The sequence below is a fragment of the Malania oleifera genome, chromosome 6 (genome assembly GCF_029873635.1).
Source record: "Malania oleifera isolate guangnan ecotype guangnan chromosome 6, ASM2987363v1, whole genome shotgun sequence".
Classification (NCBI taxonomy): domain Eukaryota; kingdom Viridiplantae; phylum Streptophyta; class Magnoliopsida; order Santalales; family Ximeniaceae; genus Malania; species Malania oleifera.
In genome coordinates, this window is record NC_080422.1 from 5,016,639 (window position 1) to 5,088,727 (window position 72,089).

Consider the following 72,089-nt stretch of genomic DNA (forward strand, 5'->3'; position numbering starts at 1 on the left):
AATCCCTAGAAACCCTAGCTGCGGACTCGTCCCTGACATTCCTCTCCTTCATCTTCGCATCTTCCCCCGAGTCCGAGCGCTCTCTATCGTAATCCTCCCTTGAACTGTGCTTGCTTTGCTTGTGAGATTTGTGCCTAGAACCCCTCGGCATGACGAAAATTTTTTGCCAAAAACATATATATCAAGAACGAAAGAAAAGCAGAAAATGTAAACTCGAAACCCTAGTTTCGAAGTTCCAAACCGATTAACACTCAGACAGATTCCATTCCCACCGTCAAAGGCAAATTACCACAAAGTTTCCCTTCGAGCGACCGTATAAATTCCGGCCGAACACCTGCCAGTCGGTCGCCGGAAATCTGAAGCCTAAGCTGCACGAAAACCGAAAAATCAGACCGCCGGATGGAGGCGAGATCTCGATCGGAGAAGGGATGGCGATGGCCGAACTGTAGAGAGAAGAAAATCCAGAGAGGCAGAGAAGAAAATATTGCGGAAATCTGAAATCCCTGTCGAGAGGAAGAGAGAGAGAGAGAGAGCGAAGAAACAAATGAAATGTGATTAGCATTGGGATATCGAGGATAATTAGTGTGGAAAGACGATAATGCCCTCGTATATTTTGAAGAATTACGACCCAGAACTGTAATGCTCGCAAGTTTTGTCTGTTCGGAGCAAGCATGGAATCCACTTTTGCTGTAATCCATTTACCATTAATTGCCGCAAAGCTATAAAGATCCGTTTACCTAACCCACCCGGTAAAACGGGTCTTCCCCACCCGGGCAAGTGTCTCTAAATTTTCTATTGTTTTTTCTTTCAACAATGTTGTTTAGATAAGGAAAAAAAATTATATTATCATAACCTAGCAGTGAAAAATGAGATATTAATGTTCCAAAGTAAATTTATGGGTTGGGTTCAGATGAATCGTAAATAGGTAGGGATTATTACAGCACAATGAACAATAGTTAGTTTTAGTTAGTTTTGTTAGTTGTTATTTTTATGTTTTCTGTTTCTTCTTTATTTTTATGCTTTTATTTCATCCTTCTTCCTCTATTATATATACAAAGGTTTTAGTTTGTAATGGTGTGTGGAATAAGAAAAGTATTCTTTTTCTTCCTCGAGTCTTCAACTATTGTTGCTATACTCTGTTTCATGGTATCAAAGCAAGAAAGCTAAGAAGGTCCATCGTCATGTCTACTTCATCTGTTTCAATAAATAATACGAATGAAAAAAATAATTCATACCACTTACAGAGTGGTGATTCACCAGGTACCATGTTGGTTTTGAATGTCCTCACTGGGAAAATTACCATACATGGAGTATGTGACGCCCTGATTTTCGTACAATTTTGTTTTCAATAATAAATAAATAATCACACGTCATCCATAACACCCACAAATCGGCCACGTCAACAACCCTACTATCATTCATACGACCCGACCCGTATTGGGTACCGGGTAAACAGTTATTTTATTATACAACTTATTAGTGGAAGACAATATATACATATCAGTCAGAATACAATATCAAGAGTATCAACATATATACAAATATTCACACTACCTTCCCATACTAAAAAAAATAACTCAACTCTAGGAGAATTACATCTCCCCTACTTCAAAAACTCACCCTGTGTATCAGGGTCTCAGCTCCCTTCTATCACGGAGCTCTATCACCCGGTCGGTCTCTGTTCCCTGAAAAATTTAGATAAATTGGGTGAGACATATCTCAATAAGAAGGAATAAATTATTTACAGTGTGTGGTCATATGAATTCAATTATAATACATTTTACTTTCCAAATCATCGTTTCATCTGAGAAAATATACTGATATACACATTCTCATAATCATATAGATATACAACACAAGATTTTATAAGCTTTAAAATCATTTCTCAAATTCAATAATTTTCAACACATATTTATCGCGAAGTTCCTGAGAATAGGGAAGATTACCCGCCCATACAGGTAGCTTCGTTCTGCCCTAACACGTTATGCAGCGGGGTATGGCCACATCTGATACCTATCAGGGCACTCACCTTACTTAGTTAGCCCTCAGGCGGAGAGTTTCACTTCATCTTAATTATTTATATTATTAACTCACACGGTTTCATTTCTCAATTTTATCATTCTTTATTTCTTAATTTCCATTCTTTCTTTCATTTCTCATTTTAACCAATTTTATAATTCTTTCACTTTCCATTTTCATTTTACTTTCCGGCACATAAGTATCCTTGATATCAAATACCAACATCGCGTCTGTAACTCATGGCCACCCTAAGGATCTTTCTATCCACGTCATGCTTCCCCCCATGATCAAAGTTGTGCAGCCCGAAGGTTGGATCTAACCGTGATTGGCTGACCCGATTAGATCAAATATCATATCACATATCGCGTTCGTAGTACGAATAGCCGGCCTATAACCCTGATCCGGACTCAGGGAGCCCAACAACCTTACACAATGGTACAGTCGACTGTCACGCCACACGCTCCAAGAGTCCGTGTGGTTGCACTAACACCACTAGCAACGGTACCGTGCTCGACATCATAACCATCCAATAGGGTTTACCACCACATACCCGCAATCATTATGCGGTATTGGCATTTTATCATTCATATTTCACGTATTTCCACATTTCTTATTTTCATATTGTAGGATTAACATAACAATATTTTCATTTCACATATTCACATTTTAATATCAGTATTCTCAACACATTTCATCATTTAAATGATATTTTTTCAGTTCATAATTCATCTCATCTCATAATATCATATACATATCTTATTTCACAATTACTCAATATTTCTCAAAACACATTTCTATATTTCACCTTTCTTCATTTTCTCAGAGAATACATTTCTTGCACATTTCACTTTCATCATTTTCCCACATTTCAATTCTCATATTAAAACACATTTCAGTATCACATATTTCACAGGGTAAAACATTTAACTCAGTTTAAACATTTCTCAATAAAAATCACATGTCACACAAATTTCATCTGATATTTATATCATAATAAATTTCAAGTGAAATAACATACACCATTTCCACATATTTCTCAACCCATAATTTTCATAAAAAGACTGTTATAATTTATTCTCCTTACCTAACTTACTGAGAGTCTCGCTAGAATCCCAAATCCTACGCCCTTTGTGCCCGAAATTCAATTCTTGCAATTTGCATTTTCCCTAGATTAATTAACCTATTCTCCCAAAATAATACCCATCTAACCTTCCCTAAACTCTATATACCTCAAATTAATATTTAAACTACCATTTAATAGCCCCACTTAATTTTCTAAATTTTGCTTGTGGGTCCCAAAACTACACTCGCGGTACTCACCCGAACCCTAAATTTTAGAAATCTTACTTCAACCCCAAATGCTCAATATTTTAGTATTTTTAAATTAATGCGAATTAATTAAAAATAAACCCCTTAATAACCCCCATACCCCAAATTTGGGGTTTTGGCCCAACACCCCCACAAGAATTTCGTCCCGCTAAACTTGTAGAGAATCATCCCTAGATTCTCGTGATGGTGTCCGTTCGTCAATTAGGCTTATAATTTGCAAGAAATTAAAGAAAAATGAAAAATTGACTTATCCTAGGAGATACGTCTACGCCGCTCCTACCACCGATCCGCTCCGGTAGAATTGACAGCAGCGGAGAATGGAGTCTGACGATATCTTTCGACTTTCGATCGGGCAAAAATTCGCCACGAAATCGAGGAGAGAGGGAGAGAGAGAGGACCTGCGCGCAAGAAAAAGAAGAAAAGAAGAAGAAGAAGAAGAAGAAGAAGAAGAAAAAGAAAGAAGAAACAAATTGAAATTGAATCTCCTGAAACTTCTAGCAAGCTTAAGGAGGATAATAATAATAATAATAATAATAGTATATTTAATTAATATTAATAATAATATATTTTATTAATAAAATAAAAATAAATTTTAATTAATTTTTTTTCTTTTTTTTAAAATCCAATTAATTAATAAATAAATTATTATTTTTAAAATTTTTTAAATTTTTTTATTTGATTAATTAATTAATTTTTTTTGGGAATCACTCTATTAATCTTCTATAACCCTTTTTGAAGTTATTACATTCTCCCCTCCTTATAAAAATTTTGTCTTCGAAATTTATCATTCTCCTATTTCCCTTCCTTAGCGAAAACACTTCATATTTTTATTAATTACCCTCACTTATGGCGAAAGAATATCGTGGTTACAACGAGAGCTCTAGGAGATTACAACCATTCAAAATTCTCCCAAAACCAATCACGTTTCAAAACTAAAAACCCTATTTATCCTATGTTACACTATACAAATAAAAACTACACAATATTATTCTTTTTACTCTGACTGGCTCAACTCTAAACTCCACTAAATAAGTGCGGATATCTCTAGCGTATCTGATCTTCTAGTTCCCAAGAAGCTTAATGGCATGGTTGTGCCACAAAATTTTTACCAGTGGAATCTTCTTTGTGCATAGCTCCTGTTCTTTCCAGTTAAGAATCTGCATTGACACTTCCTCATAAGTTAAAGTGTCTCTTAACTCCAGTGCTTTATAGCTGATCACATAGGAGGGGTCTAGGACGTATTTCCTCAGTATAGAAACGTGGAATACGTCATGGATCCAAGATAGGACCGGTGGTAATGTCAAACGATAGGCAACCGGACCCACTCTTTTAAGAATCTCGAATGGTCCAATATACCTAGGACTCAACTTACCCTTCCTCTCGAACCTCATAACTCCCTTCATCGGTGCCACCTTCAGGAACACGTGATCTCCTGCGTCAAACTTCAATTATCACTGACGAGTATCAGTATAACTCTTCTACCGGCTCTGTGCTGTCCTGATCTTGTATCTGATGAGTCTGACTTTATCCTGAGTCTACTGTATCAGCTTTGGCCCCAATACCTGTCTCTCTCCAACCTCATTCCAGTACAACGAGGATCGGCACCTCCTGCCATAAAGCGCCTCATACGATGCCATCCCAATGTTAGCCTAGTAACTGTTGTTATACGCACACTCAACCAGTGGCAAATACTGCATCCAACGGCCTCCAAAGTCCAACACACATGCTCGCAGCATATCCTCCAAAATCTGTATCGTCCTCTCCGTCTACCCATCTGTCTGAGGATGAAAAGTTGTGCTGAACGACAATTGAGAACCCATGGCCCCTTGCAAACTCTTCCAAAAACGAGATGTGAACCGTGGGTCTCTATCTGAAACTATAGACACTGGGATGCCGTGGAGCCTAACTATCTCCTGGATGTATAACTCAGCCAATCTGTCCATGGAGTAGCTAACTCTGATCGGCAAAAAGTGGGCAATCTTTGTCAGTTGATCCACCACTACCCAAATAGCGTCCTGTCCATGCAATGCCGGCGGCAATTTTGAGACAAAATCCATCGCTATATGCTCCCACCTCCACTCAGGAATGTGAAGTGGCTGCAATAATCCCATCGGTCTCTGATGCTCAGCCTTCACTTGCTGAAATGTCAAACACTGATCCACATACTGGGCTATCTCCCTGTTCATGTTACTCCACCAGAAGGACTCTCGAAGATCCCTGTACACTTTAGTGCTACATGGATGTACAGTATACAGGGACCGATGCGCTTCCTCCAGAATAACCCTCTTGATCTCAAGATCAGCAGGAACACATAACCTGGTATGGAACCTTAAGGTTCCATCATCTGAAATGCTAAACTCTAGTTCCTGACCATCCTATACCTTTCCCATTAGCTCTACTAGTTTTGCATCATTCCTCTGAGCTGCTTTAATCTTCTCCCGTAAAGTCGGCTACAAAACCAAGTTAGCAATGAACACCTGGTGATCGCCTTCTACCAACTCCACACCGAGCTTCTCCAAATCCATCTGAATTGGATGTTGAATCTCCATTGCAGATACAGATGAATCCACTGATTTTCGGCTCAAAGCATCAGCAACCACATTAGCCTTTCCTGGGTGGTAGCTAATAGTGCAATCGTAATCCTTTATTAGCTCCAGCCATCTCCTCTGCCTCATGTTCAATTCCTTCTGTGTGAAGAAATACTTTAAACTCTTATGGTCAGTAAATATCTCACACTTATCCCCATATAAATAGTGCCTAAAAATCTTTAGTGCGTAAACAACCGTTGCCAACTCCAGATCATGGGTAGGGTAGTTCTTCTCATATTCTTTCAACTGTCGGGAGGCATAGGCTATCACTCTCCCCTGCTGCATCAATACACATCCAAGCCCTTTATGGAACGCATCATTGTAAATTACGAACCCCTCTTCTCCTGAAGGAATCGTTAACACAGGCGCAGTGATGAGTCACTACTTCAATTCCTAGAAGCTCTGTTCGCATTCATCAGACCACTCAAACTTCACTCCTTTCCTGATCAATCTGGTCAATGGGCCTGACAATCTAGAGAAGCCATCAACAAACCTGCGGTAGTACGCAACCAATCCTAGGAAACTCCTGATCTCATGCACGTTCTTTGGTCGTACCCAGCCTACTACCGCCTCAATCTTACTCGGATCAACAGAAATACCACCCCTGGATATAACGTGTCTAAGGAAGGTAACCTGTTCCAGCCAGAACTCGCACTTATTGAGTTTCGCATAAAGCTTCTTCTCTCGCAATACCTGAAGCACTATACTCAGATGCTCCTTATGCTCCTCTAGGCTCTTCGAATACACCAGTATATCATCAATAAATACTACCACAAACTGATCCAAGTACCGGTGAAAGACCCTATTCATCAGATCCACAAACACTACAGGAGCATTAGTCAACCCAAACGGCATAACTAGAAATTCATAGTGACCATACCGTGTTCTGAATGCCGTCTTCAGAACATCTTTCGCCCTGACTTTCACCTGATGGTACCTGGAGCGTAAATCTATCTTTGAAAAGATCTGTGTCCTCTGTAACTAGTCAAACAAATCATCAATATGCGAGAGCAGGTATTTATTCTTGATAGTTATTTTGTTTATTTCTCGATAGTCGATGCACAACCTCATCGAGCCATCATTCTTCCTCACAAATAAAACCTGTGCTCCCCAAGGTGACACACTAGGCCGAATGAACCCCTTATCTAACAGTTCGTGTAACTGCTATTTCAATTCTTTCAGCTTTGTCGATGCCATTCTATATGGTGCCTTCGAAATCGGCATTGTCCCTGGAACCAGATCAATAACGAACTCTACCTCACGATTAGGAGGTAGTCCCGAAAAATCCTCGGGGAATACATCAGGAAAACCCTTCACCACTGGAATATCCTCCACCCTTAGTTCCCCTTCTGATACAGCCTTCACGCAGGCTAAATATCCCTAACAACCTTCTGATAGCAATCCACGTGCCTGAAAAGCGGATAGTAACTGAGGCGGGGTGCGCACACGTGATCCCACGAATCTGTACTCTTGTCCCTCTAGAGGTCTGAATATTACCACTCTCTGATGGCAATCAATGCTAGCATAGTGGGCAGCTAGCCAATCCATACCCAAGATTATCTCAAACCCATGCATGTCTAAAACCACCAGATTAGCTAACAAAGACCTCCCTTGAATATCCACTGGATAGTCCCTAAGTACCTTTCTACATACCCCTACAGCCCTAGTCGGTGTAGCAACAGACAAACTAATTTCTAACTTTTGAGGCTCAACCCACACAATTTAACATAATCTCGGGCGATAAACGAATGCATCGCCCCAGAATCAAACAAAACAGTAGCTTTAAATGACAGTAGTGAAACCGTACTTATCACCACATCTCTCGCCGCCTCAGCATCTCCCGGCATCAGTGCATAAACTTGCTCCAGCGCATTATTCCTATGCTGTCCACCTCAAGGTGCCTGATAGCCTCCTCTGTATGGCCAAGGAGCAGCCGCTACCACTGGTGATGCCTGGCAGTTTCTCGCGATATGCCTAGGCTGGTGGCACTGATAGCAGACAACCTCTCTCGCTCGGCACTCTCCTAGGTGCCTTCTCCAACATCTGGAACAAGGAGGGGGTGTCTGTCTGCCCTGTACTACTTGATCTCCTCCTCCCTGTTGTCTTTCCACCCTGGTATCATATCTCCTCCACGGTCCTTGACTGGGCTCTGCCTGAAAATCAGAAGGCGTGGGCCTCTTCCTCTGGCTTTGGGCTGCTGCACCTCTCTGTATGCTGCTCTCAATCACCGCAGCTTTGTCCACTATCTCCGAGAAGGTCTGAGCTCGGAAACCTACCACCTGCTCATATAGGTTCTGCCTCAAGCCCTCCTCAAACTTCCTTGCCTTCCTCTCCTCATTTGGCACCATATACGAGGCGAACCAGGACAGCTCAACAAACCTCGTTGCGTACTGTTGCACCGTCATAGACCCCTGTGTCAGATATAGAAACTCCGATGCCTTTGTGCTCTTGACCGTAGCAGGAAAGTACCGCTCGAAGAAAATCTCCCTAAAGCAACTCCATGTCATCGCTATAGGATCCGATCTCTGCTCCTCCAGTACTCTCACTAACCTCCACCAGCGCTTTGCCTCCCCGGCCAATTTAAATGTGGCAAATAACACCCTCTTCTCGTTTGTATATAAGAGGACTGCCAATATGTCCTCTATGTCCTGAATCCAGTTCTCGGCTACCAGTGGGTTCGCTCCTCCAACAAAAGACAGAGGTCGCATATGTGTGAACTGCTCGATCGTGCAGCTCTATTCCCCCGAGCTCCTAGCCATATCAGCCATCACCTGCTGAGTGACGCTACGCAGCACTGCGTCAGGGTCTACAGCACCCATACTGGAAGGTCCTACTTCATCACCTCCTGCACTCGTGTTACTATTCCCCGAATCCATCCCACAAAGGATACAACTAATCTCAGCATACAATTACTATCACACAACTCATACCGCTATACCCCATAAATTATTATTCTATCCACATCCTTAATCCCCATTTAGGATTCATCCCTACCACTCAGAAACAAGACCCAGCGGTAGTATCCATGGTTTTCCTGAAATCGTCACCCTAGAAAAAACACAGAAACAACCCTGGTACTCCTGTCTCTAGGTCGCAAGATAGAACCCTAAATTCTAACCTCATCCTCAAACAACCACTAACTCATATTTCAATTTACCCATCTCCTATTTTCCTCAAAATCCATTCCTATACTCTTGTATTGTATTCCGTTGTCTACTAAAGTCTACAGAACCTAGCAACCTAGGCTCTGATACCAAACTGTGACGCCCCGATTTTCGTACAATTTTTTTTTCAATAATAAATAAATAATCACACGTCATCCATAACACCCACAAATCGGCCACGTCAACAACCCTACTATCATTCATACGACCCAACCTGTATTGGGTACCGGGTAAAAAGTTATTTTATTATACAACCTAACAGCGGAAGACAATATATACATATCAGTCAGAATACAATACCCAGAGTATCAACATACATACAAATATTTACACTACCTTCCCATACTAAAAAAAACAACTCAACTCTAGGGGAATTACATCTCCCTTAGTCCAAAAACTCACATTGTGTATCAGGGTCTCAGCTCCCTACTATCACAGAGTTCTCTATACCCCATAAATTATTTACAATGTGTGGCCATATGAGTTCAATTATAATCATATAATATACAACACAAGCTTTTATAAGCTTTAAAATCATTTCTCAAATTCAATAATTTTCAACACATATTTACCGCGAAGTTCCTGAGAATAGGGAAGATTACCCACCCATACAGGTAGCTTCGCTCTGCCCTAACACGTTATGCAGCCGGGTATAGCCACATCTGATACCTATCAGGGCACTCAACTTACTCAGTAAGCCCTCAGGCGGAGAGTTTTACTTCGCCTTAATTATTTATATTATTAATTCACACGGTTCCATTTCTCAATTTTATCATTCTTTCACTTTCCATTTTCATTTTACTTTCTGGCTCATGAGTATCCTTGGTATCAAATACCAACATCGCATCTGTCACTCATGGCCACCCTGAAGATCTTTCTATCCACTCCATGCTTCCCCCCATGGTCAAGGTTGTGCAGCCCGAAGGTTAGATCTAACCGCGGTTGGCTGACCCGATTAGATCAAATATCATATCACATATTGCATTTGTAGTATGACTGGCCGGCCTATAACCCTGATCCGGACTCAGGGGGCCCAACAACCCTACACAATGGCACAGTCGACTGTCATGCCACACGCTCCAAGAGTCCATGTGGTTGCATTAACACCATTAGCAACGGTACCGTGCTGAACATCATAACCATCCAACAGGATTTACCATCACATACCCGCAATCATTATGCGGTATTGGCATTTTATCATTCATATTTCACGTATTTCCACATTTCTCATTTTCATATTGTAGAATTAACATTGCAATATTTTCATTTCACATATTCACATTTCAATATCAGTATTCTCAACACATTTCCATCATTTAAATGATATTTTTTCAGTTCATAATTCATCTCATCTCATAATATCATATACATATCTTATTTCACGATTACTCTATATTTCTAAAAATACATTTCCATATTTCACCTTTCTTCATTTTCTCAGAGAATACATTTCTTGCACATTTCACTTTCATCATTTTGCCACATTTCAATTCTCATATTAAAACACATTTCAATATCACATATTTCACAGGGTAAATCATCTAACTCGGTTTAAACATTTCTCAATATAAATCATATGCCACAAAAATTTCATCTGATATTTATATCATAATAAATTTCAAGTAAAATAACATACGCCATTTCCACATATTTCTCAACTCATAATTTTCATAAAAAGACTGTTATAATTTATTTCCCTTACCTAACTTATTGAGAGTCTCGCTAGAATCCCAAATCCTACGCTCATGGCGCCTGAAATTCAACTCCTGCCATTTGCATTTTCCCTAAATTAATTAACCTATTTTCTCAAAATAATACCCATCTAACCTTCCCTATGCTCTATATACCTCAAATTAATATTTAAACTAACATTTAACAGCCCCACTTAATTTTATAAATTTTGCTTGTAGGTCCCAAAATTATACCCGCGACGCTCACTCGGACTCTAAATTCCAGAAATCCTACTTCAGCCTCAAATGCTCAATATTTTAGCATTTTTAAATTACGTTGTAGTAGTCCCCAGTTTCTTGTTGGTATTTCATGTATATGTACTCAGTGTACGAGTTTGTGAATGAGAGATGACAAATTTCGAGGACAAAATTTTTGTAAGGAGGGGAGATTGTAAGAACCCAAACCATGAAAACTGGGTTTAAATAAATAAGAGAGGGGCAAATTGGGAAATTGGTAGATTTCGTCGACGAGGTCAGATTTCGTCGAAAAGGCCTTTGTTCTTCTCGTTGCCAAAATTCAGAGACTCATCGACGAGGAGAAGCCGAGGAGTCTCGAAAAAACCGGCTATCTCAGATTCGTCAACGAGGCCATCGATTCATCGATGAAGTCAGTGAAAGATTCGTCGACGAAGGCACCATTTCGTCAACGAATTCTCCCAGGTCAAAGGGCTATAAAAGGAAATTTTCATTACTTCTTCATTAAGTAACTTCAAAGATATATCTCTCTCTCTCTAAAACTCTCCCTACACTCCTTCTCTCTAGATTTCTTCGCCGATCGTTGATGGAATCAAAAATTTGAAGTTATCATGAGGATCGTGGAAGGATTCTCTACGATTTTTATGGATCAGAATCTCTTTTCGAAGATTTTTGGGTTTCGGCGAAAAATCGAGGTAAGGCTCGATTTTCAATTCTGATCTGGTAGTTTTGTAGGTAATGGTTTTGTGAACATATTTTGTAATGTGATTTGTAGGTTTTGGAACTCGGTTCGTTGTTTAGGGGCCTTAGAGTTCGGGATTTACCATTCGAGGAAAAGGTAAGGGGAAACTATGTTATATTGGTTATTTTTGAAATCGGACTCGATGAAATTGTGGTTCATGGCCTTGTGTGTGTTTTGGCTACTCATTTGGGGGGATCTAACAGGAAAAACTATGGGTTTTTCATTATTACAGTTTTGGGAAAAAGGGGGCGACAGGCTGCATCCCTGGTTTTGTTGAAAACTGTGGGTATATGTTGATTTATACTGTGATATTGAGATGGTCGTGCCTTGACTTGTTTAAACTGTATTTGTTTGGAAAACCATGATTTAGATTACCAAATGGGTGTGGTTTGTTTGGTTATATAAGCATGCATATGTTGTATTTTGGTGAAATAGGAACGGGTTCCGAATTGTTCCAAGTTTGAAAATACGGCCTTTGCCGAAGAGTACGCAATACCACTAGATTGGCCGGCTTTCGAGCCGAAGGGTGTACGAACATCAGATCTGCACCGGTTCAATGTTGATGCAATGCCAGGTTACCGGAGGCACCGACATTTGCCGAAGGGTGTGAAATACCACTAGACTGCTGGCATTGGCTGAAGGATGTGAAATACCACCAGATCACCAGTTTTTACCGAAGGGTATGAAATACCACTAGATAGTCCGGCTTCAAACCGAAGGGTGTGACAACACCAGATTGTATTGCTTGGTTTGTGAAAATACTGGAACTGTGTTGATTGTTTTGACTATTGATTCATGCATGTTAGTGTATCATGATAACACTCAAATGCCACACACCGATATAACATGTATTCTTCCTTACTGAGAGGTGTCTCACCCTTGCTGTACGTACATTTTTACAGGTCCTTTAGGTAACCGGAACTAGCGTCCTAGTGTTGGGAGCATAGTGGCCGGTGTACCGCATTTAGCGCTAGGTAAGTGCTAGGACTGTAGTTTTGGTGGGTTGCCGTTTTGGGATGTGTTGAGCACCTGTTGGTACTTTTTGATAGAGCGTTGTGTCTGCTCTTGTATATGGTACTGCATATGTATGTATGGTTTTTTTGCTGTGTATATGATTGTGTTTGGATGTGTTTAGGGTGCCTGGGAACCCCACGGGGTCGGACCCTCATCCTTTGTACTATATCTGTGATGATTTGTATGATACAGGGACAGGTTAGGTTACATTTTCACCCCTGGGTCCCATTTCGGGGTTCAGGGCATAACATATTGTCTACCTGATGATACAACCTACCTTGCAAGAAAGAATTAAAGCTACCCAGAGAAATGATGCAGAATTGTTTGAGTTGATAAAGAAAGTGCAGGACAGGAAAAGGGAGGAGTTCAGTATATTAGATGATGGAGCCTTATGGTTCATACCAGATTGTGTGTGCCTGCAAATGCTGAGATTAAAAGGGCTATCTTAGAGGAGGCACACAGAGCCCTACACACAGTTCATCCTGGCAGTACTAAGTTGTATCGAGATCTCCAAGAATCTTTCTGGTGGAGCGGTATGAAGAGAGAGATAGCGAAATTCGTGGAGTAGTGTTTGACATGCCAGTAGGTAAAGGTTGGGCACCAAAGGTCGGCACGACAGTTGCAGGCCCTCCACATCCCTGATTGGAAGTGGGACCATATAGCTATGGATTTTGTCACATGATTACCTCCGGCGTTGTATGGTCAAAACGCTATTTGGGTGGCTATAGACCAGCTGACAAAGACTGTCCGTTTTCTACCTATTAAAGTTAACTACCCTATGAACAAATTGGCAAAGTTATATATTCAGGAGATAGTTTGACCCCGTGGAGTGCTAGTATCTATAGTTTCAGACCGAGACCCTCATTTCACGTCCCGATTTTGGAGGAATTTGCAGGAAACTTTGGGGTCTCAATTATCATTCAGTACAGTTTTTCATCCTTAAATTGAGGGCCAGACAGAGAGGACGATTCAGATACTTGAGGATATGCTACGAGCTTGTGTGCTGGATTTGGGGGGTGGTTGGACCCAGTATATGCCGCTGGTTGAGTTTGCCTATAATAACAGCTATTAGGCCAGCATTGGGATGACACCTTATGAGGCGTTATATGGTAAGGGGTGCCGATCTTCATTGTACTGGGATGAAATGGGCGAGAGGTGAGTTTTGGGACCAAAATTAGTGTAGCAGGCGTATGATAAAGTCTCACTAATTAAAGACCGAATCAGTGCAGCTCAGAGTCGGCAGAAAAGCTACGCAGATACTTGTCGCCAAAAATTAGAATTTGATGTAGAAGATCAGGTGTTTTTGAAAGTAGTATCGCTGAAAGGAATTATAAGGTTTGGGGGGAAGGGTAAGTTGAGCCCTAGGTTTATTGGCTCATTTGAGATATTAGAGAGAGTGGGTACAGTGGCTTTCATGTTAGATTTACCGCTAGCTCTATTTATAATACATGATGTAATTTATATTTTCATGTTAAGGAAATACGTCCCAGATCTCTTCCACGTGATTAGCTACGAGGAGATAAAGCTAGATAGAGCTCAAAGACACACTAGCATATGAGGAGACACTAGTGCAGATCTTAGATAGAAAAGATCCGAAATTGCGTACTAAGAGAATTCCACTAATAAAAGTTTTGTGGAGAAATCAAACAGTGGAGGAGGCTTCATGGGAGCTAGAGGAGGAGATACAACAGAAGTACCCACAACTGTTTGGTGGGGATTAGTAGTAGTCAAGAGTGATAATTTGGAGAAAATCAGTATTACTTATTTCAGTGCAGAGTAATTAAAGTATGAATGTATATTAGATTATAGGATAGATAGTGTTTTGGTTTTAGGAGAATTTTCTTTTATGTATATATTTGTAATCTTCCAGAACCCTAAATGTAACCATGGTATTTCTTCGCCACAAGTGAGGGTAATTAATAAAATAAGTTGCCAATTTTTCCTTAGAGGATGGCATATAGCATAGATAGTAAATTTCGAGGAAGAAATTTTATAAGGAGGGGAGAATGTAACGACCCAAAAAATAAAATTATAAAAGAAAATGAGAAAAATATATTTTTGACCGAACCAGGAGAAAACTGGCAATGGTTTTCTGAAGGAGTTAGAAAATCGGCGACGGTTTTGGAAAGTTAAACGCGGCCTGGTAAAGGTAAAACGGTAAATTAAGGGGCTAGTTAATAGAAAACTGGCAATGGTTTTCTGGCCAGTGCTGAAAGTTATAAAGAATCGAAAGCTTCATTTTTAAAACAAAATCAAATTCTATCTCTTTCATCTCTCAAACTCACGAACCTCTCTCACTTCTCTCTACAATTTCTGCTCCGTTAAACCTCGTTTCAACGATCAGGAACCACCACTGGGTTCTTGGGAGGATTCTCTATAACGTAGGCGGAGCAGAATTTCAGTTTAGGGTTTTAGGGTACCATCCCAAAACTGAGGTAAGGGTGTTATTTGAGTATTTATGTAGTGACCTGAAGAATAATAACATTTTAATAATAAAAGGGAGAGAAAATAAATACAGAAGCAAAAGGAGGCCATAGAGTTCGTCGACGAACACAGGGTCTCGTCGACGAAGGTCTTCAGAATTTCGTCGACGAACACAGGGCTTTGTCGACGAGAAAATACCGAGAGGGGTTCTGAGGCAGCCTGAATTTCATCCACGAATACAGGGTCTCGTCGATGAAATTTGTGAAGAACTCTTTGACGAAGAACGGGCTCGTCGACGAAATCCCCTGGTTTATATATATACGGAATCTTGGAATTATTTCATTTTTAAGAAATCTCTCTCTCTCCTCTCTCTCTCTCTATGACTCTCTTTCCCTTCTCTCTTCGTTTCCGACCCCACCAATCACCGGATTGACGATCCGAAGCTACCACGACGCTCCTGATGGAATTCTCTACAAGTTTGCCGGAGCGGATCGTCAAGAAAATGAAGTTGGATTTCATCCCAAATTCAGGGTAAGGTCTTTTATCTAGTTTTTGGCCTTATGATAGTTATAAGAAATGACGTAGGCGATGAAATACTGATGTTTTGTTCTGGGGGATTGCTTTTTCAGGATGTTGGATTAGGAATCCTGCGGGTATAGAGCCAGATTTTTATAGGGGCTTTTCAAAGTTGAGGTAAAGGAAATATGCTATGCTAGGAATTTTTTTAAAGTTATTAGAGAATTTATAAACATATATTCATATCAGTTTATTATATAGTTTATACAGAATATGAGTTAAATGCTTGTGTGGACTGAGTAGATTTTCATGAGATAAAGAATTTATATAGTCTTGTGATGTTTCATACTATACTGAATACACAGTTATTGACAGTACATACAATTTACATAATTTTTGCAGTATATGGGTTTACACAGAATATATAAATATAGATTTATATTCACAGAGAAATGTACATGCTTATACAGCTTTTATATGAATGGTTTCATGAAACAGATATATACATATATCCATATACATGTATACAGATACTCATAATAGTATATATATATATATATATACAGTGTTATAGCATGCCACATTTTCCTATTACCATAACATACAGAACATACAGACAGAGTACATATTTAAAATACATAGATAGATATACAAAGGTAACATCAAGATGCTACAGACACAGTACACAGAAAGATAGAGTTATGGTAATTTTGGAAACATGATGAAAACGGTAACAGAGTATATATGTATATATGTATATGGTATCAGATCCCTGAGGAAAGATACACAGATAGATACAGATTATAGAGCATGGTACCGTTGCTAGATACAGATAGAGTGCAACCACATATCTCGAATAGTATGTGGGTGCCGTTAGCCGTGCTCGGAGAGTATGCAGCTCCCCAATACACTAGGTTGAGGGGGCCAATTTGACGAGGTAGTAGCCAGTCCCAAGCTTAGGAGAGGATGCAGTTTGGCCGGGCTAAGGTAGTGTAAAGTATGATGACTTATCTGGAGGGCCGACCAAATAGAGTCCCGCCTACGGGCTGCACAACCCTGTCATGAGGGGTCAAATCATGACGTACAGAGTCCCAGGGAATAAATACAGTTATATCTATATGTATACAGTTTTACAGTATATGATGAGTATAGTATGATATTATCAGTATGAAAAGTAGAAAATACGGACAATACAGTACATTTTAAATTGAGAAAGAAAGATATGTTTTATAAAATATTTATTGCATTTCAGATCAGTTGCTATTTTTAAGTATTCTTAACTTAGTTGTCACACACTAGCAATAGCATATTTCCACTTACTGAGCATTGACTCACCCCATTACTTTAACATTTTTCAGGTGAGCTAGTGAGGCGAGCAGATCAGGCTCGCGAGTAGAGTGTAGCTCAGATCACCCTGGTTATAGGGTGAGTTTTTGTCAGAGTTGTATATCTTTTTGAGTAGATGATACTGGAGGGGCATTTTGTATGGTCTGTATATTCTAAAATCTGGTATTGTACAGTTTATGTATAAATGGTTTTATGATTTGTGTTTCCGCTGCGTAGGAATGTTTATTGTATATATATATTTAAAAAAAAATGATGAAAAATGATAAGAATTTTGAGGTCGTTACAATTTATGTGTTGTTTATCTGAATTATGGGATGCATAGGCCTAGAAATGTAAATATACATATAGTTTTGGGGTTGAACTAAGGAATTAGGAATTTGTGAAATACAGAGTTATGGTGTGAATGTTGCAAGCAGAAGTTAGAGTTTCGGTGGGCATTTTTCAGAAAATAGGGTAAGGATAATAATGCTTGTCTGGATTAATATTTTACAGATAAACAAGAATATGTGGGTTTGTAGAGATATGTGAATATTATAGTTATTCTAGAAAATTTAGTTGATTGAGAGGGATATATTCATATGTGTGTAATTTTAGGATTTGGAATTATGAATGCCGCAGAGGTGTGAGTTAGAAAATTAGTGAACAAGTTTAGGTAGTCAGGTAAGGGGAATACATGTTATGCCAGCTTTATTAGAAACTTTACCAATGAAGTATAGTATTTGATCACAAGCTTTTAGAGTATGATTATTGAATATATCAAAGCATGAAAATTATACAGTTTTACAGAGTATGCTTATAGAGTTTTTATTTAGTTGTGTAGCATGAGAAATACTAAATTATTATAGAAAATTTATACAGAGTTTCAAAATCATGTTTATATAGTTTTTATAGAAATACGTTATACAGATTTACAGAAACATAGTTATATAGTTTTTACAGAATTATGATATATAGCTTATACAATTTTATTTACAGAACTTCAATTATATAGAATATTACAGAATTACAGTTTATATGGTTATACAGAATTATGATATACACTATTTTACAAAATCATGTTTATACAGTATGTTATAGATTCATGATTACACAATGCATTACAGAACATGATTATATAGTGCTTTTATAACCATGATTATACAGTATTATGCAAAACCATGATTATACAGAATTATGCAGAACCATTATTATACAAAATTTTATAGAACCATGATATACAGAATATACAGATATACAATTATTACAGCGTCATGGCTATACAGAAAATTACAAAATCATGGTTAATACAATTGATATAGAATCATGGTTAAGCAGATAGATGTTATATAGAGATATTATTATATAGTATCAGACCCTGATGGAACAGAGTAGTATACAGAACAGTATATAGAGCACGGTATCGTTACTATACAGAGTGCACCCATACGTCTTAGATAGAGTATGGTATTGCCGATTGTGCCCATAGGTAGAGTTGAGAGCTCCCTGACATCGAGACCAGGTGGAGCGGACCTTTCGTGCTATAGGCATCCAGATATGCATACAATTAGGCTAGCACTAGAGGGTCAACTAGTGTTTAGCCCCTCCTACGGGCCGCACAACCCTGTCATGAGGGGTTAAATCATGACATACAGCCATCTAGGGAAGTTTTCAGAGTTATATATGTATTTATAGTATTCACAGGAAACAAAGATAATTTATCTTTGACCGGCCGGGTTTGGGCGGGTCACTAACGGGCTGGGTCATTAACGGGTTGATGTTAAACGGATCACACACATGCCAATCCTAACTCACCCGTTTAATAAATGGGCGGGTAACGGGTCACTCGTTTAAAAATATATAATTTTTTATTTAAAAAATTTTTATAATCTCATATAAAATGACATTTTTTTAAAAAAAATTTGCATTTTATTTATTTATTTATAAATAAAAAGAACATAAAATGCAAAAAACAATACATCCCTTTGCAGGAGAGTCGGAGATGACGACTGGCAACCTGGCAGATCCGGCACGCTAGAGGAGAGGAAAGACTGCCGGATTGGAGAGGAGAGGTCTGCCAGACTGGAGAGGAGAGCTGGAGAGGATCTGAGAGACAGAGAGAGTGAGAGCTGAGAGATGAGACTGAGAGCCGAGAGCCAAGAGGTCAGAGATGACCCAGACAGCCAGATGAGGAGACTGGAGAGGAGACTGGAGCGGAGAGGCACGGCGCGGGTTAGGATTAGGTTTTTTTTTTTTTTTTATGTGTGTGATTGTGTTTGTGAAGAGTGAACCGTGACTCCGTGAGGTGTGAGTTGCGTAAAGGCTTGAAGTTTGAAGTGAAGGGGGGCTGAAGCTGAAGCCGTGAAGCGTGAGAACTGAGAAGCACACAACTGAACTAAAGCATATTGAATTAGCTTAACCCGCCCAAACCCACTTAACTCGTTTATAAACAGGTTGACCCGTGACCCGCCCAATTATTAAATGGGTTAGCTTTCTTAAACCCGGACCCATTTTAAACGGGCGGGTCCGGGTGACCCAACGGGTTATGACCCGTTTTGCCAGGCCTAGTAGCCAGTATTCGCAACCAATCTATGTTCACAAATAAATTGTATCCATGACCAGCCAATATTCACAAACAGTCAGTTTTTATTACTAAACAATATTCACCAGAGCCAGTATTCGCAACCAGTTAAATTATGAAAATTATATTCATGCCACACAATTTTTCCCATATATAATATATATCAAAAATCAGTATTTTCCAAATGCCTAACTGTTTAGAAAATCATACCTAAGTATATAAATTTGTATAATTAAATTTAACCGTTTCAAATTTAGTAAAACTTGTTATAATTAATTCCCCTTACCTGATTCCTGAAAAGCGTGCTAAAATTCTAACTACGTCCGAGGCGTTCAAAACTCCAAACCCTGAAATTACATTATCCTCAATAAAATTAACTCAAACCTAGTATAAAAATCATTTACTACCTTTCCTAGGCTGGCATACTACAAATACACACATAAATCCTAAAATATCCCATTTACCTTGATTTTGGGATGGTGCCCCCAAACCCCAAATCAGTAATGTGATTCAATTAAATTGTAGAGAATCTCTTCGGGATCATCGTGGCAGCTTCTGATTGTCGAAACGGGGTAAAACGGAGCCGGATCGTAGGAAAGAAGGAGGGAGGGCCAAATGTAGAGAGAGAAAATGAGAGAGGGTGATTTTCTTGTTGGAATTCTGATCTCAGCGTATTTATAGACGGTTGACCGCATGGCTTCGTCGACGAAGCCGTGAATTCGTCGATGAATCTCAAAAATATCTAAAACCTCTCTCAGTAAATCTTCATCGATGAGACACGTGTCTTCTTCGACGGGCCAAAGAAGGATGTTCGTCGATGAATCCCCGCTGACCCCCTTCTAAAAATCCTTTTCCTTTTTCCTTTTTTCTTTTCCCTTTTTCCTTTATTTATTTCCCTTTTCTTTTATTTATTTTTATTTTATTTTCCGAGTTCGGATTACTACATGATATGTAAAGAAAATGCGATATAAAATTATTGTTTTTCCTTATTTTCAATGCTTTCAAATAAAACTATCAATTCAAACGACACAATAAAGTATAAGTGAGAAAATGAAACCATAAAGTACTACCGCACTTTATGTTCTATTTTGACAAGTAATTTATTCACATTACATTTAATAAGCTTAAGAGTTGAATATTTAATTTTTAAGTTGAGTGGAATTAATTCGAGAAAATTTAATGTGGTAATTTTTTGAAAGTATAAGAGTCCATATTGTTATTGTCCAAAAGAATATTATTATTGATAAAAATTTAGTTTTATACGTATTTTCTGTAATTATTTACTTTAAAAGAAGTAAATGAGTGCTCGAGAAAAATAAGCTAATATTTTTCTAATTTATTAAAAATTTTAATAAAAATAATATTTCTATAATTAAACATGTCTTTTAAAATCTTTAAAAAAATTATTTTATTCTATTAGCATTCTTATTTTTTTTTCTTTTTAAGTATTACGCATTATTTGTTTGTTATAGACAATCATTTTGTCAAACACTCAAGATCAATATGTTTCTTTTTCATTCATCTCTTCTCTCGATAAAAAGTTATATCAACTTCCTTTTAGATGCTCTTCCATATTAACCCGAATCAAAATAAATATAAATTCAAGAACTAAGTTTCATACTACCGTGCACAACATCAATGCATCTTTTAAATAAGAAAATACAAAGGGAGCAGGCAAACAATCCCCTCTCCCCCTCCTTTTTTTTTTTTTTCTTTGTTGTCATTGTGTTGGAAATGAGATCATCCAACAATATCCCATTTTGTGGCCAGCATTAAAAGTTGAGTTTTCTCTTCTGGGTTGGTAAATGCAAACTCATGGCTTCTTCCTTCACTCTCCCAAGCCTTCAATATCCTTTCCTCATCAAATCTCAGTTTCTAGGTCAAATCCACCTTCCAATTCACCTTCATAGATCATCTCCCACAATCCCCACCACACACTCCACCATTGGTTCAAGCCCCTGCGCCAACTTTGACCTCTTCAAGATCATGGAAGGCAGGGGACTCTGCAATGGAGAAGAAGGTCTTCAACAAGAGCTCAAGAGGAACATCTCAGAACAAAGTACACCACCACCAGCAACAGCAGCCAAAGACCAAGAAAACCCGAGTAGTCCCCCGGTCTTGCCCTGCAGCGTAGTACCAGAAAAGGCTTTCGAGAAGGAGCTGTTTGGGCTGACTGGTGGATTCCCCGGCGGCGAAAAGGGTCTGCAGCAGTTCATTGAGAAGAACCTCGCATAGAAGAAGAGGACTCCTAAGGGTTAATCCCAAATCTGCTTAATCTCTGCTTGGGAAAGAATCATTAATGCTGTACAATCTGAAGAAGACTAGAATTCTAGTTAATCAGGTTGAGTTATCTCTGGGTGTATGGGGTTGTCTGTCACACTTCCACAACCAAGAGACCATAAAACTCTCTTATTTGGATACTAATGGTTTGATTCACACCTACGCTGACTTGCTCAACCCATTTTGTATATTTATTCTGCACAAGTCTATCATGAAAATTAGGCAGCAAATAGCATCATTCAAAACAAATCACAACATGCATCAGCACAATTAACCCTTGTCTGCAGGAAAACCAAAACCAAAACCAAAGTACTTAGAATCATAGCAATTAACACTGACAAATCCAGTGACAAAATGATAGCATAAAATGTAAAGAGATTTCTTGATATCGATTAAAATTTAAAAACCTTATGGTCCCACAATATGGATGGATTTACCTCATGACACCAATATTCATCAAACAAAACTTGCAACATGTATGGTATATTTCCAACAGCACAAACAACTCTAGTTAACTCGCACCAAAACATAAATAGAACATCAATAAACCATGTCTAACTTACAAATCTAAAAAGTCACATTACTTGTGTATGCCTTTAATTTCTTTCATTTTTCTGCTTCCTTTTAAATATTTTCAATTTGTCAATCATTCCCTTGTAGCCTCCTTACAGTACAATAGTTTCCACACAACATGAATTTGATATATCCCAAAGGGAAATATTTAAAAAGCAAAAAAGAACCATCCAGGGTAGCGTCCTTCACTCCCAAAGCTCCAGCAAAATATCAGCAGCAGCCACCCAACTGCCAAAGCATAATAATAAATGAGTAAAAAAGGAGGGAAAAAAGGAAACACCGGTTCAGCAAGCCGAGGTTAAAAGAGAGAATTTAAAACCTTGCTTTTCAAGTGGGTGCGGGTGTGAGTGTGTGTGTGTGTGTGTGCATCGTGCATTCCAACTATGCTCAAATCAAAATGGCCACATGCTAAGCATGATTGTACACTTTGGTGGGTCCTCTCCAGATCCCAGATGTATTTAAACCTAAATGGGCAATCCCAGTCAACAATAAGCTTCCAGGTAAACAAATGAATGGTATGTGAAAGTAACCAAGGCACCAATTTCTCTCTTTCAGCATCCAAAGCACAGATCTCTCTCTCTCTCTCTCTCAAATTATTTTGGGGATGTTAATGAAGGAACTATGGACTTCTTTTGTTGTGTAAAAAGGTAAGCCAATTTGTGGCAACCTTCTGGGGTGTGAACATAGGAGCCCCTACCCACAAGGGAACCAATGCAAAAAGCAACAAAGATAAACAATTGGTTGTGGGCCAAAAACATATATTAAGTTATTCAATACTATACATTCTTGGCCCACAACCTAGCACCTTAAACTTTTAGGTAAGGTACCAATTCATGATTCACTAGCATCTTAGGTTGTGTTTAGCTCACCAAATTTCTATTCCCAATATGAAGATTTACGAGCTTACAAAAGCATATGCATTGTTATCATATAGCAAGTGATCATGAAATTTTTTTTATGAATCCATGGCGTGGAATAGACAAGAAATGACTATTCCCAAATTTCACCATAGAATGTCTACTCCTTATCTTATTCCATGTAAGATGAAACACAAGCTTTTGCGGTAGAGTTTTTTTTTTTCTTCTAAATTATATATATCCCTATACACTCAATTCTTATTACATTCTTGTCTAATTCCATTCTATTCTTGACATTCCGTGAACCAAAAGTCCCCTTAAACATGATTGGAAGAAGGAAGAAGTCTTGGATTTGGATTTGTGTGGATTTGGACAAGTAATACAAAATTGTGTTGAATTTTGTCCAAATCCAAATCCAAAGAACCGATTTTAATCCATGCTCTCAAATGCAATGTTAGCATTTCCTGGTAACCATGAGTTAATCCAATTTCACTACTTAATAGTCAACTTTACAAATGCTCAGAATATAACAAATGCTCAGAATGTAGGATTCTTAGGTAGTGTTTGGGAGCATGGAATTAAAGTCATGGATTTGGATTTGTGCGGATTTGGATGAAACTTCATACAATTTTATTTTTCATTTTTGTCCAAATCTACACAAATCCAAATCCAAGTCTTGAAATCCAAGCTCCTAAATGCAAGGTTAATGCATTTCAAGTAAAAGCAGTAATTATAAAATGTAGGTAACAAACCCATGAGCAAATATTAGACCTCTGCAGTTGACTAATCAGGAGGATGTACATAGCATACCAGAATGGCCTCAATCTCCTTGTCAGACACTGGTGTTCGTTTGGGCTGAAGAGATGCCTTTCCTCCTACAGTCATGTTGGATGCCCTCGAGAAGGAAGTTTGATTAACATCCCCAGCAGCAGACGCTGGTTGAGTCTGGGCTCCAGAAACTGCAAGGTAATTATGCCAGGGGTCTACTACTAAGGTAGCTTCCAAAAACTATTATGAATTGCTTAAGTGCAGAATGAATCATGAAGAAGGCATTTAGCAAAGACCAAAAAATTCCTTCCCTAATAGAACAATGCATTACACTGTCAAAACACATATTTGGTAAAGATACAGCACAGGGTAAACTATTTTTATGCTGCTCACATATATCATAGGAAAACCATAGTGTGCCCTCAGATACACTTGGAATGAATAATATGGATATAAATTCTAAACGCAGATTGAAAAGGAACACATAAATGGAGATGAAAGCAATTCATTGCTACTGATTTGGTGCAGTAACCCTCCTCTCTTCACAATTGTTCACCAACCACACTTCACTGCACATTGGGCATAGACTGGACGGCACAACTAACAAGGTTAAAATTGAATTCAAGTGGCAACTTCTGTCTCCCACCATTATAGCTTCCTACACATAAACAGTTACATGTCCTCATCTTCCACGATAAATACAAGACTACGCACCTTGTTTATTTGGGTCCATTAGTAATTTGGTTTAGTGACCAAAAATCACATTTTTTAACTAAATTTAAAATCTACCTTGGCTTCAAATTTTTTGCAATTCTATCCTAAACTTTTTCAAGTACTGCAATGTTAGACCTCTGCCATAGTACTGTTGGTTTAAGCTCTTGCTGTTTACACTGTGATCACCTATTGCTGACATGGAACTATGGAAGTAAGGACCCAGGCGGTCATATTGACAACAGAGAAGAGAAAGCAATGAAGTTGGAACTTCACTTTATTAGGACTGAAACCAAAAGGAAAAATAGGGAAGGAAACATCACTTTTCCATTACTCCAACCTCTCTCCATCTTCCCAGAAAATAGAACTAGCTACCAGCAACTCTTCCAACCCGTAATCCCCAACACATTAAATCTATCTTCAAAGAGATGGATGGAGGGAAAAAAAGAAAAAGGAAAAAGAAAAAACCATAGTGCAGCTAGACTTTGCAGCTCGACACAAAGCATCCCATGGCAAACCATCTGCCATCAGCTACAGTCGCAAAGTCAACCTACATGAAATTATTTTAGAAAGAGTGTGTGTGCGTGCGTGCGTGCGTGTGTGTGTGTGTGTGTGTGTGTGAGAGAGAGAGAGAGAGAGAGAGAGAGAGAGAGAGAGAGAGAGAGAGAACAGACATTTTAAGAGAAAGCTCAGAGAAGCCACAGGCTGAGGTGGGGTTGGGTAGAATAACTGCAAGCAAGTGCCATCTTTAACCACGGAGCCTTATCTCTTGCAGTTGCAGCCTTCATCACCACCGATATCTTCATCTATCCCTACTTCCAGCAAAATTAATCCCTTCCTAACAACCACCGGAAAAATATGTAGCTCACTTCAAACATCGTGTTTCCCCCTCCACCAAGTGCCATTACCCAATACACAGCCACAACCTCCACCATTATGGTAGGTTAATATGATTGGAAATAGGCTATCACCTCTGCCATTGTTTTGAGCCAACCCTGTTCAAGGTGATGGTCCGCAGGCAACCCTGTTCATTTGCACTCACCCACACCACCCAACAATTACCTCTAACATCCACTAATTCCTGTGAGACCAAGCCATATTTTCTTATCAATTAATTTATTTGCAATTTTTAATACTCATTTGATTGAAAATCCTTTAAAATCTTGACCTTATGCAAATGTACAAATGTAAAGACCCGGAAAATTTAAAAAGGATTAAAATAATTTAGAAAAAAAATAATAAATAAAATAACAGATAAATAAATAAAAGGAATGACGGGGGAAAAGAAAAAAAATTAAAAATAAAGAAATTAAATTAAATTAAGATAAATTAAATAAATAAATAACTAGTTGTTAAATTAAATATTATTGTATTGGATTTATAAAAAAAAAAAAATTAAAATAAGATATATATATATATATATGTGTGTGTGTGTAAGTAAGTTAATATATATATATATATAAAGTACTGACAGAAAAGATAAGAAAGAAGAAAGAAGAAGAAGAAAGAAGAAGAAGAAGAAGAGTCAGCAGACGCCCCCCCCCCCCACTGCAATTTCCTGCAGGCAGCACGCGCAGCCGCTCCGTCTCCATCTCTCTCCTTCTCTCAATTTTTCGACGAGTTTGCGACGGATCGGGAAACGAAAGGTGCCGTTGGATTCCTGGTTCCGCTGCCGACATTTCTACTGGAGCAGATTTTTCATGGGAACGATTTAGGCACTGCTCTTGGGGAAAGGTAATTTTTCTCCATTTTCTTAATTTCGCCGTTAATATGTGGTTAAATCGACGAACGGACACCACCACGGGATCCTAGTCGTCGTGATCGTCATTTTGACGTAGGTAATTTGTCAATTGGGGTTTTCTAGGCCCTACTCCAAAGCGAGAGTGGGATTTGGGAAATTTGGCAATTTGGCTAAATTTAAGGGTATATTTATTTATTTAGGAATTATGACCCTAGGAAATATTTAAATAATATTTTATTCACGAATAATTTATTGGAACTAAGAATTTAATTTCAGGATCCGGGTGAGCGCCACAGGTATTTTTCGGAGTCCCTATTGGCGTAATTTAAGAAATCAGGTAAGGGAAAAAATATATATTAAATCAGAATTTTTATGAATTTAATGAAAAAAATAAATTGTGTTATATGTACGTGTATATGTTTCGGTATGGGTAAAATGCCAACTGTTTAAATTATATTTCTTTCGAATTTAGGGTTGTTTATTAGATATATATATGCGAAAATGAACTGAGGAAAGTGGAAAAATATTTTCAGGATAATTAAGTAAGAAATGAAAGGTATTTTCAGTATATAAACACTAAATATTGGTTGGCTTATTTTACAGGCAGTGTATGAATTTTACTGTTAAATTGTGTGGCATGAGATTCTGTGCAAATATATGTTAAATGTATGAGATGCAAGCTAAGTAAGTAAAACCATGAAAATAAAAGATGATATGGACAATGTTGCCTATGTGTGTTAATGCAACCATGTAAACAGCTGAAAAATGCTGGGTAAACAGCTGAAAGATGCTGGGTAAAACAGCTAAAAGTGGCTGGGTAAATGTAAAACAGCTGAAAGATGCTGGGTAAAACAGCTGAAAGTAGTTGGGTAAATGTGTCACAGCTGAAAGTGGTTGGGTAAATATAAAACAGCTGAAAGATGCTGGGTAAAACAGCTGAAAGATGCTGGATAAAACAGCTGAAAGATGCTGGATATGAAATGAAATGAAATGAAAAGGGAAATGAATGGAATGGAAATGAAATGTGCAATGTGAACAATGTAAAATGAGAAAGAGTCACTTAAAGTGAAATGCAATGTAATGTTAAGCCATGAATATAAACAGATGTGTATGATTAAATAATGATAGAAAGAATGATGTATTATGATATTAGAAGTATGTATGTACATAGAACATGTTACGATTGGGTAAGGTGTACCTTTCGCCTGAGGGCTTGCTGAGTAAGGCGAGTGCACTAGTAGTTTCAGATGTGGCAGTAGCTGCATAACGCGCTAGGGCAGAGGGAACCTACTTGTATGGGCGGGTAGAATTCCCTATCCTTAGGGCCTTTGCCGATAAACTATTGTTGAATGCGTGAGTACGAGATTAATTTATCACTTGAGGGCTTACTGAGTAAGGTGAGTGCCCTGGTATGCTTAAATTGTGACCTTCGGGTTGCCAAATGTATCAGAGCAGAGGGGTGCTACTTGTATAGGCGGGTAATCACCCCTATCCTTGGGTAATCTCATGGGTTAAACATTCGCATGTGTTTGATTAGGATCAGAGAATGATTTCGAAAATTATGTTAAGGATTTTCAAATGTTAAATATTATGTTATATATAAACTCATATTGGCCACACACTGCTTTAATATATGGTTTCTTCCCTTACTGAGATGTGTCTCACCCGAATATAAATTTATCTTTTTTTCAGGATTTCATCGAGATCGAGCTTAGAGAGCTCGAGATTCTATAACATTATTGGAAAATAGTAAAAGAAAATGGTATATTTTTATTTTAATTATGGGATGCAAATATTTATATTTTACGTCCTTATATTTTAAGTCTGTGGAAAAAAGAAAGTTTGTGAACATACTGAATTATTTTGGGAGTTCTGTAGATTTATGGAAATGCAGGTGTTGGATGATTTAATATGGATTATAGTTAGAATTAGTAAACTCTGGTATTATGTTATATGGAGATTATGATCATGTTTTTCGCTGCGTAACAGTATAACGTACCGGACCCGGGTTTAAGGGTTCGGGGCGTTTCAACAAACCTGTCAGTAACATTGACAAATTTGTTCCCCATGTATGACTCCTTAAGAATGCCTGTAAGCTAAACAAATTCTTTCTCCATGCAGGCACAAAAAACAAACAATTGCTTAATTCACTGTCCTCCTAGCATTTGTCTTTATAACTACTCCAACCCCCATTTTGCTGTGTCATTGTCTATGTAATCAAACAAAAAATAAGATGGATGAAAAGGTTGGTCAGAAGGAAAAGTGCAGTAGTCTTAACTCCAGCTTCATCACCTCAGCTGGCTACAAAAACCGCCATTGTCACCAATCACAGACCTAGAAATTTTATTCAGTGGGATCAAAATACGAACACAGACAAATAAAAGAAGCATATAAAAAAATGAAAATAAAAATTAAGGATACTGAGTATTTTTGCTAAGATATTAAGATAAGATCAAAAGCTTTCATCATTATTTTTAAATGCATTTACATAAAAGGCCTTTTTTTCCTTGCTGTCTTGATGTGGGGGAAAACAGTATTTTCAGTGGGGACAACTATTAAAATTATTTAGGAACCCCCCCCCCCCCCCGCCTTTTCGAGGTTCCAGCGGAGCCACTTTCACCCAGAGCTATCAACCTTGGCCTGCTGCTGATTGTCACCCATCTTCATTAACAACTCATTTCTCTCCCAAAACCCTCTCAATGACAACTATCAACAACCCCTTGAATTATGACACCTACACAAGCTACCTCTTGAGCACCCTCTGAGGCCAAGGCAGAACAAGGAAAATAAAAAAGTGAGTCTCCTCGAGCATCACACAGCCAGTTCACTAAAGATGGAATACAAGGGTTGAACAAAACATAAGTTGGGTCACTCGCTGTTCTCTATTGCTTGCAGACAGCGCCTTGCTTCCATGTCAACAAAAAAGGGTCAAGTGATAAATGAAAAAGGGAGCCTAAACTAACTGCAGTGTACTAGAAGTTCAACATTGCAAGAATTAAAAAAGTTTAGAATTGACTTACAAGAAGTTAAAGTTTGGAATAAATTTGAAATTTTGGTTGAGTCCAAGTGTTTTTTTTTTCCAATTAAGAAAGTAATGTTAATGTTGTGAAAAACAAATTGCACAACGGAATATATTTAGGATCAAACACACAATGCAACACTCAATGATTAATATACAGAACAATTCACAACCACAGCAATATGTATGAAAGCAATAGAAACAACATAAGGAATTATGTGGTTCGGCAATGCCTACATCCACGAGAGCAAACAGCAACGATTCACTATCTTCTTGTACAAAGTACATGAACAATGCATCAACCCTCACTACAACCATATACAACCATCTTACTCTAAATACATCACAAATGACATATAAATAGAGTTCCAGGAGGTTTTCCCTCCAAACCCCAACCATATTAACATCCCCTTATTCAAATTTGAAATCTGTGTTAGGTTCCCCGAGCCAAACCGTCAACGATTTCAGACAAAATGAAAATTCATTTAGACACTACTCCAAACCATCGACGGTTTGAACCTTATCATCGATAGCTTCCCCCGCTGCTGCTTGATTTTCTTCATGTTCTCCCTTTGTGCATGCTTTCCACTCGGTGTGTGAGCCACATATCACAACAATCTTCACCTTGGTGAACATACGCCCCTTAGAAGAAACAGAAAACATGAACCCACAGCTCCACCTTGACCTTGGGACGTTAGGTTGGGACCACCTTCCGTCTAACAACTGGAGACAAACACCAAGTCCAAGCAACGCTTGAACTTGCACATGGCACCTTCGGCTTCTGTCATGAACCCCAATTCAGTTGTAGATGTTACACCCGAAGACTTCACCCTGGGCTTCCAACAAGGGCTTTCCACAACAGTAAACACAAAACATGTTGTAAGCTTTCTATCACCAAAGCCTCCTGTATAGTCTTCAACAAATCTCACAACTGACGGACCACTTTGTTGCCTGCCGAAACACCCCATTGCACCAGCATGAGGAACCTTTGACATATCCTAGACTTCATTGTCCGTCCTTGGGTACCGAGTGGTAGACATTTTACTTTTAACTCTCCACAGAACCCCCTGAGACGGCAAACAAAGTCTCCTGGTAGTTCTGTCCACAAAGCCACCCTGAGATAACACTAATCTCTCTACAACTTTGTCCATGCGAATCTTCAAACCAAGACCCTTCTTGGCCGTACCCAAAACCTTCATGTCAAAACCTTTCAACAGAGTTCCCAACTGATTAGCCTTAGTCAAAGCCTTCCCGGCCAATAACATATCATTCACACACAATAGACACATCACTCCCTTACATCTTATCACCCCCTTCCATCCTGGAAGTTCCACCAACTCCCACACCTAGTTCTTATGCAATACTTCCATTTCCTCCACCATAGCACTCATCCACCTATTTTTCCCTTTGCTGTGCACCACATCTTGAAAAATAGTAGGAATCTTTCTGCTGGTAGTAATGAATGCATAAAGCACCAGAATGTCAAATTTATACCTGAATGGTGGTCAGATAGTGCACCTGAGCCCACCGTGATACTGCTGGTCTCTCGAGCTGAAACTCTCTGCAATATGAACAATGTCATCTCTGCCCTGAGTCTGTAGCTTCACCTGCATCACATGCCCATTTATACTGTGATATTATTGACCCGAGATAGAACCCCTGCATTTCTACTTTGAGTATCTAACTCCACCTGAATTACATGTTTGTTGCTGTTGCAGTTTTCTGGAATTTGTTTTTCTTCCTTTACCTTAGTATGCTGCCCCATGGCTTTCTCACCAAAAATCATGTCTCCACTAATTACCATCTTGTTTGCCATAGGATCACCCAACTTGAACTCACCTTTCTTATACCCCACAAAGATGTACTATCCAAACATAACACCAAGCCTAAATCCCACCTCACTAGAAACGTGCACCTGTGGACATCCACTCAAACCCGAGTAGTCTAACGCAAAACCTGCCCACAATTCTTCTTGAATTGAATTAGCGTACTCAGTCCCAATGTTTGACCAGAGAATCTCTCTCTCGGTCTAGTTTTCCACCTCAACCACAAGTTAAACTAGGTAAACACCTCAAACTTGTGCCACATGAGATACACCAAGATCTTTCATGATAAACCCATGAAATACATATGTCTACTCCATGATGCTATCATCACCAGTCCCCAAACATTTAAATACATGTAGTCACCCATATGCCCTAATCGCATATGCCATGGAACATTTGACTCAAATTCTACAGCTGTAGCTCCACCTACAACTGTGATACCTTGCAGTGCATAGATATTTCCCGCTATCTTTTATCTTTTCATCACCATCAAGTTGCCTTCACACACTTTCATTTCCCCACTTTTAGACTTGTAACTATATTCATTACAATCTAAAGTGTCTAATGAAATAACATTTTTCCTCAGATCCGGTATATGTCTTACATCACATAAGGTTCGCACAACACCTTCATACATTTTGATTTTTACATTTCCAATACCAATTATTTTGCATGAAATATCATTTCCCATCAAAACTGAACCAGTATTAAGTGACCTATAGGTGTTAAACCATATTCTATTTGCTGTCATGTGATAAGAGCATTCGGAATCTAGGATCCAAGAATCCGTGAGGCAGTCTAAACCCGATGAAACATATAGCATATCACCATCACTGCTCCCTGAGTCTCCTTCCACTACATTTGCAGATTTTGATGGACCCTACTGATTTTCAGCATTCCGTTTCTTCCACTCTGGACATTCCGATCTTATGTGCCCAATTTTATGTCTTTCTTCTTCCCGGACTGCAATCGAGATCCACTCCGAGACTTGCGTCTCCCATGTTCCCGATTACTCTTCACAATAAGCCCTTCACCACGTGAAACTTCATCGCTGGTCATTTTTCTTTGATGAAAACTGAGCAATGCGCTTGTCATTTCTTCCAAATTCAAGCTTTCTTTGCCCCATGTCAGAGTGGTAACCAAATTCTTATACGTGTGAAACGCAGGTAGGGAATTCAATAGCATCACTCCCTTGTCTTCCTCCTCGAACTTTACATCAACAATTTGATTGAATGCGTTGATACGTTGGTTCAAATCCAAACCTTTTACCATCTTAAATCATTCACAATATGATTGAATGCGTTGATACGTTGGTTCAAATCCGAACCTTTTACCATCTTAAGTCAATACAACCTTTGCTTAAGAAATAATTTGTTCAACAAAGACTTAGAAATATACCGGTTTCCAATTTTTGCCAAACTACTGCCGGAGAATTCTCATCCATGACGTGATACAGCACATCATCAGCCAAACAAAGTCAAATGGTTGATACTGCCTTTACCAACTTGCTTCATCCATGTCTTTCAGTTTAATTCTGTATAAGGCCTTCACCATGCCTTGCTGCACTAAGAGTTCCATCAAACTTGATAACGTCAAATTTCGCAGATGAAGATCCAGAGATCATTACAACAATGCTTTGATACCAATTTGTTGTGAAAAACGAATTGCACGGCGGAATATATTTAGGATCAAACACACAATGCATCACTTAATGATAAATATATAGAACAATCCACAACCACAACAATATGTATGAAAGTAATAGAAACCGTAAGGACCCGAATCCGAAAAATAAAAAAATAAAAAAATAAAAGAAACGAGAAATAAAGGAAAAGAAAAGAAAAAGAAGGAAAGACGGTTTGGCAGGATCAAATTGTCGACGGTTTTCTGGAGCCCAGGAAAACCGTCAGTTTTCCTCTGAGCAGGCTTACTTAAGTAGTAAGCAATGTATTTTTATTTCATAACTTATATTCCTTTCTCTTTCTAAATTAGGTCTTTTGGACTCTCTCTCTACTCTCACTCTCTCATGTAGCTCTCTCTCCCCTAAACTCACCCAGAGTCCGTCCTCGCTCCCCGATCATCTCTCCCTCCTCTCTCGGCTTGCCGGCTCACTTTCGACGACGGGTTCAAAAGCTAGGATTTTTGTTTTTCAGAATGTAAACAACTTATATTCAGGAACAGATAAGGGGATTAGGTTATGTCAGGTTTTTTTTATCAAAATTGAATCGATTAAACTGTTTGTATGTATGTATTTTCATGGAATCAATGGTTAGTTCGAAATCCAAACGTTCAAAACCGAGTCTATAAATATGGGAATATCCTACGATGATTTTTGAACGACTCGAATGGTTGAAAGCTTGGCTTTGTTGTTACACACATGTCTTGAGAAAAACCGAAAGGTATGCGGTGATCATCTTAGTTTTCCTATAAAATCTATATGTATGTATATATATAAGTGTGTTGTGAGTAGTTTAAAAGGGTGAGATGATCATACCTGATTTTTATCAAAATTCACTTATTATTTTAATGTGTCCAGTTGGTTTATTTGATTATTATTTAATATTCAAAACGTGTGGCATGAGAATAATCCATTTTTGTTTCATTGCATTTTGGAATTTGAGCATTGTGGTAAGAATATACGGTGATATAGTGAACTATACTAGTTTATAAATGAAAATGGATATGTGATATGATGGCTGTGTGTCAGGTTTTGATATGATGGCTGTGTGCCAGGTTTTGATATAACGGATGTGTGCCGGGTTTTGATACGACGGCTAAGTGCAGAGTTTTGATATGACGGCTGTGTGTTGGGTTTTGATATGACAGGTTTTGCATTGAATTACGAAATGAGTTATATAACAATTTTTATTACTTAAATTGCATTATATGATTTAAGAACCCTGAGGACTAGATATGTTAAGGGCATGGTACCGTAGCCAGTATGTGATATAGTGCAACCACACTATTCTGGATAGAAGTGTTGGTAATGAAAATTCGATTTGGCCACGGAAGGATTGTGTATCCCCTTGGAGTCTAGACCAGGCTGGGTAGGCAAATCAGACTTGCAGACATAAGATTTGACTTAGTCTGGTGGTAGGTCATCCAGATTTCGGACCAGTCTTCAAACCACACAACCCTATCATGGGGGTCTATACATGATGATGTGTTTGTCCAAAAGGTGTTTCTTCTACGCATATGTGTGAATTTATGTAACCCATGTTAAATATGTATTGGATTGATTTATATTATGGAAATAAATGCATATTTTTAACTATATAGGTGTGAGTACGGTTCCCAAATGTTATTATGTTTAAAGAAAGTGATGGATGTTTTCTGCATATACTAAAACTCATGTTGACCACACCCTGATATTAACATTTTCCTTCTTACTGAGAGGTGTCTCACCCCAATGATCATTTGACTTTTCAGGAGATACCAGAGACCGTGCTTAGCCAGCTAGGAAGCTGGGTTTAGATTGTTTTGTTATAGTAAGTGGGTTGTATGGATTGATATTAGTCTTCTTTCGTTTCTGTTAGATTGTAATATTAATAGCTGGAGTCACTTATGTATGGTGGTAATTTGAACTTTGGTAATACATTTCAGGATGTTCAAATTATTTCTGCTACTTTTATATGACGATTGTGGTATCAGGGATTGTAGAAATTTTCAAATAACAACCTAGACCCCACTTTCGGGTTTGGGGGCATTACAGAAACAACACATAGAATTACGTGATTCGACAATGCCTGCATCCACGGGAGCAAACGACAAAGATTTGCTATCTTCTTGTACAAAGTACATGAACAATACATCAACCCTCTGTACAACCATATACAACCATCTTACTCTAAATACATCACAAATGACATATAAATAGAGTTCCCGAAGGTTTTCCCTCCAAACCCCAACCATATTAATGTCCCCTATTCAAATTTGAAATCTGCGTTGGGTTCCCCAAGCCAAACCGTCAACGATTTCAGACAAAATGAAAATTCATTCAAACACTGCACCAAAACAATTAGAGTCTTACCGCCGATGGTTTCCCCTGCTACTGTTTGATTTCCTTCATGCTTTCCCTTTGTGCATGCTTTCCACGCAGTACACAGTTAATATTTCAAGTTTAACTAGGACTCAGGATTTATTACATATGGGAATAATTTAATGTTAATATTTCAAGTTTAGTGAGGAATCGGGATTTTATCACATATGGGAATAATTTTTTCTTTGTTTAAAAATGTTCTAGAAATTTTGGATGATAATAATGAATCCCATATGCTTGGTTTTGGAATGTTTCTTTATGGTTCAGGGGTTTTGTAACACATATTGCCACACACCAGCACATGCGCACACACAAGTTTTGGATTGTTTCTTTATGGTTTAGGGGGTTTGTAAGACATATTGCTATATACCAGCACACGCACAAACATACAAGAGATAGGAAATTATAAAGATTGATTGAATTTCAAATTTAGTGAAAAAATTGTATGTTTGTGTGTGTGGAGAGAGGCAGGGGAGCTGCATAGAACCCCTGGGCATTTTCCATGTATCATACTCATTCATCTTCATCTTCTCCCCTCGAGAAATTCTTACATGTCTCAATTTCATCATCATCCTCACACATTTGATGGGTCACACCATTAAAAACGTATGGGTCCACCAAACATATGGTGGTGATGTGCTCGGTATACTGGACACATGCAAGAATTCATCCTCCTCCTCTCCTCCTGCAGTAACCCAACCTATATTTTCTTACTCTATATCCCCTTTCTGAGTTCCACCCCCCTCTCTCCCTGCAAACCCCACTAGGGCATTCCCGCATTAAGATTCATTGCGTCATTATATAAAACCAGTGGAATATTAGCAACAGTACTTAACTATAGTATCATGGCATCATTCAATCTCTGAAAAAAATATTAAAATCCATGAGAGCAACACAAGTATTTCAAGACAGAGGCAAAAGCAAAGCATTGTAGGGACGATTTCAAAATAGATTTAAGGATTTCAATCAAGTTATATCAAGACAATAAGCTTACAAGCTCAAAACATGTATACACATCCAGAAACTCAAAAAAGCACAACTATTTAAACAAAGTCACAAATCTATTCGAAACTTATTTGTCATGAATCGATACTAACTGCATCTAGAAAAATAAAAGAGCACAAGTTCATACATGAAACAAAAACCCAGATGAAAAAAAAGAAAAAAGAAGCGGCGGTGGAGGTATCAAATTGGCATAAACCTGAGGGTTTGGGATGCCTCTGAGGAAACTTGATTCTGGGTATTCTCTTCATCGCCTGCGCTGCACCCATCTCTCTCTCTGTGTGAAAACGATGGTCGGAAAGTTGAAGGTGGTGTGGGGCTGGTTGCATTTAAACAGAGATCCGGAGGGGCCGGCTGCCGCGGCGATCCTGTCTGACGACCTGGTCCAAAAAAGGGCAGTATATCCGAAGATATGCCCCCACATGAATGATATAGTCTCACATAATAGGTTAAAATGAATATATATATATATATATATATATATATATATATATATATATATATAGAGAGAGAGAGAGAGAGAAAGAGAGAGAGAGAGATTAATTTAAAAGTACATAATTAGTTGGGAGTAATTATAAGGGGCATGCTAACATTAGGTTAAATCAAGAAAAGAACGTTAAGAAAAAAAGAAGGGCAAAAACTCAAAAGAACTAGTTGTATGGTAACTTCTTATAAGCTCTAACTGTATGTGATATTAGCTGCAAAAAGTAAAGATAAGAAGAAATGAATTGTCCTCTCTCTCTGTCTCTACTTCTCTAATCATTAGGAGATCTCATAAATTTGGTGAAGGAAGGAAAGAGAAGGAGGAAAAGTGGGAGAAATGATTTCTTCAACTTTTCCGGGTGTTCTTCTTGATAGGTTCAATATGGTTGATTTTGGTATATAAAGTTTTTAGTTTATAACTTATTTATTTTCCGCTTAAAGTTATTAACGTGAAGTTCATGATGATTGAAGATCTGTTGGCTGTTATTCATAAAAAAAAAAATTTCTTACATGTGGTATCAAAGCCAAGTTGAAATTATCATGGACTTCCTTTAAAAGAAAGATCATTTATAGTAATATTTTTTCGATCTGATTACGGTCTTATAAGTAAAGTTTATGGTTATGTTGGTTTTTTTGGATTCAAACTGAAAATATATGTGTTATTTGTAGGATTTTTGGGATAATAGTAGACTGAAAATTATGTTTCTGAAATACTGAGCTTGCTGTTCGAATGGTTTTGTTGGACTCTCAAAAAATCGTTGACAAATTGAGATACCGAGAGCAGATAAACTGAGTTCCAGAAAACCGTCGACGGTTTGTCTGAAGCAGCTTGAAATTGTGTTGACCTTATGGGTCATACCCTGTTTTGATTATGACAAATACTCAGGTATTTAATGACTGCCGAGTTGATGTGCATGTTTATCTAGATAGTATCCTATGATGGCACTCGGAGACCCAGAGGAAAACGAAAACTTTGAAGACCCTAGATATAACTTATTTGTTGTAATTTATATTTGGGTCTGTAATATTTAAGTCAGAAAGGTCTGTAATAGTAAATAGGGATTGGTTTGTAATAAGCTCACACACATCACATGTATGATTTATTACGTAAGCTCAAACAAACCGTAAATGAGAAATGACCTTAGAAAGACCTTAGGGTGTAGTCGACCGATACTGAACTTTTTCGGTGTCTTCAAATTGGACCCCAAATGACCCTAGGACACACACATTTACACATATGTTTGTTAGGCACTTGAATAGGGCTTATATGTTTCGAAACGGGACCGAAATACACACATGGTGCATTTTTTGTTGACCAGCCAAGCTAGTTCAAAAAGCCCTGGTCGACCGAAACCTCCCTGGGTCAAAGTTTGACCATATGGTCGACCGAACCAGGTAGTTCAAAAAGCCCTGGTCGACCGAAACCTCCCCGGGTCAAAAGTTTGACCACCTGGTCAACCGAACCAGGTTGTTCAAAGATCCCTGGTCGACTGAAACCCTCCTTGGTCAACATTTGACCATCTAGTCGACCGAGCACTTTTGTACTCCAACTACCTGGTCGACCGGAGGGTCCTCGGGAAAATTTCTAGCAGTTTGGTCGACCAAACCAGCCAGTTCAAAATGGCCTGGTCGACTGAACCTCGAAAAATTGAGAAATCTTCTTCTCTTGGTCTACCAAAACCTTAGTTCAAAAGTCCCCTGGTAGACCGAACCATATGAGACTTGGTCGATCGAACTTGTTCTGGTTAACTAGACCTCTCGGGTTGCCCTGATTTTTTTACCGCAGTTAATATTTTTTAAACAGGGTTAAAATGCTTTAAACATCATTAAACTTTTCTAATAATACCCAATAGGTCCCCAACGGTCATATTTTCTCCTATGCCTATATATATGAGTTCATTTGAGAAAATTAGGGGTGATTAGCCACTTTGATTAGGGAAGAATTCTCTGAAAAATAAAAACCCTATACTACTCATTTTCTTACTCAAATCACTCATACTTGCCTTCTATTTTTGCCTACATCATTTGTAAGTTGATTGAGTGTTTTTCTTAAATAGGTTTGCTCTCCTTGTGCTACTTGTTTGACACGATTTTCTTGAGAGCCAAACATAAGGATTCTTAGGGAGCTTTTGCTAATAAGCCTATCCTAAGAAGACTTGCTTAAGCTTCTAAGTATTGCATTTGTGTTGCAATTTCTTAGGAAGCTTATATTTGTCTTTGGGTTGCAAAATCATTTTCAAAACATACTAAAATATCTTGTGTGATTTATATTGATATATTTGTGAAAAGATATTTGTGTTTGTGATAGTGATCTTTGTGGCAATATTCATCAACTCACATATCCTTTGCTGAATACAAAGATTGAATGTCTTTTACAAACCAAATATACATATTACTGAAGCATCATATGATTGAGGAAACTTGCTCATTGAAATATACATATTGTCTGGCTAGTATCTTTGTGTGAACTATTATATTGAACATATCTTGTGATACAAAGATTATTTGTTTGACACTCTCACATACGCATTACACTGATAGAAAATACTTTGAGAGTTGAACCATCTAGACCACATTGAGTTTACATATTGAATCATATTTGTGGTGTATGCTATTGTTCGCATTTGGGTACATATTGCTTTACACGAAAGCACAATCACTGTACTATCTGATTATATACACATTTGTTGTATATCCAGGCACGGGCCTGAAGAGGGAGACTAGCCCTAGAATACTCCCGAATTGGCTTAGACCCAGTTAGGAAAGCTAGGTGCGTCATCCTGTTAAGGCGTATAGGTTGAGGTCAGCCTCGCTAATTGACCTGGTTAAGGTTGAGGTCAGCCCTGTGTTAATTTGACCTGATTGTAAAGGGTGTCGCTCCACCCTTAAGTGAGCTATTAGTGGAATCCTCTGACTTGCGAGCTAGAGGCAGGGATGTAGGCACAGTTGACCGAACCCCGATAACATATCGTGTGTCTATTTACATTTCAGCACTTTATATTTACCGCATGTATATGTTATTGTATGAATGATGTGCATGATTTAAATTCCACGTATTTTATTTATCAGCACATTTGGAACCGTGTAGAAGGACCCTAGGTTACCAAAACATATTGACTTCTAACTTAACCTAGGAGAAAAATTAAAATTTCCAATTCATCCCCCCTCTTGGGAATACACCTTTTCTAACAAACCGCTGACGGTTTTTCCCTATATAGTGATATTAAAGTAGGGCTGTTGAATGATATGCATACAAATAATTTTATTATAACTTGATTAATAATGGAACACTCACATGTTATGCATGCATAAGTTTGAGAATTTTACATGAAAGTAAGTTAGTAAAATTCTTATACTGGGGAATTGATTATCTACTGTAAATTATGGATAAATCTTTGCTGAGTAAGGTATCAATTAATGTTTCTATTATGGTTAGCGTGTTGTCACAAAAGTGATCTTATTGAGAAAAGTTGTAAACGTTGATTGAAATATAATCTTGCAAAAATTATAACAGAATGGTTATTTGAATATTATGACTGGCCCAAAGGTGCACCAACTTTCAAATAATCATTGAGTTAATTAGGATAATTGAAAGAATCGTAGTGAGATTGGGATGTCTGCCTAGTCAAACTTTATAAAGATTATCAATTATGCCTGGGTGAATGAAAATCACTATTAAAAGTAAATGTAAAGTGTTAGTATATTGCATAAGTTGATCCAAAGATTGAACGCAATTTACTAATGAAACGTCTTAAACTCAAAGCATTAATGTGTGTGATCATGTTGTGTTATTGCAATGTTTGCTCCTGTTTTACTTCATTCGCTAGCTTCTTCTGTTCCGATCTTCAATGGGACAAATTTCTCTGATTGGAATGAGGAGATTTAGTTTCACCTTGGTGTTCAAGATCTGGACTTAACCCTGTAAATGGATAAACCAGCTGCTATTATTGAATCCAACAATTTGGAGCAGCGAGCTTTGTATAAGTCATGGGAAATGTCGAACAGATTAAGTATGATATTTATGTGGATGTGTATAGCAAATAACATTAAATCAACACTCCCTCAACTAGATAATGCAAAGGAATATCTTAAGGGAGTGGAGGATAGATTTCGTTCAGCTGATAAGTCCCTTGCAAGAAGGTTAATGGTTAAACTGACGACAATGAAATTTGATCGTAGTAAAGGAATAAATGAACATGTTCTTGATATGACTAATCTGGCCGCTAAACTTAATACCTTGGGAATGAATGTTGATGAAAGCTTCCTTGTTCATTTTATTCTGAATTCTCTGCCTCCTCAGTACAGGCCTTTTCAGATTCACAATAACATAATTAAAGAAAAAATGGAATGTGAATGAATTGGCAAGCATGTTGATTCATGAAGAGGCAAGACTTAAACAACAAGGAAAACATTCAATTAATGTCATGAGTTATGCAGTTGGAAGTAAGGGAAAGAAATCAAAGAAAGTTTTAAAGAGAAATCCATTGAAGGTGGCAAGTACTTCGTATGGTGGTGAGGCTCGCAAGAAGGAACATTATGGTCCCAAGTGTTACTTTTGTCGTGGCTATGGGCATTTAAAGAAAAGTTTCCCGAAATGTAAAGCCTGGTTCGAAAAGAAAGGTAAGCTTTTAGCTTATGTATGTTTCAAATCAAACATGACACAAGTTCCTTCTAACACTTGGTAGATTGACTCTGGTTTTACTATTCATGTTTCCAATTCGATGCAGGGATACCTTACGATCCAGAGCATAAAGGAAAATGAACACATGATAGTCTTGGGGAATGGATATCAAATGCCTATTATGGGTGTTGGAACTGTTCGATTGTATCTAGAATCGGGTCATTGTTTAGACTTGTTTGATACTTTTTATGTTCTAAATATTTCTAGGAACTTAATTTCTATGTCCAGATTAGACAATGATGGTTATGGTTTGTACTTTGAACATAAAGGTTTTCGTATTATGAAAGATAACTTATGTGTTGGCTCTGGTGTTTTGTATAAGGGGTTGTATAAACTTAATCTTAATGAAAAGTTTGTTGAAACACTCCTCACTATGCATCATAATGTTGGAACTAATCGTAATAGAATTAATGAAAATTCTTCTTTCTTGTGGCATAAAAGACTAGGTCATATATCCAGGGAAAGAATAGAGAGATTAGTAAAGGATGTGGTTCTCACAAACCTTGATTTTATTGATTTTGATGTATGTATTGATTGCATTAAAGGAAAGCAAACTTAACATACAAAGAAAGGAACTACAAAAAGTGGAAATCTACTAGAAATTGTTCATACTAATATATATGGACCTTTTGACTCACCATATTTAGGTGGAGAAAAGTATTTTATCACCTTTATTAATGATTTTTCATGGTATGACTATATTTATTTGTTGCATGAAAAGTCTCAGGCAATAGATGTCTTAAAGACATATGTTGCTGAAGTAGAGCAACTATTAGATAGGAAGGTGAAAATCATTAGATCTGATTAGGGTGGTGAGTATTATGGTAGGTATGATGGGATTAAACAATGTCTAGAACCATTTGCTAAATTCCTAGAACAGCATGGTATTTGTGCTCAGTACACAACGCCTAGTACGCCTCAGCAAAATGGAGTGGCTGAAAGGTGAAATCATACTCTTATGGAAATGGTTAGGAGTATGTTGAGTAATTTCTCAGTACCCATTTCATTATAGATGAAAGCCCTTAAAACAGCAGTGTATGTGCTCAATTGGGTTCCTAGTAAGGTAGTTCAGAAAACTTCTTTTGAATTGTGGATGGGAAGAAAACAGAGTTTAAGGCACTTTCATGTTTGGGGTTGTTTAGCAGAGATTAGAGTCTATAATCCAAATGAAAGTAAATTGGTTTCTAGGACTATAAGTGGGTACTTTATTGGATACCCAAAAAAGTCTAAAGGGTATAGGTTTTACTGTCCTAACCATAGTATGAGAATAGTAGAAACCAATAATGCAAAGTTCCTTGAAAATGGTGAAATCAGTGGGAGTGATATATCACGAAATGTGGTCATTAAAGAAATTCAGGTTCCTATATTGATATCTAGACCTTTAACCTACATTGTTGTTCCTTTAGTTGTTGAAAGGCATGATAGCATTGAATAGCAATCTATTAATGTATCACTTCGTAATGAAAATGTCACCATTGAGCCAATTGTAGAACAATCACAAGAAATAGTATTAAGGAGATCTCAAAGATCAAGGATGTAGAGACCCAAATCCGGAAGATAAATAAAGAAAATAGAAGGGAAATTAAAAATGATAAAACAGAAGAGCTCGTCGACGAGGCTCCCTTTCTCGTTGACAAAGTTTCTTCTATGGCTTGGCGATGAAACGCCGAGACCCATCGGCGAGAAGATACCGAGGGATTTTTGGAAGTTCTGAAATCTCAGTCTCGTTGAAGAGGTCACACTCTCAGCAACAAATGCCCTTCTTCGGCTAGTCGATGAGAACTTCAACTCATTGACGAGGCTAGTCGAGTCAACCTAATTATAAATAGAATATTTATTTCTTCCTTGCTAAGTTATCTCAATTCTCTTTATCTCTCTCTAGAACATGAACCAACCCTCTCTCTCTCTCTCTCTCTCTCTCTAAGATTTCGTGATGTCTGTTGTCGGAATCAACAATCCGACGTCGCTACGTGGATTTACGTGGATCAGATCTTCGTTTTGAGGATTTTTGGTTTTTTTTCCTAAAATCGAGGTAAGGATCTGATTTCGTTTTTGGTTCAGTAGATATGTAGTAGTTGGGATTATAGTGAAGTATTGTTCTTCGGTTTTTAAGTTTCGGGGATCTCGTGTCGTTGTTTTGGATTGATTTGTTCGTGTTTCAATTTTTGGGTTTAGGTAAGGGGATTTGTTTACATCAGTATTTTTTGAAAACGAAACCAGAGGATATGTAGCTTATGTTGATATGTACTTGTTGATTGCTTATTTCCAAAGTTTTACCGGGTATAAATGCCGATTCTTACGGTTTTTCATGATTTTGCAGTTTTGGCAAAAATGAGATTTTTGGCATAGGATTTCCAAATTTCTTAAAATTACTTTATTTGCACTAAAACTAAAGTAGGAGAGGCTTGAAACTCTTAAATTGCAGCATAAATGATATTTTACGAACCCGTTTATATAAAATGTATATTTGATCAAATAAGTGTGACATATGATATGAATTGAATCTATACTAATTTGAGATGTATGTACGTGAACTATGGGGACTAAGGTTCCAAGTGGTTATCAGAAAATGAAGAAAACAAGTGTCGGTCAGATACCGTGCCAAGTATGAGAAAAGGGTAAAACTGAGAGGTTACGAGCCAGTTTTTACCACAGTATGAATGAAAGTATGCATGAATGAGATTGTGAAAATACTGGAATTGTACAAGTTATTATGTTTTAATGTAAATTATATATATGATATTGGGACCGCAACTTGTTACACAAAGCATAAGAAGCTCAATAGTAAACGAAGCCTTAAAAAACTTATATTATGTAGGCTCGGTGCCGTTGCCAAAACAGAGGTACTGTACAACCAGACACAGTTATTTTTCAGTGTGGGTATCTAGTAGTCGACTTGGTAAGAAGGGCCACTGGTCAAAAGGGATTCGGGTGGTGATGGCCAAGTCGGACTACAGTATGTTATGATGTCTGACAATGCCTACATGGACAGGGCTCGATCAGTGCTTTCTTATCACACAACCCTTGCTACGGGGAGTTACTGGCATAATTATGATAGTTTCAAGATGGATGGTGTTCCATATACATGATTTAAAAGCTTTAATGGGCAAAGTCACAGGTTTGAGTAATGGGCGGAGGGATTGTACAGTGTATGGGCCTGTACTCTATCCTAACCTCAGGAACTCTCACTTGTAATGATGTTGAGTTATATATTATCAGGAATTTATATATGTACTATATATATTACAATATTGAGAATGTGCAATCTATGTAACTGTTTTCAAACAAAAATATAATTGTACAGTCACACACTGATATAATATCTTCCTTCTTACTGAGAATTGTCTCACCCCAATCATACAACCTTTGTTTCAGGAGTTACAGGAAATCATTCCTAGTATTCTAATAATAGAAAGACTTTGGAGCATAGAGTCTGGTTAGCTGACGTAAATTTTGTATGATTTCTGGATTTTTAACCAGGATGGTGTGTTGGGAATGCAATACAATTTATGTTTTACGTACGAATGAATGTATGTAAGGAACAATTAGATACTCTGGTACGTATAATAGAATCCATATGAATGCTTTTGTTTTTCGCATTATAAGAAAGTATAGATCAGTATGATATACCCGTATGTCCATGTTTAGGGCGGGTACTTGACGTACGTTATCTAATTGTACAGGTTATGTATGTATAGTAGCACTCTGGGGCCGTACAAAGAAACCAGTTATTTCTGATGATTATCTAATATATCTGCAAGAGGCTGATTATGATTTAGGAACTAGTAAGGATCCAGTTACGTTTTCACGAGCCATTGAAATAGATGATTCTGAAAAGTGGATCAATGCCATAAATGATGAGTTGAAATCTATGGAGTAGAATAAGGTCTTGGACATCATTGATTTGCCTGAAGGGTCTAAAGCAGTTAGGTGTAAATGGGTCTTTAAGACCAAACACGATAATAATGGCAACATTAAACGATATAAAGCTAGACTTGTAGTAAAGGGTTTCACTCAGAGGGAAGGTATTGATCATAAAGAGACATTTTCTCCTGTGTCTAAAAAGGACTCTCTTAGAATCATAATGGCTTTGGTGGCTCATTTTGATTTAGAGTTGCACCAAATGGATGTGAAAACTGCTTTTTTAAATGAGAATTTAGATGAAGAGGTATATATGGATCTTTATGAAGGTTTGATGATTGAAGGAAAGGAGCATATGATTTGCAAATTAAAGAAATCAGTATATGAACTTAAACAAGCTTCCAGACAATGGTATTTTAAGTTTCATGATACCATCACGACTTTTGGTTTAAAGGAAAACACCATTGATTGATGTATATACCTAAAGGTCAGTGGGAGCAAGTTTATCTTTCTAATTCTATATGTTGATGTTATTTTACTTGCTAGTAATGATCTTGGCTTATTGAGTGATACCAAGAGATTTCTTTTGATGAACTTTGAAATGAAAGATATGGGTGAGGCAACTTATGTGATTGGAATTAAAATATTCCAAGACAGATCACTTGGACTGTTAGGGTTGTCTCAAAAAGGATATATTAATAAATTTCTAGAAAGATTTCATTTGGATAATTGTAAACCAACTCCTACTCCTATTTGTAAAGGGGACAAGTTCAGTGCAAAAGATTGTCCACATAATGAATTAGAAAAGAAAAGTATGGAAAATATTCCTTTTAAGTCTGTTGTTGGGAGTTTGATGTATGTGCAGACTTGTATGAGACCAGATATTAGTCTTGCAGTTGGGATGCTCGGGAGGTACCAAAGTAATCCCGAAATGGACCATTGGAAAGCTGCAAAGAAAGTCTTAAGGTACTTAAAAGGAATCAGACACCATATGCTCACATATAGGAGAACAGATCAGTTGGAGGTGGTTAGCTACTCCGACTCAAATTTTACTGGATACGTTGATAGTCGAAAGTCAACGTATGGTTATTTGTTCCTATTAGCTGGAGGAGCAATATCATGGAAGAGCGCCAAACAGATTATCATAGCAACATCTACTATGGAAGCCGAATTTGTGGCATGCTTTTAGGTCACGATTTAGGCTTTGTGGTTGCAAAACTTTATCTCAGGACTTGGGATCGTCGATAGTATAGCCAAGCCGCTGAGAATTTATTGTGATAATTCCGTAGCAGTCTTTTTCTCCAAAAACAACAAATACTCTAATGACACTAAGCATATGGAGCTTAAGTATTTGGCTGTTAAGGAGGAAATTCGAAAACAGACAGTGCTTATAGAACATATAAGAACCGAGCTAATGAAAGCAGATCCTTTAATGAAGGGATTGACACTAGAGGCATTTAAAGAACATGTTGATCACATGGGTCTTTATTGTAATCCTTGATGTATGACAGTGGATCTTTATGGTTTGCTCTATAGCATGTATAATGATATCAATAAAAGTGTTTCTGAACATTATTTCTGTTTACCATCAAACACGTGATTATAGAGATCGTTTACTGTTAAACAGAAATGGTCTTTGACAAAAACATTACAAGGACAGTATAGTAACTTCCTATTGTGGATCATAGTTAAGTAGTTTATTAGTATTGTGGTACATGGAAGGGAAGATGTCGCTCTAATGATATTTACCGCCATAACTCGTGCTAATGGGTTGCTTAATTATGATATTATGGTAATCTCATTGAAAAGTATAACTAAACTAATGTTTTGTGCACATTATGATTATTTGTTAATCCGTATGAATGTCATCCATATGGGCCAAGTGGTAGAATATAGGACTTATATCCCAAATGATATGTCCCACATGAATGACACGGGTCCCACATGAAGGGTATATGTCTCATATGATAAAGGCAATGACATATAATAGGTTAAATGAATGGACATATATATATGGATTAACTTAAAAGTAATTAGCTTATGAATTAATAAGATCTTTATAGGGTATTCCTATACATAATTAGCTATTGTTATGGGGAGTAGTTGTAAGGGACATGCTAACATTAGGCTAAACAAGAAAAGAGAGCTAAGAGAGAAAGAAGGGCAAAAACTCAAAAGAGTTAGTTATATGGTAACTTCTCATAAGCTCTAGCTGTATGTGATATTAGCTACAAAAAGTACAAATAGGAAGAAATGAATTGTCCTTTCTTTGCCTCTAGTTCTTTAATCATCAGGAGATCCCATAGATCTGGTGAAAGAAGGAAAGAGAAGGAGGAAAAGTGGAGAAAAGATTTCTTCGGTTTTTCTGGGTGTTCTTCTTGATAGGTTCGATATGGCTAATTCTTGTATGTAAAGTTTAGAGTTTATGATTTATTTATTTTACGCATAAAGTTATTAACGTGAAGTTTATGATAATTGAAGATTTGTTGGCTGTTATTCATAAATTTTTTTTTCTTACACCAGCTTTTTTGTCTTTTTCTTACCAACCCCACCCATGGAACAATGTTCGGAAACCCGACTCGTTTGGTAACCCGAAACCCAATCGGATCTAGGTCGAATTGGCCCTCGTGACATTAGCAGCATCACATAATTAAGTGATTTTAATTATACTTTAAAATAAATAATTTTTAGAACATGGTATCTAGAATTAAAGCATAAATTAAAATTTAAAAATTCATGCTTCATAAATTAAATTATAAAATTAAATATTAGTTATCATACATTTAAAATATAAAATGTTAAAATTAAAAAAAATTCAAATTTATATTAATTAGATGACTTTTGTTTAGTTTGGTTCATCTAAATCTATCGGTTTGTCAATTTTTTTTTTATTTAGATTGTTATACAACCCAACAATGTGTTCGTTAGCCAATAAAATAGATCGGCATTCAATTTGATTAGTTCTTATTACACCAGTCAGGCCTAATTTCAAAAATATTGCTAATGTAATTGAATCTTTTTCACTTTTTAGCAAATTCATTAGCTTTTCTTCTTTGACAAAGTCGAACGTTTTGTCTTTTTGATTCACTTCAAGATAATTTCTTCTAACACATTCTTAGTAAAAATGGCAAAAAATAAAATAAAAAATAAATAAAGTCAAAAGAAAAAGTGATGGAGAAAAGAGAAAAGATATTAACAAATATATTACTTTCTTTTTAATGTCAAGAATAGGCATTGTATAACTATTTCACAAAATTACTAATATCGACAAAAACAAAGAAATTTTTTACGGATTCATAAATATTTTTCAAATTCATTATCCATGTGAAAACTTGGATTCTAAATTATAATTTATAGTTGTATGAGTTTGGATAAAATACACTATGAATTATTCTAAACTTCTTTCAATTTCACATGATTTTGAATTTGAAACTCAAAATTTATGATAATCCAAACACAACTTAGAGCTTTTCTTAGTTTTTCTTTCCCTTTGCCCTATGTTTGTAAAACTTCAATTTGATTTGCTTTTTTACTTTTCAACAAAGAATTGAGGAGGCGTTTTTTCATGGTAACAAGTAAGTTATTTAATGTAAATCAATTATAAATGATAGAATCATGTTCTGCAATACGGGTCCATGATGTATGAGCCCAGCTGACATGCTCTGATTGGGTGATGTAATGTGGGTTTATACTACATCATCCAGTCAAAGCATGTCAATTGGGATTGTATCATCACGAACTTGTGTTGTTAAGCATTTTTCTAAATAATATTAGTTCAAATTTATGGCGGTAAGTAGGAAAATAAGTTTTATATACATAAACTCATGATTCAATGAGTAAGAAGGTTTTGTATCCTTCGATCTCAATTGTATGAGTGGAGAAACATAATAGATTGGAAAATAGATGGATTTTTTATTTGAATATGAAAAATAATTAAGGGGAGAGAAATGAAAATGTTGGAATCTATTTTTAAATAGATTTCTTACTTGATCAATTTAAATAAATAATGAACTTATTTTTATGGTTAAGATTTAATATTCTAAACTATTAAATTTTATGTTAATTTAGCAATTCTTTGCGTTGCATTAGTTGTATTGACTATTTGATAAAAGAAATTTCCGAATTCAGTCAGTAAAAATATACATTTTATAAGAGAAAATAATTAATAGCATATACTAAGAGTAACTCAACTTTCTAACTAGATTATCTCCCGTAATGTAATTTAGTTTCGACTTAGAATTATTTTTAAAATAAGTATTTATTATAAAAAGTATTTAAAAAAAGTACTTGTGTAAATTAGGCTCATTCAGGTTCTACTTAACCGGGGGAAAAAAAAAACAAGATAAGTTCAATCTTGGTTGTCATTCCTACATCCCTTTTATTTCATTTTTTACTGTTAGATTATCACTTTACCTAAAAACTTAAGCTGTTAGGTTGTGGGTCAACAATGTAAATCAAACTTTTAACACTCCCCCGCATTTGCAGCCCGATAGCGCGTGGAGAGATAAACAAATGACAAATAATATCATAGAATAAAGGTGGAAGACAAGATTAGAACGCAGGACCTTCTGGCAACCAGAGCTCTGCTACCATGTTAGATTGTCACTTTACCTAAAACCTTAAACTGTTAGGTTGTGGGTCAATAATGCATATCAAGTTTTTAACACTTACAAGAATTATATTAAACTCAATTTTTAATCTTTGCAGACTTTGTTTATTAAATCACATATTAATCAATTCACAACATTGAGAATCTTTTTTTTTTCTTTCGATCTTGTGATTTGAGTGTTTGAATTCAAATCTTGAATTTGAAAATATAATTATTTAAAAATAGAACCATCATAATAAAAAATTTTGATTACTTCCAAAAGAGATGCATTATCATCTTAAAGCAAATGACAATGTAAATATTTTTATTACTATAAGATGATTAAATAGTTTGATTGTGACATGTTACTTTGAGTTTGACACGTAAAGTTTCATATGTAGAAATTGAATTAAAGGAATTTGAATAGAATCGAATTGAATTGAATTGAATTGAATTGAATTGAAACTATCACTTGATGTATTCTTTATTCAATTTTTTCCCATGTATTTCACTTCGTCAATCAAACCTAGTGTTAAAGGTTTAGAACCAAACAAACACGAGAAAGAAAATCACCCATAATAGAAGATTGGTCACTTCACCTGTGTATATATGATATATGATCTTCCAAACGAGGCATTCCAAAATATACTTAAACTTTAGAACTTTCTCATTGGAGGTCCAATATTGAAATTCTTGATAGAATATGGTCCAAGTGCCCTAATGAGCTAACAAGTAAGTAAACAAAAATAAAGCCCAATAGTATTGGGCCTGGAGGCCCAAGTGGTGGCCAGCAGCCCAGGATCCCTTTTAGAAGGCCCAAGGTCATGGCAAAAAACCCCAGCTTTTGCAAATTGCAACTGAGTCATATTGACCCGGACTTGCTTTTGGCCATTTGGAAAACAACAAGTAAATCAAATCAAAATCAAGAAAACAAAAGCAAGAAAACAAAAACAAGGGAAGTGTGATGGCAGAGCAATGAAAGAAGCATCTTGTGCTTTATTTTCTATGATAAAGTTGATTCAAAGTCTACGTAGAAATAATTACCACCTTTCAATACTTGCTCCTCCCAACAACCAAGAAACGTATCATGTCTGAATTTAGTTGGGGTTTGCCTGAAGGAACTGGATCGAAAAAAAAAGAACAAAGAAATTTTAGTTGTAAGATATTTAATAAAATAGTGCTGGAATTGAGATCTATCCAAAGATAAAAGATATCAAATATCTGGAGTTTTGTTTTGTATGTTATGCCGATGATTTGATTCATAAGGGTCATGATTGTGAATTATTTTATTGTCTTTCTTGAGAAAGAATCAAAACATTATGTAAGAGTATAACACTTCCAAAAATTATTTAAAATTTTATGTTTTACCAACTCGATGGAAAAAATAGAGGAACTACTCCACTTTGTAACTGTAACGATCCGAAAATTTTAATGATTAAATAATTAGGAGAAATAATAAATGAAATAGATAAATAAGGAATAAAGGAAAAAATTTGTGAAAAGGGAATAGCAGACCTTGTCGACGAGTGCTCAATTAAAGATCGTCGATGAAGTTCAGTTCCTCGTCGACGAGAAGATTTCGAAGGAGCAAATTTCAGGTTTTAAGACTCATCGACGAATGAATTTCCTCGTCGACGAAGTCCCTTCTGTGACTCGTCGACGAACCCTGTCTACTCGTCGACGAGATCACGTGGCAAAGTCAAGTATAAAAGGGTTTGGGGAAAGCGTTCATGCGAAGAAACTCACTTGCTCTGCCTTCTTTCTCTCTCTAAAAGATCCTCTGCCTTCTCTCTAACTTTCTGACCCAGATTCAACCCAAATTAATGATCGGAGACCGCTACGATGTTCTAGGGAAGATTCTCTATACATCTAGTGGAGCAGTTTTCTAAATTGGGCTTTTCAAGAAATGTTCTTAAGTTGAGGTAAGGGTTAAGATTTGTATTTTTGGGTTTTTAAAGGTTTATTTAAGGTTTATAAGTTAAAAAAATGTATAAATAGTAGTTTATTTAGGATTCATTTAATTAAACTTGGGTTTTTGAACTAGGGTTTGGGTAAGCGTCATAGACATATTTTGGAAATTCTTGTTAGCGTAGTTCAAGAAAGCAGGTAAGAAGAAATATATATTAAACCAGATTTTTATGAATTAACTGGAAAATGAAATATGTTATGAATATATATGTGTGTATATGTTTTTGTATGGGTTTAAAAATGTCAACCGTTTAAATTACATTTTCTAAGCCTAGGGCTGTTTTATTAGTTATGCATATGTGAAAATGGATTGATGAAAGTGAAATATTTTTCAGGATAATTATGTAAGAAACTAAAGGTATATTTTCAATATGTGAGTGTTAAATGTATGTTAGCTTGTTTTACAGGAAATATATATATGGATTTTACTACTAAATAGTGTGGCATGAGTAAAATAGAATTCTGTGTGGAATTATATTATATGTATATACACGAAATGAACTGAAATGAAAATATTATATGAAATATGTTGCATGTGAGTGTTAATGCAACCATGAAACCAAAAATAGCTGAAAGATGTTAGGTATGAAATGAAATGAAAATGAGAATGAAATGGAAATGAAATGTGCAATGTGAACAATGTGAAATGGGAAAAGTCACGTAAAGTGAAATGAAATGAAATATAAAAGATGAAAACATGAACAGTTGAGAAATGCAGAATAATGGCAAACAAAATAATATATTATGATAGTATCATTATTCATGCTAGTAGAACATGTTACGCTTGGGCGGGATGTACTCTTTACTTGAAGACTTTCTGAGAAAGGCGAGTACCTTGGTTAGTATTAGGTGTAGCAGGAGGCTGCATAACGTACTAAGGCAGAGGGAAACTACTTGTATGGGTAGATAGATTTCCCTATTCTCGAGAGCCTTCGCTAGTAAACTTTTGTATGAACTGTATGAGTACGAGATTACTTCTTCACCTGAGGGCTTACTGAGTAAGGTGAGTGCCCTGATATGCTTCAGTTGTGACCTTCGGGTTGCTTAAAGTATCAAAGCAGAGGGGTGCTACTTGTATGGGCTGGTAATCACCCCTATTCTGGGGTTTTCTTGTGGGTAAAATATTTTGCATGTGTAGAGACCCAAACCCGTATAAGCTAGGTTCATCAACGAAGGGTCACGTTTGTCGACGAAGTCTTTCAGAGCCTCGTCGACGAAATCCAAAGACTCGTTGATGAGCAAATATCGAGTGGGTCAGAGAAATATCCGAAACTTGGGCTCGGCGATGAAAGGATGGTTTCGTCGATGAGTTGTGTGGTGGTTTCGTCGACGAAGATGCCGCCTCGTCGACGAGTTGGACTTGGTCAAATGCCCTATAAATATCCATTTCAGTTGCTTAGAGGCTAAGTTTCTCCCAAAGCTCTCTCTCTCTCTCTCTCTCTCTCTCTCTCTCTCTCTTTAAACCAACTAAATTTCTCTCTCTCTCTAAAAATCTTTGCCGTTCGACGCCCGTTTCTAAAAACGAAAGTTCTTGTGGGGATCAGAGGAGAAAGTTCTACAACTTTAGCAGATCGGATCATTGTTTTGAAGATTTTTGGGTTTTCCCAAAAATCGAGGTAATGATCTAATTTCAATTTTGATTGGATATTTGGATAGTAATAGAAGTTATAGTAAGGTTATGTTTTGTGGGTTTTAGGTTTTGAGGATCCCGAGTTGTCAGTTTGGACCATTTCGTACGTGATTTCGTTTTTGGGATCCAGGTAAGGGGAAATTGATTACAACAACATTTTTTGAAAACTAAACCGCTAAAAATCTAGTTTATATTATTATGTATGATTTAACTGCTTATTTGCTAAATTCTACCGAGTAGAAATGCCGGTTTTACGATTTTATAATTTTTGATAAAAACGAGGATTTTGGTGTATGATCTCCAAATTTTATGAAAATCATTTATTTGCTTTTATATTGTATTAGGAGATGCTTGAATCCTTTACTTTTCTTTTTAAATGATGTTTACTGGATATATATCATTTAGCGGATTTTTGGACTAAAATCGTGTGATATATGTTAAAATGGAAATGTATGAATCTTCTATACTATTGATATAGATTATGGGAACAGAGTTCCAAATTTGTTATACTGAAAATGTGGAAAACAGAGGACGATCATACACTGAGCTGTATATATGTAAAAAGGGTGAACCGAGTGGATAGGCGCTCGTTTGAACTCCATGTGATTATCTGAATTTGTGAAAATACTCGAATTGCACAGGTTACTATATTTTGTTATAAATTGTACATATGACAAATGGAACCACAACTTGCTACCAAAGGAGTTGAAAGATACTCCAGTAATAGTGGTTGAAAGATACTCTAATGTGAGTAGTTGAAAAAGCTTCATTATTGGAGTTGAAAGATACTCCCAATGGCAGGGAATTCCTCAGCTGGAAGGGTACAACGCAACCACACATGTAAATCAGTGTGGGTACATAGATAGTCGGCTAGCAGGAGTAATGAAACCACTGGTGAAATAATAGACCAGATGGGGGCAGTCGGACTATATATTAGATACTCGACCAATGTCTGCACGAACAGGGCATTATTGGAGATATCAGTGCACAACCTGTGCCACGGGGTAAATAGGCAATACATGTATGACAAGCTGGTCGTTGTTCTAATATTCATATGCATGATTTAAATACTTGATGTGCAGATAAATGTTATACGATACAGTATTATAAATAAATGTTTTAGACGTATGAGTTTGTATAAAAATGTGCATATATGTAGTCAAACACTGTTGTAACACTTTCTTCCTTACTGAGAGGTGTCTCACCCCATTATACAACCTTTGTTTTCAGGTCCATCAGGACGTCGACCCTAGTAGCTAAGGGACTTGGAGAATTGTTTTTGGTTGTAGCCTACGTAAGTAGTTTATGTGTATATAAAACTTAGTTGGAATATGCCTTTGGGGTTGTATTAATAGAATATGTTCTAAGTCTATTTAAATGTATTTAAGGACACAACAGTAAACTCTGATATATGTCTATAAGAAATCTCGATGAATGTTTATGTTTTTCCGCAACATTACGTTCCTATCAAGTATGAGATACACCCGAATGTCCCTGTTTAGGGCGGGTTGTCTATGTATCTTGAACAGGTGCAGGTATTTTATATGAGTGAGTGACACCTAGGTCCGTATAAAGGGTCAGGTCATTACAGTTGGTATTAGAGCCATAGTCAGTCGGAAGTATGATTTGATTCATGCTACCTGGTTAGGGATATGTGAAAAACTTAGGATTTGCTAGTTTTGATAGTCTAGAATATACCAGAGTATAGGACAAGAATAAGACCTTGAATTTTGCTTTGTATATCTGGAGATGAAAATTCATTGATAGACTTCTGTATTTTTCTGGATCAGTCGAAAGGTTTAGAAAATTATAGCAATCCATTGACGGTTTTGTTTCCTAGTAGAAGGGTGGAATTTGAGTTCGAATGATATTGTCAAATTAATGGAGTATGTCAATATTGGGAATATGAAATTAAAGGATTGAGTCTATAACATGATAGTATCATTCGATTCTTAGGTTGTTACCTTTTTAATGGATTCTCGTAATTGTTTTTAGGATGGTATCCAAGGATGTTACTGCCAACGTGGGAGGCAGTAGTAGTGAGGGTGCCAGCCCTAAGGCTGGTAATGATTCCACTAGTGTGTTGCATGACTTCGCACAGCAACTTATGGTTGAGGTAGTGCGGACGAATAGGGGGCATGATCGTTCTACAACTGAGTAGGGTTGCTCCATTGAGCAGTTCACTAGGTTGAAGCACTTGGCTTTTATGGGCAGTACAGATCCAGTTCGTGCTGAGAATTGGATCCAGGAGATTGAGAAGATCCTAGACGTGTTGAACTGCAATGAAAGGCAGAAAGTCACCTTCACCACATTCAAGTTGGTAGGGGAGGTTGAGAGATGGTGGGTGTTTGTAAAGCAGATGGAAGAGCACTGACCTATACCAATAGCGTTGACGTGGGCCCGGTTAAAAAAGCTATTCTCTGAACATTATTTTCCAGCCACGGTTAGCAATGCAAAGATGGAGGAATTCATGAATCTAACTCAGGGATCGTTGACAGTGCAGTAGTACGCTGCCAAATTTCGGGAGTTATCTCGATTTGCTCCATTCGTGATACCGGATGAAGGGAAGAAGGCCTGAAAATTTTAGAGGGGTTTGAGGAAGGAGATCCATAGGCAGACGACAATTCTGCAGTTACAAGACTTTGCTACGTTGGTTGACAAAGCTACCGTGCTAGAGGAGTGTTTGCTTGAGGACGCAGAGGTCCAGGTACCAAAGAAGAGGCCAGTGCCTCCTAGTTCTTCGTCTGGGGCAAAGCAGGGTAATTGGAAGAAGAATAGTGGTAGTATGTCTCAGAACACCGCACGTTTTCAACGTTGCCCTTTGTGTGGAAAAAGACACTCGGGGCAGTGTTGGTTGTCTACAGGGTGTGTATGTGGTGTGGTAGGCAAGGGCACTAGATGAGAGATTGTTCAATATAGGGAAACAGTGGAGCCTCACAGCAACCATAGAGAGGGAATGCTCTGACACATCGTGGCGGTCAGCAGGGGAGTACAACCCAGGCTAGGGTGTATTCTTTGACTCCTGGTGACGCCGAGAACACTGGTGACGTAGTCACAGGTATTATTTACATGCTTTCTCATGAAACTGTTGTATTATTTGATTTCGAGGCAACACATTCTTTTATTTCCTGAGGCTTTGTTAAATTGTGTGGATTAAAGGTGCAATGGTTAAATTATGAACTGATGGTGGCTACACCGTTTGGATCTGTGATCGGGTGTAGCAAAGTAGTTCGTGATTTCCCAGTTGAAATTCGGGGAAGGGTGCTATCAGTTGATCTTGTGGTGTACGTCATGTATGGCTTTGATATCATCCTAGGGATGGACTGGTTGTTTGCCAGTATCGATTGCCACAGGAGGTAGGTGTTGTTTAGACCGCCAGGAAAGCAGGAATTTCAGTTCCTTGGATCATGTGTGCATTCTACACCATGGATCCTTTCTGCTAGGCAAGTTAGAAGGCTACTCCTTAAAGGGCGCCAAGGGCATCCGGCATTAGTGAAAGACACACCAGTAGAAGAATGAGAATTGGAGATGATCACAATAGTGCGTGAGTTCCCTGACGTGTTTCCAGAGGACTTGCCAGGGTTACCTCCGGACCGTGAAGTGAAATTTGCTACAGAGTTAGCTCCAAGTACGACGCCAATATCAAAAGCTCCATATCGTATGGCTCTAGCTGAATTGGGAGAGTTGAAAGAACAGCTTTAGGAGCTACTAGATAAGGGGTACATACGACCCAATGTTTCTCCTTGGGGAGCATCGGTGTTATTTGTGAAGAAGAAGGATGGGTCGATGAGGATGTGCATCGACTATCAAGAACTGAATAAAGTGACAATAAAGAATAAATATTCGCTACCCAGGATCGATGATTTATTTGACCAACTTCAGGGCACGCAGGTCTTCTCCAAGATTGACCTACGGTCTGGGTATCACCAACAGAAGGTGAAGGAGGAGGACGTATCAAAAACTGCATTTTGAACCCGGTATGACCATTTTGAATTTATGGTTATGCCTTTTGGTTTGACTAATACACCTGCAGCCTTTATGGATTTGATGAACAGGGTCTTCCACGAGTATCTAAACCAGTTTGTTGTGGTATTTATCGATGATATCCTAGTGTATTCTAGGAGTGCTACAGAGCATAAAGTTCATTTGAGGTTAGTATTGCAAATGCTTAGGGATAAGAGGTCGTATGCTAAACTGAAGAAGTGCGAGTTCTGGCTGGAACAAATTGCATTTCTGGGGCACGTGGTGTCAAAAGAAGGTATATCAGTGGACCCGTATAAGATTGAAGCAGTGGTGGACTGGGCGAGACCGAAGAATGTTTAGGAGGTCAGAAGTTTTCTAGGTCTTGCTGGTTACTACTGTCGGTTCGTGGAAGGGTTCTCTAGTTTAGTAGGCAATTTGACAAGACTCACGCGGAAGAATGTGAGGTATGATTGGACGGATGAGTGCGAGCTGAGTTTCCAGGAGCTGAAATGAGGACTAGTCACTGCTCTAGTTCTGACTCTTCCATCCAATGATGGTAACTTCGTTATTTATAGTGATGCTTTGAAAAAAGGGCCTTGGTTGTGTTCTAATGCAGTAGGGCAAGGTAGTTGCTTACGCTTCTCGTCAACTTAAATAATACGAGAAGAACTACCTGACGCATGATATGGAGTTAGTAGCAGTAGTGTTTACACTGAAAATTTGGAGGCGTTACTTGTATGGTGAAAGCTGTGAGATTTTTACTGACCATAAAAGTCTTAGATACTTTTTCACCCAGAAAGAGCTCAACATGAGACAACATAGATGGCTTAAGTTGATTAAAGACTACGACTGTGTTATTAGCTATCATCTAGGAAATGCTAATGTGGTAGTCGATGCTTTGAGTCGGAAGTTTGTGGATGCGTCTGTCTTGGCAGTGGAGGTTCAGCATCAGATCTGTATGGACCTTGAGAGGTTGAGTTTGGAGGTAGTAGAAAGAAACCATCAGGTTGTTCTTGCTAGCTTGGTGGTACAGCCAACCTTGCAGGAGAGGATCCGTGTGGCGCAGAAGGAGGATCCTGAATTGGTTGAAGTCGTGGAAAGAATTCATAAGGGGTTGAAGTCGGATTTCAGGGTCTCCGACAATGGGATATTGAGATTTTACGGTAGGGTTTGTGTACCGAATGATGTCGTGATTAAACAGGTCATTCCAGAGGAGGCACATCGTTCACTTTACACTGTACATCCTGGTAGCATAAAAATGTACCGGGTTTTGAGGGAATCTTTTTGGTAGTCTAACATGAAAAGAGAGATCGCCCGTTTTGTAGAGCAGTGCCTGATATGTTAGCGGATTAAAGCAGAACATCAGAAGCCGGCAAAACCACTTCAGCCACTTGACGTCCCTAAGTGGAAGTGAGAACATATCTTGATGGATTTTGTGATGGGTTTACCTGGGACGGTGCATGGGGAGAATGCCATATGGGTTATAGTGGATCGGCTGACAAAGATTGCACATTTCATTCCAATCAGAGTTAGCTACTCTTTGAATAGGTTGGCAGATCTTTATGTGTAAGAGGTGGTACGACTCCATCGTGTCCCTATATCTATTATTTCAGATCGGGATCTGCGTTTTACATCTGGTTTCTAGAAGAGTCTACAAGATGCCTTGGGATCGCAACTGACGTTCAATACGCGCAGACGGATGGACAGTCGGAGAGGACTATTCATACGTTAGAGGATATGTTGCGGGCTTGTGTACTTGATTTTGGTGATAGTTGGATACGATATCTACCGCTTGTTGAATTTGCATATAACAACAGTTACCAGACGAGCATAGAGATGACACCTTATGAGGCTTTGTATGGTTAGTGTCGATCTCCATTATACTAGGATCAGGTAGGTGAGCTGTAGATACTGGGTCTAGAATTAATTCAGCAAACCTCTGCAAAGGTCGGATTGATCAGGGAAAGAATCAAAGCAGTTCAAAGTTGACATAAGAGTTATGCTGATACTCGTCGATGAGGGTTGGAATTCGAGGTAGGATTCGATGTAACGCCCCAACCTGGGTCTGCCAGGGAGCACTGCGTCTCTCCTCCTCCACCTGGATAAGACAATAGGGGGCGGGCCTTATTAGACTAATGACTGGCCCCACAAACCAACACATGTACTTTTCAGTGTGTTTTGTCCTCACTCACACACTTCCTAAGAAAACTTCCTAGGTGGTCACCCATCCCAAGATTGCTCCAAGGCAAGCACGCTTAACTATGGAGTTCTTATGGGAAAGCTTTCGAAAATAAAGGTGCACCTTATTGATATGGGTAGTAACATCTAATGTTTTTAAGTCTTTTCATCCATGAGGTATCACATTCTCCCCCACTTATAGAACGCAACGTCCCCGTTGCGAACCCACATTTCCAAACCCAGGTGATGTGAATCTCATCACACTTTCGGCTGGGTGTTGGCTCTGATACCATTTGTAACGCCCTAACCTGGGTCTGCCAGGGAGCACTGCGTCTCTCCTCCTCCACCTGGACCAAACAATAGGGGGCGTGCCTTATTAGACTAATGACTGACCCCACAAACCAACACGTGTCCTTTTCAGTGTCTTTTGTCCTCACTCACACCCATCCTAAGAAAGCTTCCCAGGTGGTCACCCATCCCAAGATTGCTCCAAGGCAAACACGCTTAACTATGGAGTTCTTATGAGAAAGCTCCCAAAAAGAATTTTGCACCTTGTTGATATGGGTAGTAACATCTAATCTTTTTAAGTCTTTTCATTCATGGGGTATCACATTCGAGGTAGAAGATATGGTATTCCTGAGGATTGCTCCGATGAAAGGAGTGATGAGGTTCGGGAAGAAGGGGAAGCTAAGTCCTCGGTATATCGGGCCTTTTGAGATCCTTAAAAGGATAGGTTCGGTTGCTTATCGTGTGGCTCTACCTCCAGCATTATCCAGAGTCCATAATGTATTTCACGTGTCGGTACTGAGGAAGTACGTACCAGATCCATCACACGTATTGAGTAACGAACCTCTAGAAATCAGTGATGCCTTATCATATAAGGAAGTACAGTGTAGATATTGGATCCGAAGGTGCAGCAATTACGGACTAAGGAAATACCTCTCGTAAAGGTATTATGGTGTAACCATGTAGCGGAAGAAGCTTCTTGGGAATTAAAATCTGAAATACGTCACAAGTACCCACAGTTATTTAATAGTACGTAGGTGTAAAGTAGTGTAGATGATATAGATTAAATGGTATGATCTCTAGGAGATAGATGTAATCCTTCGATGTATCTTTTGTGTAACCACGGTATTCCTCTGCCATATGTGAGGGTATGTAATGAAATTGTGCCAAAGTCACTTTGTAGGTGATGGTTGACTCTTTTATTAAGCGGAATTATAAGAAAAGATAATGTTAACAATTGTTAGTAAATTTCGAGGACGAAATTCTTATAAGAAGGGGAGATTGTAAAGACCCAAACCCGTATAGGCTGGGTTCGTCAACGAAGGGTCATGTTCGTCGACGAAGACCTTTAGAGCCTCATCGATGAAATTCAGAGACTCGTCGACGAGCAAATATTGAGCGGATCAGAGAAATATCCGGAACTTGGGCTCGGCGACGAAGGGATGGCTTCGTTGATGAGTTGTGTGGTGGTTTCGTCGACGAAGACGTCGCCTCGTCTACGAGTTGTACTTGGTCAAAGGCCCTATAAATATCTATTTTAGTTGCTTAGAGGCTAAGTTTTTTCCAAAGCTCTCTCTCTGTCTCTCTCTTTGTCTCTCTCTAAACCAACGAAATTTCTCTCTCTCTTTAAGAATCTTCGTCGTTCAATGCCCGTTTCTAAAAATGGAAGTTCCTGCGGGGATCAGAGGAGAAAGTTCTACAATTTTAGCAGATCGGATCGTTGTTTTGAAGATTTTTGGGTTTTCCCAAAAATTGAGGTAATGATCTGATTTCAATTTTGATTGGATATTTGGATAGTAGTAGAAGTTATATCAAGGTTATGTTCTGTGGGTTTTAGGTTTTGAGGATCCCGGGTTGTCGGTTTGGACTGTTTCGTACGTGATTTTGTTTTCGGGATCTAGGTAAGGGGAAATTGATTATAACAACATTTTTAGAAAACTAAACCTCTGAAAAGCGAGTTTATATTATTATATATGATTTAAATGCTTATTTGCTAAATTCTACTGAGTAGAAATGCTAGTTTTACGATATTACAATTTTGTAAAAACGAGGATTTTGGTGTATGATCTCCAAATTTTACGAAAATCATTTATTTGCATTTGTATTATATTAGGAGATGCTTGAATCCTTTACTCTTCTTTTTAAATGATGTTTACTGGATATATATATCATTTCGTGGATTTTTGGACTAAAATCGTGTGATATATGTTGAAATGGAAATGTATGAATCTTCTATACTATTGATATAGATTATGGGAATGGAGTTCCAAATTTGTTATACTGAAGATGTGGAAAACAGAGGTCGGTTATACACCGAGCTGTATATATGTAAAAAGGGTGAACCGAGTGGATAGGCGCCCATTTGAACTCAATGTGATTATTTGAATTTGTGAAAATACTAGAATTGCACAGGTTACTATATTTTGTTATAAATTGTACATATGATAAATGGAACCACAACTTGTTACCAAAAGAGTTGAAAGATACTCTAGTAATAGGGGTTGAAAGATACTCCAATGTGAGAAGTTGAAATACTCCCAATGGCAGGGAATTCTTCAACTGGAAGGGTATAGCACAACCACACATGTAAATCAGTGTGGGTACATAGATAGTCGGCTAGCAAGAGTAATGAAACCACTAGTGAAATAATAGACCAGATGGGGGCAGTCGGACTATATATTAGATACTCGACCAATGTCTGCACGAACAGGACATTGTTGGAGATATCAGTGCATAACCCGTGCCACGGGGTAAATAGGCAATACATGTATGACAAGCTGGTCGTTGTTCTAATATTCATATGCATGATTTAAATACTTGATGTGCAGATAAATATTATATGATACAGTATTATAAACAAATGTTTCAGACGTATGAGTTTGTATGAAAATGTGCATATATGTAGTCAAACACTGTTGTAACACTTTCTTCCTTACTGAGAGGTGTCTCACCCCATTATACAACCTTTGTTTTTAGGTCCATCAGGACGTCGACCCTAGTAGCTAAGGGACTTGGAGAATTGTTTTTGGTTGTAGCCTACGTAAATAGTTTATGTGTATATTGAACTAGTGGGAATATCCCTTTGGGATTGTATTAATAGAATATGTTCTAGGTCTTTTTAAATGTATTTGAGGACACAACAGTTAACTCTGGTATATGTCTATTAGAAATCCCGATGAATGTTTATATTTTTCCGCAATATTTACATTCCTGTCATGTATGAGTTACACCCGAATGTCCCTGTTTAGGGCGGGTTGCCTATGTATCTTGAACAGGTACATGTATTTTGTATGAGTGAGTGACACCTAGGTTCGTATAAAGGGCTGGGTTGTTACAGCATGTGATTGATTAGGTTCAGAAAATGATTTCATAAATTATGTTAAAGATCTGCAAATGTTAAATATTATGTTGATTATAACCTCATGGTGGTCTCACTCTGTTTTAATATATTGTTTCTTCCCTTACTGAGATGTGTCTCACTCGAATACAAATTATTCTTTTTCAGGACCTCTACGGGATCGAGCTTAGAGAGCTCGAGGTTAATATAACATTTTTGAGTTAGAAGGGAAAAAAGGCATAAACTTGATGATATTTTTGGGTTGTATAAATTTATGTTTTATGTCTTATGTTTGAAGTCTTCTGGGTTGTGAATATTGAGAGTTGTGGTTTATGTGTTGGAGTTATGCATATATGTGGATATAGGTGGATGTATGATTTATGTTGGAATGTAGATAGATGTAGAAAACTCTGGTATTATTTTGATTGAGGATTGTAGTTATGTTTTCCGCTGCGTAATTATTAATGGGATAACAGGTATAGAAAAATGAATGACGTGGCACCATTGGAGCCTCTTGTGAAGAAGATTAGAAAGAAAATTGCAGGGTGGAAATCTAAATTGCTCTCGCAAGGCGGAAGATTGATTTTATTAAGACATGTGTTGTCTAATATGCCTATTCATTTGATGTCTATTATTAAGGTTTCACAGGTCATATATTCTCGCATTAACTCTCTTCTTTCTAATTTTTTATGAGGAGAGGTGGAAAGTAAAATGAAGATTCATTGACACTTTTAGGGGAAAATTTGTAAACCTACCTCGGAAAAGGGTATGGACTTGAGAGATCTTAAGGAAGTTTAGAAATCTCTTCCCATGAGATTTGCCTTCAGATTGCTCACTTCTAACAATTTATAGGTAGGTTTTTTCAGGGCTAAATGTTATAGAAATGATCATTTATTAATAAGGAAGGGGAGACCAAATGACTCTCGGTTCTAGAAATCAATTATGGCCACCATTCTGAAAGTTATGGATAATGTTAAAATTTTGGTGAAAGGTGGGAACTCTTCTTTTTGGTTCGATAGGTGGCTATCATCAGACCCGTTATCTGTGCACACTGAGGATATTGTGAACAAGAAATTGTATATTAAGGATTGCTGACTGAATAAGAATTGGAACTCTGATTTATTACTGGAGTTGGTTGGGGGCCAATAAAACATTGGAAATTTTGCATCAGGTGCCTGTTGGTAAAAGTGGGCAGGATATTTTCATCTAGAAGCCTGCCCCTGACGGTAAGTTTTCTACAAAAATGACTTGGGAGGCAGTGAGGAGTATAAGTGATAATTTTGTGTGGAATGACTGGTTTTGACATTCTTTATTGCCCAGAAGAATCTCAATGTGTTCATGGAGAGCCTGGCTTAGATGCTTGACAGTAGATGATAGAATTCAGGCCAAAGGAATATCGATGGCTTCAACTTGTGATTGTTGCGAACAGAGAAGCCAGAAAAATATTAATCATATTCTTTCTTTAGTCGAGGTGGCTTCAGAGGTTTGGCATCGGGCTAGTGTGGTGTTGGGGATTCTTTTCCAACGATCCCTTCCCTGGAAAAATAGAATGAAAAATTGGTTCCACTATGCTCGAAAATCGTCTATTAAAGGCATTTTAAATAGGCTGATTCCGTGTTTGATTACGTGATGCCTCTGGAATCAAAGATGTAAAGCGAATGGAAGGAGTTTATCAAAGTGTAGATCAGATGTGGAGAAGTGTTCGATTCTGTGTTAGTTTTATAGTTGAGAGCACCAATTCTTTTGAAAAATTGAAGAAGTCGGACATTATGATTTTGAACGAGTTTCAAATTAAGCATCAGGGAGTTTGTGACAGACCTGGAAAAATTATTTTGTGGGTTAAACTTCCAGCAAGGTGGATAAAACTTAATTGTGATGGGAGCTGTAGGGGCAATCCAGGTACTTCAAGAGGTAGAGGAATTATTCGGGATTGTCATAGCATGGCAAAAGCAGTTTTTTCAAGATATTTTGGTAATGGTACGGATAATTGTGTGGAATTAAAAGCAATCAGAGAAGGAATTCGTTTGTAAAAACGATTGTATTTTTTTTATGTGATTATTGAAAGTGACTCACGAATTATATTTGATTGGCTTTGAAAAGGTAGATGTAATTTGTAGTATCTTTGGGATTTTTAGGAGGAGCTCGTGGTGGAATTAGAAGGAGTGAACGTCATGGTGACACATCAATATAGGAAAGGTAATAGTGCGACTGATTTTCTTGCTAAAGAGTGAGAAATGGGAAACAATTTAATCTATTAAGAACAACACCTTCCACCACGTTATCTGAAGGGTATTTTTCGAATGGATAGGTGGGGTCTCACTTCTGTTCATCATTAGTTCAAATATTGAGTTTTGTTTGGCGAGTTTTGATTTGTCTATGTTTGTTTTTGTGTTTTTATCTTTTTTGTTAACTTTGTTTAATTTTGTTGTCCTAATTTGGTTGTTTGTTAGGGTTCTTTCTGGGAGAGTTTTATTTTATTTTTTTGTTATCTCCCTTTTGCTTATCTTGTAACCACGGTTTTCCTTCACCAAAAGTGAGAGTTTATTAATAAATAATTGGAGGTACCGCCCTTTTTTAGTAAAAAAAAAAAAAAAATCAGGTATAACGCACCGGACCGGGTTTACGGGTTCGGGGCGTTACAGAAACTTTGTGTTTAGAGTAATCAATTGTTCGACATAGCATCCGAGCATTGGATTTTGGATTTGGAAGACCACACTTTCCAATTTTTTTTTGGAAAAAGTTGTTTGGCCAACCCAAAGAGACAATGATAGGATAGAACATACAAAATTTCTTTTTCAGATCCGTGCAAATTTAGGCAACTAAAATCATGAACACTCCTACTAGCAACAAATAATATTAAAGAACATTACCTAAATGCCTTAACCAAACATCTAGAAATCGAATTGAATTGAAAGTTTTAGTTCAATGTTTTTGTGAACTTAAACCGAGTTGAACCCTTCAGTTAACTGATTGTCAAGTTTGATTATCCGATCCAAATCGATTTTCAAATCATTATAATTTTTTCAAAGAAAAATGAAATAATTTACTTGGATTTTGATGTAGTGTGTGCATTTACACTTTATTTATGTAAATTAATCACCTAAAAATATTTGCACATACTATTTTGTAACTTTGAGATATATATATTATCATATAATAATATATAATATAAATAATACATATTCTATATAAATACATACATTGATTCAATTCGGGTAACCATCTGTTCATGAACATATAATTTAAAACCAAACTGATAACTGAAAATTATAAAAATAAAAAAATAAAAAAGAATTGAATTTAAACTAAACAAATTGATCAACCAAAGTTTCGAATTGATTTGGATTGGATCGATTTTCAAACATTTTTGGATAACCCTGGTTACTAGGATATACTGTGTTCAACTAATATTTTCCTAATGGTAGTCCAGCCGGACTTGCTCAAGTGATAATGACAGACTTGTGACTTTGGTGACCTCAAGGTCATGAATTTGATTCACCAATCGTGGTTTACATAGTGGATTACCAAGGGCACGTCAATAGGCAGGTGACAACATTTTCACCCGCGTGGTTTTGGTGCAAAGGGCTCATCAATGATTGGAGTTCCCACATCATTATATATATATTTCCTAATTGTATGCATGTTTAGTGGGCTATTTAAATTAGGTAAGTCAAGTTGATTTTGGGGCTGTGACCAACCTCAAGTAGGTTGGATTGACTGCCTTGGATTGGCTATTCAAGTTGTTTATCGACTTGTCATTAAATTATTACTTGCAAGATCAAGTTTTTAGATGGTATTTGAAAGTATAGATTTGAGGTTTGAACTTGAAATTGTGTAAAATTAGATAAATCATAGTATAAAATTATATTAAGTTTCTATCAAATTTACAAATCCAAATCAAATATTCAAAAATCATGACTTCGACAAAAAGAAACATACTTCTTTTGAAATTTCAGAAATCTTGCTAACTTTCCTCAGGCTATGTTTGAAACTTGGAAAATTTTAGGAAAGGAAAAGAAAAAATATAAGGAAATCCACTTTTTCATGTTTGGTTATCAAGAAAAGTAAGAAAGAAAATAAAATATATATCAAATTAATGAATAAAAATATGTTTTTACATACCATGTACAATTGATTTTTCTTAATTTTTAACCATATTAGTACAAATTTTAATTTTTAATAGTATTTGGTATGAAGGAAAATACAACTGAATAAAAGTTTCCTTCTTCTTTTCTTTTCTTTCATTTTTTTTTTTCTCAAATAAAATTTTTGACGCAAACGAGCCCTAAAAGTTTGGCAAATAGTTACAAATCTCTTTAAGATTTTGAAAATTCTACAAATCTCTTTGATATTTGAGTTTTGGTCACCTATACCCCATCTATGTAATTGTCTTTTTTTTTTTTTTTTTTTATAAATATAAGAAAAATTCACGCCTCTTTGTCAAATCCCCAATATAGGTCCATAAGATTTTTGAAACATTAAGAGAATATACTTATCAAACCATTTTTTATAAAACTTCAAGGTAGGTTTGTCTCTTTTTGTCGAACCCAAGGAAAGTGAATGTCTTTTGTCTTAAATATTATGGTACTCATTCTTATAATTGAAATTGAAATTATATCCCAATATATATGCTAAACAAAAATTTAAAATTTAAAATATATTTCACAGCTAAATTATTATTATTATTATTATTATTATTATTATTATTATTATTATTCCTGGGAACCTAATCAGAGAAGACCATGCAGGGAAAGCGAGCATAAAAACGCGGTGGATTAGAGTACTGGCTTACTTCAAAATTCAATCATGTCATTTTTGGATGCGCCTGTTTCACTTTAGCTTGCAAGCAAAACGCGTTGATTGACTTGATTCTTTGGATCTTTCAGACGTAATTGACACAGTTTAATTCATTGGTGTAAAATGCATCTTCTCAACTTTGAAGGACTTTGGCCAGCATGCCTGCGCGCCATGTGTTTGTCAAATTGACTAAAAAAAATCTCACTTCTTTAGCAAATAATATGGAGCCATCTGTTAGTCTTTGAGCTTTGATGACTCTAAATAAAAATATTTTGGTTAATTGTCTTGACTGATGAGCTTGACTGGGGTTTTGGATACTCCATACAGTGAAGAAAATTCCAAAAGCACAAACTTGGGGCTTGTTTGAAGTTCTGTCAAAGTATAATTTGAAAAATCAAAGATCAGAGTGTCAGATATGGTATTTTTAGGTCTCAGAAATTCATGAATTTAAGTTTGAATCAGTCCATGATGATGGGAAATGGGCAAAGAAAACAACAACAACGACGACAACAGAGTCGCATCTCTTTTTCTTAAGTTGAACACTAAAATTAAGAACAGTAAACTACATAAACTCGACAAACAGTCAATAAATTGCAGAGGGAAATTCCTGCTCACTGTTTAAACGACCTAAACTTCATCTGTAAGAGTGTAATAATGTTTCCTGTAATAGTCGTGCTATATAACACGAACCCGTGGTGATACGAGCCCATGTGTAGGGCTTAGCTGAATGACACAAGTACTTCACAAGCCCTGCCAAATGGGTCTCGTGTCATCGCGGATCTTTCTAAACGTTTTTCTTCCTTTAATGGCTATTTTTACATATATGGCACAAATTTTTGTGAAAAGTACACACACACACACACACACACATATATATATATATATATATATATATCAATTATTGGAAAAGATTATGCTGTAATTCTGTAAAAACAATAGTTAGAAAACAAAATAATACCTATAAATACTTAGATTTATTGATCAAAGGTACTTTGTAATCTGAAGTAAAGGTGAAAAGCATATCAGCTGTAGTGAAATGCCTAACTTGTAAGAGGGTGTAAGCTTGAACACATGTTTTGTGCTTTCATTGACATAATTGAAATTTGAAAGTTGACCACTGTTAGATTACCACTTTACCTAAAAGTTTAAGCTGTTGGGTTTTGGGCCAATAATGTATATCAAGTTTTAATACTCCCTCGCACGTGCAGCCCGATAGAACGTGGAGAGATAAACAGATAACAAATAATGTCACAGAATAAATACGGACAACAAAATTAGATCCTAGAACCTTTTGGTAACCAGAGCTTTGATAACATGTTAGATTACTACTTTATCTAAAAGTTTAAACCGTTAGGTTGTGGGCCAATAATGTATATTAAGCTTTAATAGTCACTAGCTAGGGAATTGAAGGAACTTGACTTAGTCACTCAGATGACATAGTGCTTGATCTGAGAGAGAGACCATTTCTTGTCGTGCACTTGACGCCCACAAATCCAATTCACCAGCAGAGAGAGAGAGAGAGAGAGAGAGAGAGAGAGAGAGTCCTACTACTAGAAAGTGACATAATTAAAATAGACAGACACTGCAATATCATTATATCTGTCTTCTCCATATATATATATATATATATATGCTTCTTCAATCTTCACTCACTCATCCTCATTCCTGCCCCTGCATCTCTCTCCCTTTCTCTCTAAAAATGTTGGGTTTCATCTTTGACTGCTGCAAGGGAACATCACTGAGGGACAGTATAGTTGGAATATTGAGCAGCAGTATGTACAAAACCCCAAACCACATATACAGAGATGAACTTGACAAGAAGAAACCCTCTTCTTCTTCTTCTTCATCATCAGGGAAGCTGATCAAGAGAGGAGAAGAAGGGAAGGGGTGCTTTGCCAGAAGAAGAAGAAGCTGCCATGGCAGCTGCACTGCTGTGAAGGATCCCAAGCTGGGTCAACCAGCTGCCGTAAGAGTCAAGGTTCTGATGACGAAGGAAGAGGCAGCTCAGCTGCTGTCCAAGTGCAAAGATGGAGGAGTTCTCGAGTTTCGAGATGCGGCAGGAGAGATCGCGAAGCTACCGATGAATCGGATCTACGTCAGTTCGCTTGTCACTCCCAGGAATTCTCCTGTGGCTCTTGAGGCTATCGTAGAAGAAGTTTAATTTTTTTGATCAAGGTTTATTGTTAAGACTTTTGATTAACGTTGTACACTTTTTTTTTTTTTTTGGAGGGAATGAAAAAGGGAAAATAATGATCAAATTTTTGTTTTTTTGTTTTTTTCTTTCATTAGCCCTCCGGCACTAAATATTTTTCTTCTTCGAAAAAGAATTATAACGACCGTTGACATGTAGAATCGGCATTAATGTTAAAAAAAAATAGTTACTTATAAATATGTTTCATGTTTCATTTAATATATTTTTGAGCTCTCAATTCTCAGTCACATTGAACCAATCCATACGTAGTTCCCCCGCCCCCCCCCCCCCCCCCAACATTATCATGAAAACACATGAAATTTAGGTGAATTAGTTCATTGACAAGTTATTTTTGTTTTGGTGGCTGGCTCTTTGTTTTTGAATTTAATTAGAACCCTTTATTAAAAATGTGACACCAAATATGTGATGAAACATCACACAAATGTTTTTTGGTTTTGAATCTTACCATCATCATTCTTTTAATTTAAAAATTAAAATAGGATAAATTTTTATGTGTCATGTCATGACCATTTTAACAGCTTGGATTTGGGTCTTAGATTTGGATTTGTGTTATTTGGAGGAAATGTAACAAAAAATTATATTAAATTTTATAAAAATTCATATAATTAGATTCGGAAACCCTATTTGCGATCACTAACATTGAGTCTTTAAGGTTTTGTTTGGATCAAGAATTTTACAAAGGGAGAGGAAAGGAAAAGAAAATAAAGAGTAAACTCATTTTCTCTTATGTTTTCCTTCTCTATTAGATATTATCAAAAATAAAATTTTATTTTAATATAACTAAAAATTAGGAAAAACTTAACTTTATTAATGTGTAAAATCAAACTTTTATTTATAAATTTGATATATATTTTTTTTTTCTCATTTTCTTAGTAACCAAACATGAAAATGAAGATTCCTTAATATTTTTTTTTCTAACATTTTCTGAGTACCAAAAGGACTCAAGTGAATTAATTTTTGATAAAAATTCACAAAAGATTAGAGGATTAATTTCTTTCCCAATTTTGAGGAAGTGGAAAGTGTGGTGGGTTTTCCTTCCTTGTGGGCCCAACAATTGGAAAGTGTTTATTTTTTAATGGCTATTGGCTTCTCAAGGAAGCAGCATTTAGCCCCAACGCCCACGTCTGCAAGCAGTGCAGGTTTTCTTCTTCCCTGCAGGCTGCTGTTCTTCTCTACTCCGACCATGCGTGTTATTTACAGCATATTGTGATTTTTTTTATTGTGGTCTTTTGGTTGGTTCTTTGGAGTTTTATTTAAAATATTTGATGATGTCTTTTCATCTTACTATATTTGTTTATACACTCTTGTATATTTGTAAAACTCGTGACTTTTGTATCCATTTTGTACAACATATTTGGTGGTAATAGATTTGGATCGTCGTGCTCCGTGTACGTACCTCAACATTTGAGGGAGCCACGTTAAATTTCTTGTATTTCAATTTTATTTATCATTTGTATTACTCCATTGATTTACTTGTCGGAATTGTTCATATATAAATTTTTTTCCCAACAAGTGAATTCCATATTGTCCAGTGGCATGAATGAAAGCGCATAGAAGAAATCATTTCCTTCTTCTCTGGCCATAACAATCATGCATCTTTTTAAGTTTACAAAACACCTATTCTTACGAATATATTAATTTAGTACGATAGTTTTAATTAGTTATATAAAAAATTATGTTATTATCATAAATCAAATAATAATGTGAAATAGTTTATGAGTCCATAATAAAAAATAGATAACGAATAAAAATATTTTATGATGTCTATTTCTTAGAATATAAGATATATGGGTTAGGAGCTTAATTTGCTTTTCAAATAAAATGAACTCGTGACCATCTTGGTTTTGGGTCTTAGATTTGGATTTGTGTGATTTGGAGGAAATGTAATAGAAAATCATATTAAATTTTATAAAAATTCAAATAATAAGATTCAAAAATCCTATT

At 37.1% G+C, this 72,089-nt stretch overlaps 3 protein-coding genes across 3 annotated transcripts in view; 1 reads left to right on the plus strand and 2 right to left on the minus strand.

The window, feature by feature from the left end:
• The window catches only part of LOC131157026 (uncharacterized), an 11,185-nt gene extending 10,640 nt beyond the window's left edge, over window positions 1–545 (minus strand). Inside the window, exon 1 of the mRNA XM_058110863.1 lies at window positions 1–545. This exon is cut by the window's left edge and continues 516 nt beyond it. Within this exon, the coding sequence (XP_057966846.1) occupies window positions 1–151 (151 nt within the window). The 5' untranslated portion in view covers window positions 152–545.
• A 20,895-nt stretch (window positions 546–21,440) lies between these two features.
• On the plus strand, window positions 21,441–22,082 carry LOC131157027 (NAD(P)H-quinone oxidoreductase subunit S, chloroplastic). The gene has a single exon (XM_058110864.1). It carries the CDS (start codon window positions 21,441–21,443, stop codon window positions 21,858–21,860), a length of 420 nt encoding a protein of 139 aa, XP_057966847.1. The 3' UTR covers window positions 21,861–22,082.
• A 414-nt stretch (window positions 22,083–22,496) lies between these two features.
• Window positions 22,497–36,907, minus strand: LOC131157028 (uncharacterized). Its single transcript, XM_058110865.1, has 3 exons — window positions 36,641–36,907; window positions 24,146–24,294; window positions 22,497–22,706 (listed from the first exon to the last, which is right to left on the minus strand). Exons 1-3 carry the CDS (start codon window positions 36,768–36,770, stop codon window positions 22,689–22,691), a joined length of 297 nt encoding a protein of 98 aa, XP_057966848.1. The 5' UTR covers window positions 36,771–36,907; the 3' UTR covers window positions 22,497–22,688.
• Window positions 36,908–72,089: the final 35,182 nt, after the last annotated feature.

Bases quoted from the DNA above. Each gene is read 5' to 3' on its own strand.
- LOC131157027 (XM_058110864.1), top strand. From the start codon at position 21,441: ATGGCTTCTTCCTTCACTCTCCCAAGCCTTCAATATCCTTTCCTCATC.
- LOC131157028 (XM_058110865.1), bottom strand. From the start codon at position 36,770: ATGCAACCAGCCCCACACCACCTTCAACTTTCCGACCATCGTTTTCAC. The intron at 24,295-36,640 runs GTTTATGCCAAT...ATTACCTTGCAG, and splicing joins GAGGCATCCCAAACCCTCAG to TTTCTGGAGCCCAGACTCAA.